At 32.8% G+C, this 66,061-nt stretch overlaps 2 protein-coding genes across 2 annotated transcripts; one reads left to right on the top strand and one right to left on the bottom strand.

The window, feature by feature from the left end:
• Positions 1-19,659: 19,659 nt before the first annotated feature.
• Positions 19,660-25,133, top strand: LOC127734991 (cytochrome P450 26A1-like). The gene is made up of 5 exons (XM_052245049.1): positions 19,660-19,765; positions 20,534-20,735; positions 21,231-21,728; positions 22,127-22,549; positions 23,181-25,133. Exons 1-5 carry the CDS (start codon positions 19,683-19,685, stop codon positions 23,508-23,510), a joined length of 1,536 nt encoding a protein of 511 aa, XP_052101009.1. The 5' UTR covers positions 19,660-19,682; the 3' UTR covers positions 23,511-25,133.
• Positions 25,134-37,625: 12,492 nt separating this feature from the next.
• LOC127733577 (protein TRC8 homolog) lies at positions 37,626-40,353 on the bottom strand. Its single transcript, XM_052242916.1, has 2 exons — positions 40,236-40,353; positions 37,626-38,592 (listed from the first exon to the last, which is right to left on the bottom strand). The coding sequence occupies exons 1-2, from the start codon at positions 40,255-40,257 to the stop codon at positions 37,631-37,633; spliced, it is 984 nt and encodes a 327-aa protein (XP_052098876.1). The 5' UTR covers positions 40,258-40,353; the 3' UTR covers positions 37,626-37,630.
• Positions 40,354-66,061: the final 25,708 nt, after the last annotated feature.

Raw genomic sequence — 66,061 nt, 5'->3', positions numbered from 1 at the left:
TCGGACTCTGACTTCTGTTACTGTGCGTATTGCTGTGTGTTTGTTTATTCCATATTGGTTAGAGGTATAGGGGGAGGGTTCAGATCTCACAAAACATGTTTAACCCGCCGCATTTTTGCGCCTGCCCCAAGTCGGGAACCTCTGGCCTTTGTTAGTTTTGTATGTTTTTTTAAATTTGATTCATTTATGTTTCGGAGTTTAGTGTGACGTCCATTTTCGCTGAACTACATGTAGTATACATTATTGTTTAGGGACCAGTTGAAGCCGGCCTCCGGGTGCGGGATTTTCTCGCTGTGTTGAAGACCCAATGGTGGCCTTGGGCTGTTTTCTGCTCTTGGGTCGGGTTGTTGTCTCTTTGACGAATTCCCCGTTTCCATTCTCAGTTTTATTAAGTGTATCAACAATATGTGACTTTGTTCATGAAAATAAAATCGTTGAAGCGTAACATTTTTTATGTGGACTAAATGCGCGTCTGACGGACTAAGTTATAAGCCAGGAATCGGTTTCACAAAAAAAAAGTTTACGACTAAGATTGATCGTAAGACATGAACAATTCAGTATACTCACGATCAATCTTAGTCGTAAGTTTTTTGTGAAACCGACTCTTGGCATATTTGATGAGTTTTTATAACTAATAGGTAGATGTCACTGCTGATGGACGTAACATTTGGCTGTGAATTATATAATTATGATGATACTTTTTCAATAGTTTGGCTAGAATCCCCCGATAATTATTCATGGGAAAACCGACTATCTGATTAATATCAACCCACCAAAGATCATCAAACTCAAAAAAAGTTTAACACTTTAATTTTTTCAACTCCGGTGTAAAGGCTAGCGTAATCAAATTTAGGCAACATTAGTTAGATTACCGATGTTGAAATCTCTTATATCGATTAAGAAAATACAAATTAAGAAAAATATTAAATACTAAACTCGTTCAAAGGGAATCTACACGTCTCAATCTTCAAAATCGCTTATCTAAAAATACTACCATCGCTAACATTTTTAACAATAAAAATCGTGGTTACCCTTCTATCGATAAGTGTCATGCCAAAAAATGACTTACATGTCCCCGTCTTTCCACCAACAATACGGTAAGGTCCACGTTTAATGGTCGCACATTTTCTTTAAATTTTGAAACTGATATAACTTGAAAAACAAACAGTATAATTTATTTACTCACATGAAACAAACCGGGATGCGGTATTCAGTACGTAGGTGAAACTGGACGATATTTATCTAAACGCACTCAAGAACATCTGTATCGTTTTAAAAGACCCAATAAATTCAAAAGTATCATTTATCAACACCTTAAGAAGCACAATCATCCTATTAAATATTTAGCAGTTCAACCTTTAGAAGTAGTAAATAAGCAGCCTGGTGAATCTCATTCAAAGTTTGTACGATCGCGGAAAATAATTGAATTAAATTGGATTAAAAAATTACAGACAGTCTACCCTCTCGGTCTTAATGATAATATCATGGGAATTGGTAATATATCAAGAACCGATTCTGTTAACATTTTGGATATAGTTTCTAAAACTGTTCGTAAAAACCGTTCTCATGGTCGTAGAAAAAATCGCAATCAAAGAAAATTTCGGACCAATCATACCAATATTTCGGACCTAATTTCTATTTCAAAAAACAACGGCAGACATTATCTGTTAACAAAGCTCTGTTCATTACCGGTTAATAAGTTAAATAAAATTTTAGAGGATTGCAACACAATTTCATATAGCAGTCCTAAGTATGAAATCGTTCAAATTATAATGGCATATTGTTATTCTAAACTGTTTCCCAAAATTGATCGCCCTGAAGATCATAAAAAACAGTTTATTAAAATAAAGTATGTCAATAAAGGTTTTGATTTTGTAAATATTGCCGGTATTTTTAACGACCATTCTGTTAAAGAACAAATTCCGGGATATTTTGATAATACTGAGCTCCCTCTTATTTGTTATATTTACAAGAAATCTACCCGGATATTTGTGTTTTATTATAGACCAATTGTGTAAAGATGTTAATATCAGTGAAAATACACCTACTTAATGTAATTGCAGTAATTCCGAATACATTTATGGACCCATTTCCCATGTTATAACAGGAGACCTTAACATCGTTCAAGACCGAGAGTTAAAATCATTCCTCAGTAAAGGACCTAAATATCGTCCCCCGTCAATTATTAATTGGAATGAGTGTCGTAATATCATCCACGACTCACTCCATACTTACTGTTTGAAATGGATAAAACGGGAAAAAGCTGACAAAAAATCTTTGGACTCTTTTTTTAAATCAGTAATGAACATAGTTGATATACGTATTCAACATTTTAAAGAACATTTTACTCTTAACAATAACCACAATAAACCTATTTCTCGTATCAAACATAAACTAAAAGAACTAGCCAAGGAATTTGTTTTTGTCCCGGCCGATAAAGCTGCTAATAATATTATTATTGTTTGACGTAAATTTTACATTGAGGTTCTGAAAAAAGAAATCACCAATTCACCAACATTCCAACTGACTCCATTTTCAGAAAACGACATCTGTAACAAACATAAACTTTTAGCTACCGCTTTACAAGCAGAACCAAATACAATGAAAGTCCCAACTATGTATTGGCTTCCGAAGCTACACAAAACACCTTACAAATATAGATTCATTTCGTCTTCAAGCCATTGTTCCACTACTAAATTGTCTATTCTTCTTACCAGTACACTTGGTACAATCAAAAACCTGATAATAAATTGTTCAAATAAGGCCTTCGAAAATAGTGGAATTAATTACTTTTGGAGTGTCAAGAACTCGTTGGAAGTACTTGATAAATTGCATGCATATATTGGTGATTTTGAATCTGTTCAAAGTTTTGATTTTTCTACCCTATATACCACATTGCCTCACATTCTCATTAAGAAAAAATTCACACACCTAATTAAATGGGCATTTAAAAAGTCAGAATGTGAATATATATGTTCAAACTCTTTTAGGTCATTTTTTAGTAGCAATAAACAAAAAAACTATGTCAATTGGACATGCTTTGATACTAAATATGCCCTTGAATTTTTACTAGATAACATTTTTGTTCGCTTTAAAGATTACGTATATCGTCAGGTTATCGGAATTCCAATGGGGACTAACTGTGCACCACTTATTGCGGACCTTTTTTTGTATTGCTATGAGTTACAATTTATGACAAAAATCAGTAAAGACCCATCGAAACAACATCTGATACACAAATTTAATAATACTTTTAGATATTTGGATGATATTTTGGCTCTCAATAATGACGACTTCAGTATGTATACTAAAGAAATTTATCCTGTTGAACTTACTTTAAATAAATCTAATACTAACAATGACCACTGCCCTTTCCTCGATCTTGATATCTATATCATTAACGGAAAGCTTAATACTAAAATATATGATAAAAGAGATGATTTTTCATTTCCTATCGTTAATTATCCATTTTTAGATGGTGACGTTCCCTTGTCACCATCTTACGGTGTTTATATATCTCAACTTGTACGATTCGCTCGTGTATGTAACAATGTTTTAGATTTTAACGAGAGAAATTTATGTATTACTGAAAAATTATTACACCAGGGTTTTCGATATCACAAACTAGTCAAAACATTTACTAAATTTTATCATCGGTATAAGGACATCATTCGTAAATATAGCTCAACATGCAGACTTCTTATACGTTCAGGTATTTCACATCCAATTTTTTATGGAAATATTCTTTATAAAGCACAAAAATGTCAGTATTCACCTCTGAAACTAACAAAACCTTTAAATAGACTTATTAAGAAGGGATATAGTTACGATACTGTTGTCAGGTCATTAAAGATTGCATATTTTGGCGTTAATATTGATTCACTTATAGGGTCTTTGCATCGGCACTAAACACATTTATTTAAAAACCAGTTGTTGGCATGACACGGGTTATGTTCTTCTCATATATGTTATGATGGTATGATACTAAACCCCTAACGGGAAGGATTGTGCCTGATATTCATATGATGAAGACATAATCTTTCAATCAGTTTAATTGAAGTCTGGAGCTGGCATGTCAGTTAACTGCTAGTAGTCTGTTGTTATTTATGTATTATTGTCATTTTGTTTATTTTCTTTGGTTACATCTTCTGACATCAGACTCGGACTTCTCTTGAACTGAATTTTAATGTGCGTATTGTTATGCGTTTACTTTTCTACATTGGCTAGAGGTATAGGGGGAGGGTTGAGATCTCATAAACATGTTTAACCCCGCCGCATTTTTGCGCCTGTCCCAAGTCAGGAGCCTCTAGCCTTTGTTAGTCTTGTATTATTTTTAATTTAAGTTTCTTGTGTACAATTTGGAGTTTAGTATGGCGTTCATTATCACTGAACTAGTATATATATTTGTTTAGAGGCCAGCTGAAGGACGCCTCCGGGTGCGGGAATTTCTCGCTGCATTGAAGACCTGTTGGTGGCCTTCTGCTGTTGTCTGTTCTGTGGTCGGGTTGTTGTCTCTTTGACACATTCCCCATTTCCATTCTCAATTTTAAATCAAGGTGGCTGTACGGTATATGTAAAAATTGCTAACATGCTACAATTCACTATTATCAATCTGCAGACCAAATATGAAATCATTCCCTTACAAAGAAGTCGAGAAAAGTTTGACGAAAATTTTGCTTGTACAATGAGTGGTGTAAACTTTCAAACTTTTGTTAAACAGGAAGTAGCTGCACAACGGATGTGAACAATGCCTACAAGCTACAAGTCAACACAACAAGCTGCACACCAAATATAAAATCAGTTACTTTCATAGATGCCAAGAAAACTTTGACGAAAATTTTCTACACAAGTACTTTAGGATAGATGGAAAGAGGAACTGTTACTGGCCCTGCTTTTACCGTTGGCGACGCATGTTAAACAATCTAGGGAATTTTGATAAAATAATTGTTCAGCCCTTATAAATAGAAACTGGTATCTGCGTTTACTAATCTGATGAAGAAGCAATGTTCAAAGAACAAGAATCTGAGATAACTCTGACGCTCCCCCATCAGATCTGAATGTTTCTAACTAACGGACATGATAATTCCAATTGACTGTATTTCTGTATCAAAGTCAACTCTTAGGCAACACGTTCAAAATGTTAACTGGATGGAAACAATAATTGCATTGTCCAGGTGTATATATATGTTTATGTGTGTGTATAAAAGAATTCTTGTAGATTTTAGTTTTCTAGTCAGTAGTAGTCTATTGATTTACCAAAGGATTTCAATCTTTCTATGACTATTATTCAACATCACCTTTTATCCATATTCCCCACATAGTTCTTTCAAAAGAATAATTAGTAAACGTTTCGAACATGTTGGTACCTATATTGTTTTAGCGATGATAATATTAGTTTAATTGAAATCAAACTCGTCACAACAAAACCCTCTTATCGAACTAACTAACTGACAACTACTTCATGAAAAGACACAGAGAAAAACATATTAACAGTCGGACAGAAAGTCACGTTTCTCATTAATTTAGTTTAAAGATTGGAGGGAGATATCTAAGAAGAAAGTTTTTTAAAAAAGGGACATGGATAACATTTAACGTTGGATTTATCAACATATTATCTACCGTTTGATGTTGATTCGTCTCTTATTCACAATATAAAAATAAGAAGATGTGGCATGATCGCCAATGAGACAAATCTCCACCAGAGACCAAACGACGTAGCAGTAAACAACTTTAGGTCACCATACGGCCTTCAACAACAAGCAAAACCCATACCGCATATTAAGCTATAAAAGGCCCTGAAATGACAAATGTAAGACAATTCAAACGAGAAAACTAACGGCAAGTATATTTTCTGTAAAAAAATATCTTTTTAAAAATATTTTAACAGAATTTTTTCACAGAATAGTGTACAGTATGCTGTTTATTTTGGGGAACATATGTTTACATTAATTGTGCAGTGTGTTTTAGAAAAATATTATTGAAATTTTAATTATAACTTGTACACAAAGTAGATAGTGATTCCTAGTGTATCAGCGCAATCACAAACTTTAAATGCACTCAAAATGTGTGGTCATTTCGTACGAGATTTATTGAAAAAAAGACATAACCCCAAAAATATACTGAATATTTGTAGTGAAGTTGAAATAGATGTTACAAAACGTTGTTTCTTAAGTGCTTGCGCGTGGTAATGTTGAAAACCATTTGCTTAAATTATATGTCAATGAAAAATGGCAGACAGTGACTAAGGTATTATCTCATTCTATATTTGCTTAAAATCATGGAATTGTCAACAGTTATATATAATCTCAATAATTAATTTCTTTTAGAAATCAAGCTTGATGATGTTCTTCTTAACCATTTTCTCTCATATCTTGAGTAGTAGACTTTACTTCTTAAAGTTCAAATCGTCTCTAAGGATCCCAGAGATGCAATAATAAACTGAACCAACCCACAACAGGAAGATCTCATAATCGGACTATAGATAGATTAAGTGTAACTTAACCTAAATTATTTAACTTAATTTTACCTTCAATTTCAAAAAGAAAACTAAATGCATGCAAAAGAAAGATTTATGTTTGTTTAATTTAATATAATTTGCATACCTAATTGCACCCCCTCTTTAGCACCGTTGCTACGGTCCAATGTGTTACACCGAATCGAGTCTAGATTTATTGACTGCTTGAATGAACACGATTTATACAGAAATTGATTTGGGCAAAAACAGCTTCTGAAACCCCTTATTTTGGATGTTACGGTCGTGGATATAAAATTATCAAGGCATATAGAACTTTTTTTTCTCTTTCTTTACCATTATGGCAGCTTGCCTAATCTAATTAGATGCTTTTGCACCAAAACTATACTCTATCATCGCAACAATATGTCTCAACACGACTTTTCCCGCATGAATTTTTAATTTTTTAACATTTTCCCCGTTTTGGATTGATACCACGTGACTAAGAAAAGACATGCTTTGGTGCGAATGCTCTATTTAATTGAAATTTATAATGATTGATTCAAATTGACACCTTATATACAATTATAAAATATGCGATGTGTTAAAATGTAGCTCTAAGGTTTACCTGTCTGGAAGTTGAAAAATGACCATAATTATATTATGTACTGTTTTTAGCCATGTCCGCCATTTTGGTCGGCAGGCAGATTCATCGGACGCATTTTCAATACTAGATACCCCAGTGACGAGTGTGGTCAAGTTTGATTCAAATAGGTTTCAAAAGAGAATATTTTTGTTAAAGTTAACGGACGATAACGGATAACGAACGCCAAGTGATGAGAATATACCTCACGTTACCCTTTTGGTCAGGTGAACTTAAAACGAGAAAAACAAGTTTTGATTGATTTGAAACCAAACTGAAACAATAAATATTGACGGTAAGCCGTGAAGGTTCGTGTTGTAAAGTTAAAGTTACAAAGGGGTAGTGAAAAATTCAGTATACCAGAAATGAGTATTTTAGATGTAAAAATGTATTAAAAAAAACTCGACAAATCTAAAGCAACTGGTTTAGATTATGTTGGACCAACTGATGATTGTAACCCTGATAACTATAGACCAATAGCAGTTTTGCCTTGTCTCTCCAAAATCATAGAAAGACATATCGCTGATGGTTTGTATATATATTTAGGAACAGTTTAGATGTCAATATTTCAGATGAACAAATAGAAAATGTAGAATATTACAATAAGACACATAATGGGTATATTATATTATATAAATGCCTAAGAATGTAACTTTAACACGCTAATGAGTGTTACAAAAATAGTTGTTATATTTAAAGACTGACAGACAGATACCATGAACATACTAATATATACAACAGGCCAGAGTCTGAGCTTGTTTCGCTATATGATATAAAAATAAGATTGACGAAAAAAGACCCTTTATTCTACATCATAAAATGCAAAAACAAAATGTTGATTGTTGCTATTTTTAGACACTATTTATATATATATATATATATATAAAGTCTAAAAGGGTACAACATCACCAAAAAATAATAAAATCATGAACAAATGTTACATATTTCGGATAACTGATATCCTTCATCAGTAAGATGTAAAATGAATCTTATCTTGACATGTGGTAGTCAAACTGAAATAATAATCTTGATCGCTATACAAATTATCAATAATCAATACGCTGGTAAATTTTTTCAATATTTGATGTTTGGGAGGAGGAATTAATTCCTTAAAACTGTAAGAGTTCAGTACGGAAGCCTGAGTTACTGGAAACAAGTGATGGTAGGAAAATGAGTGATGGTAGGGAAAATAAAATGAGTGACTCATTCTATGTTTTTTTCATTTATGACCTCTGGGGAAACTATATATATTGAAAAATTGCCTAACAATGTAATTTTAACACACTATTTAGTATGTATATATTAAAATGTTAAAAATATTTACAATGCGATAAAAAAACAAACGCAATATTTCGCTAGACAAACTAGCTTCATCGAGCGTGCATCTATCAAGGTGAAATCGGATGCAGATAAGAAACTTTTGCAGCTCATTGCACATGAATTTTGCTGCCTGGTAAATAATTCAAAGTTTTATTTAATTACTAAATTTATGGTTGAAGTTTGCAACGTCCATTGGCCAACATTACAGAGATATAAAAGACGATGCTGTATAATTAATTATTCTTTCCTGTATCTTTTCTCGTCTTTTTCATTAATCCCATCAGGTTCTGTAGTATGAAGCAGGTGGATCCAAAAGTTTTCTCTTCTCCTTCTCGCCGTGGTGTCCTACTCAGTGTTCACTTCTATGATTGGAAAGTAACATTATCAAAAGGACGTTTCTTTGAGCGAAGATGTCTTGTGAGGGAACATTTTTGTTGGTTTTATACCATGATAGATGGTTATTTAGCCGAACATCAAATTTGTCCATTGTTTCTCCAACGTACTGAATGCACATGTTTGAGGCCTTCTGAAGGCCGAGACTAGTGGTGAGGAAAATACATTTTTTTCAAATTGGAGTCATTCTCTATAATTTTACAATGTGAGGGAACATTTTTTGTTGGTTTTATACCATGATAGATGGTTATTTAGCCGAACATCAAATTTGTCCATTGTTTCTCCAACGTACTGAATGCCACAGGTGTTACATGTTAATACATAAATTGAGTTCTCCGTTTTACAGTTTGAATTTGTGTAGATGGTATAACTTTGCTTTGTAAAGGAGCTGACGAAAGAACTGCTTGTATTGGCAGCTTTGCAACATAAGCAATTCCTTCTCCCACATTATTTGTAGAAACCGGGAGGTGGAGTAGGTTGCTTTGTTAATACAGCTGTCACTAATTTGTCACGAATGTTTGAGGCCTTCTGAAGGCCGAGACTGGTGGTGAGGAAAATACATTTTTTTTCAAATTGGAGTCATTCTCTATAATTTTACAATGTTTTCCAACAATGAATGACACATTTTTAAAATCAGGATGGTAAGTGAGTACAAGAGGTGTTCTGTTGACTCATTTTTTCTTATCCTTGTACTCCAGAAGTTCTTGCAGGCTAGTTTTGTTTGCTTATTCGAAAGCTGTATCAATGCTGTTGTTATTGTATTGTAACTAGATGTTTACGTAGTTGTCCAAGTCTAGCATTTTGCTTATTTTCAGTTGAGCATATTCTCTTGATTCTCAATGCTTGGCTGAAAGGGATACCACGGGAGCAGTGTTTATGATGGCAACTTTTTGGAGAGAGAAATTGATGTTTGTCTGTTTTCTTCGTATGGAGATCCGTTATAATCTGGATGTAACTCGTAGTATCAAGGAAGTTTATTTTCTCCATTAATATTTCGTGTGTAAATTTAATTGAATGGTGAAAAGAAATACAGTGTTCTAGAAATTCATTTAGATGATCTTGTGAATCTGCCCATTTAAAATCAATATCGTCAATAAATCGAAACCATGATAATGGCTGGTATGGAGCACTGGCCAAGAAGCGTTTTTCAAGTTGGCCCATAAATATGTTGGCATATGACGGGGCCATTTTTGTGCCCATACTAGTGCCGTCTATCTGCAGATAATGTTTGTCATTGAAAGAGAAGTTGTTGTTCTCCAGCACTAGTTTCAGAAGTGTAACAAGGCACTCAGTTGGAGGATTTTTGTCACTGCGATTGTTCCATACCTCTTCACACACTGCTATTCCTTCGTCTTGTGGAATATTTGTATAAAAAGAAGACACGTCCATGGATGCGAGTATAGTATTGTTTGGTAAAGGATTAAGGCTTTCCATTTTCTTTAAATTATCAGTTGTATCCTGAATGTAAGAGGGGAGTTCTTTAACATTATGTCTTAAGTGATGGTCTACAAATTCAGATATCTTTTCAGTTGGTTGACTGTTTGCTGAAACAATAGGTCGACCTGGATTGCCAGTTTTGTGTAATTTAGGCAACATATAGAATCTTCAAGCCTTGGCTTCGTTCTCAAGAGGTCGAAGATATTCAAAGGTGTCATATCATCCTGTTCTTTTAACGTTTTCAAAGTGATGCATTCTGACTTGAATAAGTTATAATTTCTTTTATTTGTTATGCAGGATTTTATATCAGACCTCACGTAGTTATTAAATGACTCCAAGTTTTCGTTTTTACTTTTTGGTGGTTTCCATGACCTTTTCTTCCTAAGTTTTGGGATGGGCGTGACTTCCGCATTGTCTATAGTTTCTGGATCTGTTAATCCGGCTTCTTCAAATTGTTTTTTTTTTTGCCTCTATTGTAGAAAAAAATCTTTCAAACGTAAACGTCTAGCGAATTGGTCTAAGTCCTCGTCTAGCTGAAAGTTATTTACATTTGATGGGACAGGACAGAAGTTTAAATCTTTACTTAAAAGATATTCTTCAGCACATGTCAGTTCTTTAGATGACAAATTCACAACAATACTTTCTTTGTTTGTTTCCGTCTATTAAATTTTCTTTTTCAATGGGCCTTAGGGTTTGTAGTATTGGCATCATTAATATGTTGATGTGAAGGAACAGTGTGAACTTTATCTCTTTGAAATTTCTTCCTTTGTTTTCCCTATGTTTGGATTGTTCAATTTATTCGATATCTTCGAGGCGACGTTTTATTCTTGGTAAATCGTCACGTGAAATGTGACTATACTGTTGATAATATCAGATATTTCATTTTCAATTTGCTTGTAATTTGTGGTCGCAAAAGAAAGTAACAGTTGTAAATATTTTTAACATTTTAATATTTACATACTAAATAGTGTGTTAAAATTACATTGTTAGGCAATTTATAATTTTATTTGTGTAATTGTATTAATCTTTGTACTGTTTAATCAACACTCAAATTGATTTGTATATGTTATGTGTTGCTGTTTATAGGCACTTTATATATATATATTATGGCCTTCCAAATACCGTTTCGATTCCTAACATCACTGAAGAGACATTAATTGTCGAAATCCGGATATGGTGTACAAATTTTTGCACCTCATGTTTGCGGTATACCATCTTTTCCTCAAGTTTATTGTTTTCTGTTTGGTATTAAATTAATAATTAAGATCCATTTTTTTCACATATGGTGATCCGTTTATTTGGCAATCGCAAATGACAGTCAGCAGGGTTTAAGAACATCAGTTGTTCGACCTTTTAGTCAAATGCGATTTGTTAAAATATACATTTCACTTTTTTGGTCTTTTTGAAAATGTTGTTTGTTCTGTATTTAGACCCCTCTACCAAGAAATTTGTTTTACATATACACGTATAAAAATTGCGATTTTTATCAAACGCAATCATAGGTTTGAACGTTGTTTTCAATTTAGACTTGTTTATATTTTTTCGTTTGGGCTTGTATTATATTTTCCTTCGGGTTTATATGATCCGTTCATCCTATTTCGACTCTTTAAAATTCAAGAGTCTATCCTAAATTGAGGTAAATTATATGGCCTTCCAAATACCGTTTCGATCCCCAACATCACTGAAGAGACATTAATTGTCGAAATCCGGATATGGTGTACAAATTTTTGCATCTCATGTTTGCGGTATACCATCTTTTCCTCAAGTTTATTGTTTTCTGTTTGGTATTAAATTAATAATTAAGATCCATTTTTTTACATATGGTGATCCGTTTATTTGGCAATCGCAAATGACAGTCAGCAGGGTTTAAGAACATCAGTTGTTCGACCTTTTAGTCAAATGCGATTTGTTAAAATATACATTTCACTTTTTTGGTCTTTTTGAAAATGTTGTTTGTTCTGTATTTAGACCCCTCTACCAAGAAATTTGTTTTACATATACACGTATAAAAATTGCGATTTTTATCAAACGCAATCATAGGTTTGAACGTTGTTTTCAATTTAGATTTGTTTATATTTTTTCGTTTGGGCTTGTATTATATTTTCCTTCGGGTTTATATGATCCGTTCATCCTATTTCGACTCTTTAAAATTCAAGAGTCTATCCTAAATTGAGGTAAATTATATGGCCTTCCAAATACCGTTTCGATCCCCAACATCACTGAAGAGACATTAATTGTCGAAATCCGGATATGGTGTACAAATGTTTGCACCTTTTGTTTGCGGTATACCATCTTCTCCGCAAGTTTATTGTTTTCTGTTTGGTATTAAATTAATAATTAAGATCAATTTTACATCTCGTGATCAATTTATTTGGCAATCGTCAATGGCAGTCAGCAGGGTTTAAGAACATCAGTTGTTCGACCTTTTAGTCAAATGAGATTTGTTAAAATATACTTTTCACTTTTTTGGTCTTCTGGAAAATGTTGTTTGTGCTGTATTTAAACCCCTCTACCAAGAAATTTGTTTTACATGCACACGTATAAAAATTGCGGTTTTTATCCAACGCAATCATAGGTTTGAACGTTGTTTTCAATTTAGACTTGTTTGTTATTATAATGTTGTATGTACTTTATATGTTATTATTATTTTGAGGACTCTCAGGAAGATTGGTTGTAACTAAGGGGATTATCCTCTTGAAATAAAGATTATTTATTTATTGATTTATTTGTAAGAACTTTTGAAAAGTACATAGCACCAAGATTTCATGGAAAAAATATGGATCTAACTATATATTATCGCCTAAATGATAACATGTCCGGTATTGAAATCTCAGATGAATATCAAAGACGATAAAGAAGATGAAATTCTGTATAATTTATAAGGAAAAGTGTTTTATATATAACAAGAAATGATTGTAACAGGATGCTGTTACGAAGTCTCCCAAACGAAGTTCCCATAATTCGTCATTCCCAGGGTCGCCTGACATTACAAAGTCCAGTGAAAATTGGTTTGGTCCTGTAAATTAATATGCATTAGTGATGCCTTGGGACTGACCCTATATATCATTTAAATCTTCTTGACATGACGAATAGGTATATGGTTTAGGGGTGGGGATCTCGACCATTTTCAAGATATTAGATCATTGAGGTTGGGGGACCCCTGATGACTGACCCTATATATCTTTCAAATCTTCTTGACATGACGAATAGGAATATACATGGTTTAGGGGTGGGAATCTTGACCATTTACAAAGATATTAGATCATTGGGGATTGGGGGACCCCTGGGTACTGACCCTATATATATCTTTCGAATCTGTGTGACATGACGAAAAGGAATATATATGGTTTAGGGGTGGGATTCTCAACTATTTACAAGATATTAGAACTTTCTCAAATGGCAGGGGGTGGGGGTGATCCCTGGGGACTGACCCGATATATCATTCAAATCTTCTTGACATGACGAATAGGAATATATATGGTCTAGGGGTGGGGATCTCGACCATTTACAAGATATTAGATCATTGGGAGTGGGGGACCCCTGGGGACTGACCCTATATATCTTTCGAATCTTTGTAACATGACGAACAGGAATATATATGGTTTAGGGGAGGGGATCTCAACTTTTCACAAGATATTAGAACTTTCTAAGGGTTTTTGGCAGGGGTGGAGGTGACCCCTGGGGACTAATTCTTTACTTCATCTAATGTGGTGTATCATGACTTACCAGAATATTTATAGTTTAGGGCTGGGGATCTTGACCATTTACAAGATATTAGAACTTTCTCAAAAGGCAGGGGGTGGGGTGACCCCTGGGGACTAATCCTTTATTTCATTTGATGGACTGTATCATGACAAACAAGAATATATATGGTTTAGGGGTGGCTATCTTGACCACTTACAAGATATTACAATTTGGTCAAATGGCAGGGGGTGGGGATGACCCCTGGGGACTAACCCTTTATTTCATTTGATGTGCTTTTATCATGTAGAACATTTTCATTTATAAAGATTGTGTCTATCACTAACGGTTTTCAAGTTATAATCATTTGAAAATAATAAAAAATAAAATCCCATGGGGTTATATGGCAAACCCCTCCCTTCTTTTGGCCCCTCAGAGTACCCCTTTTTAGACCCCAATGCACACCCTGATTGCACCACTAAACATGTTGGTCTAACATATTGTGAAACCTTAAGTTAATCTGACTAGCGGTTTTGGAGAACGGATGCAGACAAGTTCATTTAAAAAAGTGGCGGAAGAGGAAGAATAATAAGAGTAAGAACTGAGCAAAAACAATAAGTCTTTGTTTGAGAGACTTAATTATATATCAGTGCAGGCAACACAACTTCTATATTATCAAGATTCATCGGGTGAATAAATGTTGAAAGAAAGTAATTAATATAAATGATGGGCAAGATGGACGTCATTTTTTCATTTACAACAGTGGGGAAATAATAACGTGTCAGTATTGTACATTTCTATGTCCAGAGGCAAAAGTTGACCAATTTAACGAGAAAAATTAAGAAAAAAAACCGAATCGAGTGAGCTTAGGGCAAAAAGAACATTATTATAAAAATAATGTGTTTTCTTCTTTTTCGTTCCATTGTTAAAATGAGTATTTGTGTCTTTACATAATGCAGTACATAAATATATAATTAGTTTACCCATGTTCAAATATCAAATAAGGCAGACATACAACCGTTAAAATAAACGCAGTTTCTAAGAATAATGAGATCATTCGCATCAACAGAAACCGAAATCTACTATGCGATCATCACTCGTTACTGAATTCGAAGGTAAAATCCAGCAGAAAATGTCAGGTATCTATCGATATGATTTAATATGTTTGCCTTTTATTCTAGATCGCGAGGCATGAATCATCAAACTCTCACCATGTTCAGCTAAGTATTGCATCTTTTCAAATATAATATATAACGCCAAATACATTTGTACATGTTCTTATCTCAATGTATCTGTTTTGTAAATGTCTGAAAACGAGAAAGCCGTACAGGTATGTCATTATCAAAGATCATCATTGATTTTGTGATTCATTGATAGCTAAATTTAATTAGTCCGGATGTGGTTAGTGGGATGTTCTGCAACAAATGTTCTATGTTCCCGCTTTTGTTCGTCTGTAAAGGTTGCAGTGTATTCTTACAACGGGTGTCCATTTAACAAAAGTCAAAAATGGCTTTTATTCAGTTCAACCATCTGTTACAATTCTTATACTCGTAGTAACATGGTTTATGAATGAAATATCTCCAATGAGAACAAAATATTTTAAATACTTTAGTCCTTTTAAATTACTATTTGACCTGAAACAGCGTGCGGTGAGGCCATTGTAAAATTCCTGTGACCTCACCGTGTCCGGGTAATCAGGGCCGCTTATGCAATTGATTATTGTTCATCGTGGTCCGTTTTAAGTTTTCTAATGTCATACTGCGGTCACGGCTAATTTTATTTATACTTATAATGATAAATTTAATGTTGTGTACTTATGTTTCTATTATTGTAAATACCTAAAGGAGAAAAGTTGTTTTCACGAAAGATCAAAATAAGAATGTTTACTATGTTCTAAGGTCACTGGTACACACACGCGGTTTATATTGTGAACTTTAATATCGCTCTGGAGTCTTAAGTCTTGAAAAGTAAAACGTTCGTATACATACAGATTCAGCTGTAGATATGACCCATCACTCAATGACATTCAGTTTATCTGTTACATTCAACTTTAACAATGAACTCTATGCGTAATATTTAGTAACCAGAACAACGATTGAAATTGTTATATAATTTTAAAAACCTTAAGAACAGCCAAGCATCTCAAAAACCTCATTGTATTTAAACAATAATAACATTCGAATGAAAAAGCTAAATTTGACTTTTTAACTAATATTTTGGGGAGTAGCTTGCAATGAACAAAGGAGGTGAATTAAACCGTGGCTAGGTTTTGAAGCCGTTTAAGGCTCCCTCCGTGTGGATTTAGGTTAAGTACCGTCCAATCCGAAATTAAAGAATTAAGCAACGTTGCACCCAATAAAATTTACTTTGCTTCGGAAAAAACATGTATTTTCCTATCTTTTATCCAGAAACTACTTGAATATATCACTTTCAATGAATTACTATACCGAATTAAAAACGGTATGCTATGATTTAGCATAAATTAAAAATCTCGTTTATGATACTACAACTCAAATGGGGTGTAATTTTAATCCGTGTTCGACCGCCCCGGGTTCAGATGTTCACAAATCCTTAATTTGAACCCGAATTGAAAGATATTTTACAAAATTAATGTATCTCGATTTCACCCTTTAAGAAACCGGAGGAATCATAAGAGCAAATAATCGGGTACAAACTGGATTGGCTGCTGTAATAAATAAATGGAACAATTATAATTCACGGATAAATCAAAATAGAAAACATTGCTGTCCGACAACCTTCATGTCGTGCTTACTATAAATCTATAATTTACCATTTGTCAGTTTCCCCTACTCACACATACACACACACAATTAAAAATCAGCTTTGTTTGTATTCGAAAATGATACGGAATATAATACAACAGTGCTTTTGTACAGGTACATAAGTAGAAAATATATTAACAAAAATACCGAACTCCAAGGTAAATTCAAAAAGGGAGAACGTCCATAAAACCTGACAAAATCAAACGCTCAACTATATCAACCAACGGAACGACTGGAAAACTACTGTCATTTTCCTGAATTGGTATATTTCCGATGAAAATGGTGGGTTAAACCTGGTTTTATAGCTAGCTAAAACCTCCCACTTTTATAACAGTTGTATCAAAAGTTAAACCCCGTCGATGAATATGTATGTTACTATATGATCACATAATTATTGTTGAATCTAAAAAGTCAAAATAAATGCATGTATTAGTATGCAGTTCCTTTTATCTGTATCATACGATAGCTTTATTCACATTATTTCTTATGTATGATTATCAGGATTGAAATTTTGTATTTGCGCCAGACGCGAGTTTCGTCTACAAAAGACTTATCAGTTAGTTAAAAAGGCCAAATAAAGTACGAAGTCATATCCATTATAAAACACTAACAGCACAAACATGATAGCTCTGCTCTCAATCATTGCGTTTATTCGATGTTGACCGATTTGTGATTATTAGACATTTATTTGTTACTATCAAATTATACAATTAAGAAAGTATGGATCTAAAACTACTCTTAAAAACAGAAAAATAGTAGATCAAAAATATCAACTCAGAAGTTGATAATATTGTATAGGTTTAACACCGGGATAATGGTAAACATACTGCACCAATTTATGGGTTACTTTCGCTGTGAACTTTTAAATTAGGTGATGATGAAGTCAAGAGTATCAAAAAGAAAAAAAATAATGCATCAGAGAGAGTAAAATTATCCAGTCAAAATTAATGATATCGCGTGTCAGTCTAATCAAGGAGATCCGAATATAACCTCTCATTCCCTTATTCGTGACCCTAAGTACGGAGTTTATTTCCTGTTAGGGTTATTTGTACCACATAACTAAAAATATTTTTAACACATTTCAAAACAACCATCTACACAATTTCTTTGAAATCAGAAAAAAATATTGAATACAATTGTTGTGTTTTGGTCTTTTTTTTTATATAGAAATATGATTATATGTGTGTAAATATTGAAAGAAAAATTTTGAAATTCAATGACATGTAATTCTCTTAAGATCTTGTTTGTTACCTTGATTTTTATCTTTTTTTCTCACCGAATTTTGATATGTAGACATCGGTGAACTACATGAATCAAGTCGTTAGTTTTCTCGTTTGAAATGTTATACAAATTCCTGATGAAAGTAAATCCAGAAAAGCGCTTCGGACACATTACATTTATAAAGTGTTGTATTCATTTTTTACATTCGTCATTTCGGAGCCTTTTATAACTTGCTTTGTGATATCGGTTTTACTCATTGAAGGCCGTTAGGTGACATATAGTTGCTAAATTCTACGTCATTTGGTCTTAGGTTGAAAATTGTCTCATTGGCAATCACATCTTCTTATTTTCATACTGTTGCATTTATTTTTACTAAGTAAAGATTTTGAGTCATGTTTCATGTATTCAATCATGTTTTTCATTTTTGTTCAGTAATTTGAATGACTGGTACCTCGAGTTGGATTTTAATATGTCTATTCTATTCATTTTTCATAGATATTATTTAACAATTTAGGATATTTTGTGATCAAGATATATGCTAAAAAAATACTTATAGCATGTTTATGGCATTAATATTCATACAATTGTGAATAATGACGAACAGACGTTGATCTGTCAGTATTTTACATTTCATTATATACTTTTTCGTAATTACATCGCAGGAAAATATACGTCATATACTAGGGGTTTTTCTCAAAGCTCTCTTTCCTGTGTCTTACGTACCATTACATTCTATTACGAATGTAAAAAACAAAGTAATGCATATGGTTTAGAATTCTAGCCCTCTCCAACCAGAACATATATAAATAAATTCACGAAAATTTATTACTTTGTCATAAATAATGAACAGTGTTTCTATGTATTGTTTTGTAGACTGTTTGTCTTTGGTCGTTTTTCTTTTTTTTTTACCATGACGTTGTCAGTTCGTCTTAGACTTATGAGTTTGATTGTCCGAGGTTGAAGAAAAAGTTTGTTTGAGGCCAATTTGACTTTATAGTGATTTTTTGAAGCATATTCAATTCGGTCATAACCACAATGTCTTTTTACACAGTGATTGGTTTTTAATCATTATTTCAACCGGAACATGGTTAAAGTTATAATATTATTACTCTTGGTACGATGTTTGGCTGATGGACTTTCAACCATTAAAATATTCAGATTCGAGATAGCTTTAAAGTCTGTCTTCCGCTCTTTAGAAGTAGCGTCCATTTCCATTTCATACATAAATGTCGGGGGAAACACTTGCATTGTATATTCATATTAAAAAGGTTTTTTTTTCAAAGTTTCATACTTGTTCAAAAGAATATTACTTTTATATTTTAAAATATATAGAAGTTTTTTCTCAAAGTCTGGTTATGATATCTATAAATCCCAACAAGTAGCTAGATAAAACTATTCTAAGGTCTTTCTTTAAGTTTATTCAAGAAAAATTAGTTTTTAAATTTCATCCTGCACAATTGATGAGTTTATGTGCAACAAAGCAAAATAAGAAAACGTATCAATGAATGATCGTGCACTTTTGATTACAGTTTGACCTTTTAACATGTTGGTCATTCAAGTGGTCATTCCTGTTAGGCTCCACCCATTCATGTGTCATTGATTACGTTAGCACATGTCTAGTTTGGTCCCCAATGGTCAATTGTCCAAAACACCTCCACATAATATAAATACTCTCGTAGAATCACTTCTGTATTTAAAGTCGAAAACTTATAAATGTGATATGACCGATTCCTCTATAATTATTAGATATAATATGGAATGCCTGATTTCGCCAAATTGTAGCAGTTTAACAGAAAATAATGGAGTTATTGAAGAATTCAACACTTTTACTACTGTGTAAGTTGTCTTTCATCAAAATGTAATGTGTGTAAATACAAAAATGTATGAAGATAAATAGTATTTCTAAGGACTTAATGCCTATACATGTATATTTAATAAAGCAAAGTAAGGGAAATCGAAATTTGGTTTAGATTGCACCCTGAAAGATTTAAAAATGCGGTTAAAGCAACTTATATTTATAGAATAATATTCTAATCTTAGTTGTCCCGAAGTGAGGTCATCTAAATCGGATATGAAATGGTATTGTATTATATGAATTAATTTCTTATGCATTGTTATGTCATTTTACATACGTTACGTTTGCATTAGTATACTTTTTCCACGTTTTTACAGTGTAAGGTATTATTCCATATCACGTTTTGCGTGTGTAATATTTTCTTTGTTTTTCCAGAAAATGACCGATAATTGTATAGTTGTTTTTGTGGATTTTTTGTTTATTTTTAAATGTTGTTATTTTTTTATTTTCAAGTAATTTAAAGTAACTAATGACACAACTTTGAAACAAGAAGGGATACCTATGATATTTCCTTTACTTTAGTCATAGGTATATATATGTTAATTCTTTTCGAAATATTTCAATATCAAATTTTGCGATACTTTTCAATTATTATCACTTGTACCTTTCAGTATATTATTAAAAATATACAATTTTAAGAGAAGATAATGAAAGACATCGTTATTATAAAAGCATGTTTAACTATATCTTCGAAATTTCTTGATTTAAAAATCATTCACGAGTTTAAAAAGATATATCTCTTTTTTCAGATTTTTTGTTAAAGTTGCGCTTGTAAGGCTTATTAAGGAATTATTAATACCACTTATAACCCCTGTTCTACTGACGGTTATATGTTGCCATTTGTGGGAGGTTTATAATAACTGCCAGAGGGATTCTAAATCAAACCTGCCTCTACCACCAGGAGGTTATGGATTCCCTGTGTTCGGAGAAACTCTCGGATTCTTAATTCAGGTAAACTTCATTTAAACCCACTGCGAAAAGTATTAATATTCTATTGCAGAAAAAAATGTAGAAAACTTGTGCATACGTATAATTTTCATTACCGATAATCAAATAGTGATATTTTTCTGGTAAAAGAGATATTATTTTATATACTTCTGTACTTTTTGCTTGCATTGCCAGCCGATACTAAACAGTGATATGTTCGTTATCTGGTAAGAGAGCCATTATTCTATATACTTCTTTACTTGCATTGCCAGTCAGTACTAAATAGTGATATGTTCGTTATCTGGTAAAAGAGACATTATTGTATATACTTCTTTACTTCTAACTTGCATTGCCAGACGATACTAAACACTGATATGTTTGTTATATGACAAGAGAACCATATTTATATACCTTTTACAAAGCCATTTGTGACATTTCATTTTAAAATCAAGTGAAATAATGTAATAGATCACGCATGTTTATTTACATAACATTCATAGTGGCATCATTCTTTTTCAGGGCAAAGCATTTTTTGATAAAAGACGAGAAAAATTTGGTACACTATATAAAACTCATTTATTAGGGAAACCAACTATTCGTGTCATTGGTGTACAGAATGTGAAAAGAATTTTGGCTGGTGAAAATGATCTTGTAACTGCTCAGTGGCCTACAAGTACCAAACTTCTACTTGGGGATGGAAGTCTGACAGGTTCAGGTGGTAATATCCATAATCTCAGAAAAAAGGCACTTTTCAAGGCATTCAGTAATACAGCATTAGAGGAATACACTAAAGTCGTTCAAAGTATAACCAAAGACTGTATTGAACACTGGTGTACAAAAAAAAACATCCTTGCACATCAAGAATCCAAAAGTCTGACATTTGAGATAGCATGCAGAGTACTTCTTGGTATAAAAATGAACAAAGTCGAAAAAACAGAGTTATTAGGTCATTTTGATACCTTCCTATCAAATTTGTTTAGTTTACCAATGCAGATTCCTGGACTGGGACTTTACAAGGTAAGCACAAAGTTTAATTAAAAAAGTGCGTTTTAATAGATACAATTGCGGTATCAGAGGCGATAATTTAATACCTCACAAGAATTTATCAGAAAATCATGTAGTATGAAGGAATTATACTTGCTCTTTTTATCTTTATTTTACATATGACGTGAGAAGATCGTATAAGATATTGGGAAGCCACTACCTGTATTGTATCAAGTGCATTGCGTGTTATCCGAAAAGAATTTACTCCTCCAATATAATGTACAACATTCAAATTCAATGTTCCTCCGGCCCATGAAAGATCATATTGCTTTTGATATGTTTAACTGTTTAATCATTTTATAGAACATCCACGGACATTCTTTGCTTATTGTCTCAGATTGTTAGTAAATGATAATTATTGTGTATTTTAGGGTCTTAAAGCAAGAACTGTTTTGTTAAATAAAATAGGAGAATGTATTCAAAAGAAAGAAAAACGTGGCTCTTGTGATGCCTTCCAAGATGCTCTTAGTCTTCTGATGGATATGTCAGGTACAGGAAGACTTTCAGTGACAGAAATTAAAGATGTAGGGCTGGAACTTCTGTTTGCTGGTCATGAAACTACAGCAAGCGCAACAGTAACTATAATTCTGCAGTTGACCAAAAACAAAGATGTTGTTAGCAAAATCGAGGAAGAACTGAAATCTTTTGGACTCAGTCAAAGTAATTATGGCGATCTAAACTTTGAAATTTTAAACAAAATGAAATATTTAAGCAACGTTGTGAAGGAAGCTATCCGAATTACACCACCTATTGGAGGAGGTTACAGAAAGGTCCTTAAAACATTTGAAATCGACGTAAGTGCATCTCTATTATATGGATACATGTACTTACAAATATAAATGACTTTACTAATTACACATTTTATTTACATTAATATAGATAAATTTTATTGAAAACTTTTGTATCCTCAATTATAAATTTAAAATGAAAATAACATTCAACAGAATTATCATTTTTTTTCAATGACAAAGAATTACTTGTAAAATCACACTGTCCTTCGAGTAATAAAGAAGAAAAAAAAATACATATTTGTATATAATTTACTAAAACATTCATGGAAGCTATTAAGGTACCAAAGACAACAACTTGTACACAACTGCTTTTTTGTAAGCTTTCTTTAATTTGCCATCATAATGTCGAAAAATAAGTTATAATATATAGATTCATAAAAAAAAATTATTGAATACATGCTTTTTCCTCTATCGAACTAGTTTAATATAAAAAATAAAGAGATGAGGTATAATTACAATGAGACAACTATCCACCAAAGTTCAAATAAAGTGGATGTAAGCAATTATAGGCAACCGTACGGCCTTCAACAATGAGAAAAACCCATACCGTATAGTCTGCTATAAAAGGCCCCGACATAAAAAATATGAAAGATTCAATTGAGAAAACTAACGGCCTAATTTAAATCTTTTTCAGGGATACCAAATTCCAGAAGGTTGGACAGTTGCTTATAGCATAAGAGACACGCATGAACTTGGTAACGAATTGGTTTTAAATCCAGATAAATTCGAACCCGATCGCTGGGATTCTTTGCAAAGACGAGACAATGAACATTTTCTGGCATTTGGTGGTGGTAGAAGAGGTTGCGCAGGGAAACAATTCGCGTTACTTATACTGAAAATTTTTGCTCTTGAAATTGTGCGATCATGTCAATGGACAATATCGAATATTAATCCCAAGATGAAAATAATACCAGTTCCTCATCCCGCTGATGATTTACCAGCAAAATTTACAAGAAAAGACTAGAATTGCAAATACATAAGTCAATAACCCGGTGTTTTAAGAAATCCAAATGACAATGCGCTCAAGTTTGTGTTTGTTATCTCAGGGATATGTATTTATTTATTATTTTTGTATGAAGGCCTGCATACATGTAGTTTGTACACGTTTATTACATGTATGATGTAACTTATTTGATTTTTGTAAATAAATGAAAAATGCCTTGTAAAATGTGAAATGAATCAGTTTTTTCATTATTAAGCTGTAATGCATGCATCATCATATTTATTTATTTGTTTGTTTGTTTATAAGATAAAAACCTTGCGGCTGTTTGTAAACATCGGATGTATTTTCAAATGATTGATAGTATTTGAATTTACCAAAGATCCTCTGAAAGCATCTGATAGAGACAGGTGTGTTGGTATTTTTGTCGCTTTCCAGACGTTATCCAGTGTTAGTTCATGTTGGAGGCTTATCTAAAAATGGCTCCGAACGCATAATTATGTGTAATGTTTGATTTAAATTCCGGTCCCTTAAAGTTAAGATGACAGACGATTAAGACTCCTTTTGTTCTCATATCTCTCTGTATACTAATGTAAAACTCTTTTTTCCACAATCAGTAATGCAAGAAAGATACTTTTATTAATATTCAGTAACATTAAGAACACGTTCTTTATGAATTGTAAAAGAAAAGACGAGGATAATTCTTCTGTTGCTGAGCTTATTTTGTTGTTTTTAACTGAATTTAATTGTAAATGCATTTCTTAAGATACTAGTTATAATTTTTTTTATTGTGATAAAGTAAAAGAAATCGATGTGTGTAATGAACAAAATGGTATTGCTTTTTTATCACTATAACAAGTTTTCCTGTCCTCAGCGTTAAGGTATATTTGTATTTATCTTGAAAGGAAAATCACAGACTGCATGTGTAAGAACACAGCTTAGAATATAAGGAAGCTATATACCAACGATAATTTCTCGATTTCTCGATTTTTCTATCTTAAAAATTTCATGACGAATGTTTATTGAGTGGGGTTATTCTCCGGACACAAAGTCGGGACATATTACATAAGTTATTTTCAATTACTGTAAACAATTTGTAATGTTATGTAACAGTTTGTCACCTAAGGGTGACGTACACAAACTTATGGTAGAGCCACTATATGAAATCGTGATTTTAATCATGATGAAATTTGGGGAGTGTGATTTCATTCTATTTACACATGCAACTTTCGTGATTTATAACTAAAAATCCCGTGTGTTTTTAGTTTTAAGATAATTTTCTATGGCGCCGCAGAATGGTTGTTGAAACTAAGTCGTTTTTAGAAGAGAAAAGTTAAACTGCCATAAAGAAATATTTGAATTCAGCAAAAACATCCTTGGTAATGACTGACTTTTTCAAATTATATTTGAATCTTTTCTGTTTACAGCTTCCGATAACTATAGCAGTTTGTCATTATGTAATCGTATTTCCCGTAACACTAATAACAGAAAAATATGACATTTCTGTGTTACAAATAAAGCCGAACGAGTATAGCGATATTTTATTTTTTTTTATCAAAAATTATATGTTCAATACCCATACCTTATGATTGTATCTGTTTTACACAATGTGAATAAAATTTTATAATAAACGTATTGAACAAACTACTTATTAATTATAGTTTGCATTTCTTCTACAGTCTGATATACATGCACAGTAAAGGAAATATTTTCACCGCCGTTCAAATTATTTTTACGAGAAAAAAATTAAGTGGTCGACTTCTCAATAGTAATAACAGCAAATGATTTATAGATCTCGTTTTCTTACTAATATTTATGTGTATAGTTTCTCTTTATCCTTTAAAGTTTGCATCATAAAAGGGTAGTCCAGTAATGACTCTTCTTACAATTTTGATGGACCTAGTTCCTACAGGATCTTGAATTTCTGAACATTTTTGTTCCATTCCTAAGTGCATTGATAATATTTGCCACATGTCGTTAATCAATGAGTCAATCATAACAAGGCAATAACTCCACAAAAGAATCGTCTATTACTTTTTGCACCCATTATAAAAATAATGAGATGTGGTATGATCGCAAATGAGACAACTATCCACCAAAGTTCAAATGAAGTGGATGTAAGCAATTAAAGGAAACTACACGGCCTTCAACAATGAGAAAAACTTATACCGTGTAGTCTGTCATAAAAGGCCCGACATGAAGTATGAAACAATTCAATTGAGAAAACTAACGACCTAATTTATAACAAAACAATTTACGAAAAATAAATATGACAGACATGAACCAACGACAACCACTGATCTACAGGGTCCTGACTTGGGAAAGCACATATATAATGTGGCGGGGTTAAACTGGTTTGCTGGCGCCGAACCCACCCCTAAGTGTAACAGTGCAACATATACGAACAAACTATAAGAATCAAATGAAAAGGCTTAACTCATCAGATCGATACAAAACAGAAAACATCTAACGAAAACACAGAACCATTGTTTTTAAGTAGATCTTGAACTTCTTAGCATTATTTATATCAACTACAGTTTTTAAAACATAAGGCAATTATTTGCACTTTATCTCTGTGATTTTTTTTATCATAGCGGCCATGTTAGCTGATGGAGCGGAACATAATTCACAAACTAAAATTAAGACCCATTTATGCTACTATTATAAATAAGTAGATTTGGTCTGATAGCCAATGAACGATAACAATCTACCAAAGACCAAAGGCGAAGGATGTGAACAACTAATGTACAGGTCACCATACGGCCTTTTACCACGAGTAAAACCCATATTGCATGGTAATCTATATAAAGCCATATGATGAAATAATGTGAAACATTTCAAAAGAGAGAACCAAAGGCCTGATTTAAACCAAAACAATAAAGGAAACACATTTATGGCAGACAGCAGCCGACAAACACTGGACTATAAGTAAAAGACATACAGTATCGATCTAAGTTTTCGACTTAAACTTGTTCTGAAGTTTCAGAGGTGAAGATCTCTAAAACAAAAATGCTAATATTGGGTAAAATTATCACTTGAGTGCAAAAGCATCGAATGAACACAGAGTTAACAGTTTTAGACATGTGAATTTATAGTATATATTGCCTTAATGATAAATAAAAATAACACTTTATGAATTCCGTGCGTCCGAAGCGCTTTTCTGGATATACATCCATCAGGAATGCTCTTTTAAAAGAAAGAGGGGGCCTCGGTGGCCGAGTGGTCTAAGTAGTTACTACTGTAATCACTAGCCAGTCAACACTGAGGTTGTGAGTTCGAACCCCGCTCGTGCAGGTGCATGCACTCGACTCCAATCTTAATTGACTAGGATTGTCAGTTTTCCTATCGAAGGTCGGTGGTTTTCTCCGGGCACTCCGGCTTCCTCCACCAATAAAAACTGGCCGCCACGAAATAGCCCAAAAGCGGTGCTTAAAAGTGGCGGTAAAACACCAACAAACAAACAAACAAAACCTCCCACTTGTATGACAGATATTTATACCACATACACATTTTCAGGATTAACAATAACAATTGTTATACACCATACGTCAGAATGATCAGCAGACTCATGCCGTAAAACCAACTCTCAATAAAATTATTGCTTTATAGATTGTTTTAGTCTAAACAAACATATATATATATATATCTATACTTCTAAATCTAAAGACCGTTTTTTGTTCACCTAATATCTATACTACTAAATCTAAAGACCGTTTGTTGTTCCCCTAATAAACGTATAAACGAAGAAAGCTACAAGTCAAACTTATATAAGGGTATATATGTAAACCTCAGATCTGTGTACGGCCTCAAATATGTGTCCGTTTCTCAAATCTGTGCCCCATCGTGACGTCAAACGCTAATCTATGTCCGTTAAAAATGATACGGCCTCAAATCTGTGTCCTATTTTCAAATTTGTTTTCAATCGTGACGTCATTCGCAAACCTATGTTCGTTTAAAAGATGCGGCCTCAAATCTGTGTTCTTTTCTTAAATCTTTTTCCAGTTTGTTTCGCCATGCGAAAATGTATGCCAGTTTAATAAGTACGGCCTTATAGGATTTTTGTTTTATTAAGTCATTTCCCATAATTCAATGTTAAGTTGGGATGTGTTATCCATGTGTGTGCTTAAAAATTTTACATGCGTGTGTAATTATTGTATGATTTACATTTTATTGTAAAACTACATCATTTTCAAATTGTTTGCTTTTCTTGATCAAAATAAAGATGTTTAGGGTATAATTTATTGCCGGTTTAACAACGACATTTTGTGCCACTATCTTATTTAAAAAAAAATTTTCTGGTGAAATTATTCCGGTTTCGAATCTTATGTATTTTTTAAAATCCATTGTGTACCATGACATCAACATTCAACAACCACAACATAATTCTGAGTAGAAATTATTGGCATAACGAGCATACTTGTTACTTTATTAATGTGCCTTCAAGAATGAAACTACACATATTTTTTTACTTGATTACGTCTTGCTATGTCTTACGTCACCACATTTCGATATAGGACATAGATTTGTGACAAAAATAGCCATAGATTTGAGTTAATAAAGGACATAGATTTGAGACAATACAGGACATAGATTTGAGACAATAAAAGACATAGATTTGAGACAATAAAGGACATACATTTGGAACGTCTATGACGCAATATTAAAAAGGACATAGATTTGCGGAAAGGACATAGATTTGAGGCTGGACATAGATTTGAGGCTTACATATATACTTGACAGGGTATACTGAAAATTTTACCCTTTTACATCGATTACAGTAACTGTTTGAAACAGTTCCGGGTCGACGGATTCAAACAGAAAGATTTTGAAAGCAGAGAAAACTGTGCATCTTATAATCAGCATAACTTTATCAGATGACAATACGAATACTAAAAATAAGGCGTAGGAACTTTAATTCAGCCCCGGTCCCGCGATATCGCGGGTGTGTTCTAGTATATATATATATATGAGTCTAAAAGATTGTGTAACAATACCGATAACAATCTTTTAGACTCATATAATTTTCCCTGTTTGTGTAGTATTGTCAATTTTGATGATCCAATACCTATTAAGTTTACTGGTTGGTAGATTCTTATAGACTCTATTTATATATATATATATCTTTGCCGCAAGTTTATTGTTTTCTGTTTGGTATTAAATTTTTAATTAAGATCCATTTATTACACCTTGTGATCCGTTTATTTGGCAATCGCCAATGGCAGTCAGCAGGGTTTAAGAACATTTGTTGTTCGACCTGTAAGTCAAATGCGTTTTGTTAAAATATACTTTTTCACTATTTTGGTCTGTTGGAAAATGTTGTTTGTGTATTTAGACCCCTCTAACAAGAAATTTGTTTTTGCATGCACACGTATAAAAATTGCGGTTTTTATCCAACGCAATCATAGGTTTGAACGTTGTTTTCAATTTAGACTTGTTTATATTTTTTCGTTTGGGCTTGTATTATATTTGCCTTCGGGTTTATATGATCCGTTCATCCTAATTTGACTCCTCAAAATTCGAGAGTCTATCCTAAATTGAGGTAAATTATTTGGCCTTCCAAATACTGTTTCGATTCCTAACATCACTGAAGAGACATTAATTGTCGAAATCCGGATATGGTGTACAAAACTCTTTGCACCTTTGTTTGCGGTATACCATCTTTGCCGCAAGTTTATTGTTTTCTGTTTGGTATTAAATTTTTAATTAAGATCCATTTATTACACCTTGTGATCCGTTTATTTGGCAATCGCCAATGGCAGTCAGCAGGGTTTAAGAACATTTGTTGTTCGACCTGTAAGTCAAATGCGTTTTGTTAAAATATACTTTTTCACTTTTTTGGTCTGTTGGAAAATGTTGTTTGTGCTGTATTTAGACCCCTCTAACAAGAAATTTGTTTTTGCATGCACACGTATAAAAATTGCGGTTTTTATCCAACGCAATCATAGGTTTGAACGTTGTTTTCAATTTAGACTTGTTTATATTTTTTCGTTTGGGCTTGTATTATATTTGCCTTCGGGTTTATATGATCCGTTCATCCTAATTTGACTCCTCAAAATTCGAGAGTCTATCCTAAATTAAGGTAAATTACTTGGCCTTCCAAATACTGTTTCGATTCCTAACATCACTGAAGAGACATTAATTGTCGAAATCCGGATATGGTGTACAAAACTCTTTGCACCTTTGTTTGCGGTATACCATCTTTGCCGCAAGTTTATTGTTTTCTGTTTGGTATTACATTTTTAATTAAGATCCATTTATTACACCTTGTGATCCGTTTATTTGGCAATCGCCAATGACAGTCAGCAGGGTTTAAGAACATTTGTTGTTCGACCTGTAAGTCAAATGCGTTTTGTTAAAATATACTTTTTCACTTTTTTGGTCTGTTGGAAAATGTTGTTTGTGCTGTATTTAGACCCCTCTAACAAGAAATTTGTTTTTGCATGCACACGTATAAAAATTGCGGTTTTTATCCAACGCAATCATAGGTTTGAACGTTGTTTTCAATTTAGACTTGTTTATATTTTTTCGTTTGGGCTTGTATTATATTTGCCTTCGGGTTTATATGATCCGTTCATCCTAATTTGACTCCTCAAAATTCGAGAGTCTATCCTAAATTGAGGTAAATTACTTGGCCTTCCAAATACTGTTTCGATTCCTAACATCACTGAAGAGACATTAATTGTCGAAATCCGGATATGGTGTACAAAACTCTTTGCACCTTTGTTTGCGGTATACCATCTTTGCCGCAAGTTTATTGTTTTCTGTTTGGTATTAAATTTTTAATTAAGATCCATTTATTACACCTTGTGATCCGTTTATTTGGCAATCGCCAATGGCAGTCAGCAGGGTTTAAGAACATTTGTTGTTCGACCTGTAAGTCAAATGCGTTTTGTTAAAATATACTTTTTCACTTTTTTGGTCTGTTGGAAAATGTTGTTTGTGCTGTATTTAGACCCCTCTAACAAGAAATTTGTTTTTGCATGCACACGTATAAAAATTGCGGTTTTTATCCAACGCAATCATAGGTTTAAACGTTGTTTTCAATTTAGACTTGTTTGTATTTTTTCGTTTGGGCTTGTATTATATTTGCCTTCGGGTTTATATGATCCATTCATCCCAATTTTACTCCTCAAAATTCGAGAGTCTATCCTAAATTGAGGTAAATTACTTGGCCTTCCAAATACTGTTTCGATTCCTAACATCACTGAAGAGACATTAATTGTCGAAATCCGGATATGGTGTACAAAACTCTTTGCACCTTTGTTTGCGGTATACCATCTTTGCCGCAAGTTTATTGTTTTCTGTTTGGTATTACATTTTTAATTAAGATCCATTTATTACACCTTGTGATCCGTTTATTTGGCAATCGCCAATGACAGTCAGCAGGGTTTAAGAACATTTGTTGTTCGACCTGTAAGTCAAATGCGTTTTGTTAAAATATACTTTTTCACTTTTTTGGTCTGTTGGAAAATGTTGTTTGTGCTGTATTTAGACCCCTCTAACAAGAAATTTGTTTTTGCATGCACACGTATAAAAATTGCGGTTTTTATCCAACGCAATCATAGGTTTGAACGTTGTTTTCAATTTAGACTTGTATATATATATATATATGGAATGACTTGTTTTATAATCAGATTAGATTGATAATATTCATTTTACATCGTGATCATACTGATGAAGGATATCTATTATCTGAAATATTTAACATTTGTTCATTTTATTATTATTTTTTGGTGATGTTGTACCTTTTTAGACTTGTTATATACATTATTCGTCTAAACAACAGCCCAACAATGTTAGATCTGGAAATTTGCGGAAGCAAACTTTTTTGTTCTTCCCTGGCCGGGATTCGAACTATACATATATATATATAATACCAACAACTTGAAAACGTCAACGTCTTTTTAAATTCGAGTACTGGTAATCAATTTGGCATGTGTACCAGAACTACTGTAACAGTATTAATGTATCTATTTTAGTCGTAAATGCTAACAATGAATATCTGCGGTATGTCTCTAAAACATTTCTTAGTATATTATAAGTATCTTTATTCTTTAGAAACCACGATCAGTTCTGGTTTAATCAACTTATGCATAATGTTCTAACATTGGTAAAGTGGTCAAGGTCTAAATAGCAAGGATGAATTCGAACAGATATCAGAAAGTTTTAAATTCATATGGGTGTAGGATAATTTACCACGTATTTGGACTTGTTGATAAAAAACCCACTTTGATGAGGTATAGGACTGTTTAAATTGAACGTGTCCTAGTCTGATAGAACTTAGATTTTCAGTAAGTGTAACTAGTTTAACTTTTAATGCGTTACAAGTTTAAGGATGCACGTTGGTGTTCGAGTAGACACTACATGTATATCACAAAATCTCAAATGTTTAGTACATGTAGGCATGGATTTACACAATCGTCCTCTAATCGGATGATTAGATAATGTGATATATAAAGGAAATTTCATGACATTTACACACTTCATTTAGAAATAGAAGGTGAATAAAACAAGGATAATATCCCTTTCAAATTAACATAAAACAATTTGTTGTATTATTATGAGCATTTTATCAGGAACACTCAGAGTCAAGAGTTTCGAGCCCTCATGCATGATCCAAAATTTTTAACGAAATAAAAAATATTAATGCAGGAATGAAATTTATTTGTGTTTTTTTTCTCTTTTTAGGAAGAAAATTATGTGATTTCATCTGGAAACTTTTTTTTACAAATACAGATTATTTTTCAAATTGATTTACAAAAATTTAACTTTGCTATATAAAAGAAGCTAACTCAGATAATTCAATTTTATAATGGAATGACAGTAAAATTTTCAATTTTCTTATTTAGAAACAAAAAAGTGATGATCCTTTTTCTTTTTTTTCTAAAAAAAAAAAGGCGGAAGATACCAAGGGGATATTCAAAACTCACAACACCCCGACAAAAGAGAAAGACGACGAAAAGACAAACAGCTCCTCAAAACAATACATAGAAGACTAAAGACTGAGCAACACGTACACCATCAAAAACTGGGGGCGATCTCATGTGGTCCGTACGGGTAAGCAGATTCTGTTCCACTAGTGGCACCCGTAATATTGCCAGGGCCGTGACTACATTGAGTCAAATGAGGCAAATGCCTCATGTTGAAAATTTCGAAAACAAAAAATGATGAGTTGAAACAAAAGCTTGTCTTCATATCAAATTGTTTTCACGGCGAGTGTCTTGCAAGAAGCAAGTTCTGTTTACCCTCTGACGTCGTCCCCTGTATTTCAGGATCCATGTTTTTATTTATTTTTAGTTTTCAGTGTTGATGGTCTATTGTTTGTCGTTTGTTTTAAACTTGAGTTTTATTATATTTAAGGACCTTTTGTCTAATTTTAAAACCTACTTTAAATTGTAACATTATTTGAAATTAGCTCTCGCTTTGTTCTGGGGCGGCGTTAAGCGAACACCAATCAATCAAGCAATCAATCTTTATGACTAACGCTTCAGTTGTCCAATATTAAGCTGTTGTTGATTCTTCTCGTAACATCTGTAAACGTTCATTCTCTGCTTTGAGTAGACTTACGACTTGGGAAAGATCAACGATGACGGGTGAAAGATTGTGTGGTTTGGCAATGTTGCATGTCCACCGATGTCCAGATATTGTTCGAAAAATGGTTTGAGAAGATTCGATGCTACCGGACATAGAAAAATTTGTCGTTTTTTTTCATGGAAAATTAAACTTTATATTAAAGAATACAAGACTGGCTCTCTTTTCTGTAAATGAAACTAAAAAGCTGACATGGGTTTAATTAAAGTGAGACAACTAATCTCCCGGAATCAAATCATTTAAAAAGAAAAATCATGTATTGCCATACGACCTTTCACATTGAATTGAAGGGCTTAACTTGCATTAAGCCGTGTCCAGGCCCTTAAATAGAAAATAAAGGGATATGGAGTAAATGTGCATGGGACAAAATCGCACACACTACATAGAAAAAGGTATAAAAATTATCAATGAACAGGGTTTTTTTTCCTGTTCTTCATCTTGACAGTCGCTTGAGGGTCATCAACAATGAAAGAATCATTCATACCCTACAACAAGGTCAAGACGGCCCCTAGCGTCGACTTAAGTGGTACTTAAAGTATTGTACTGTGAATAAATTTCAAAGTCACAAAAAATATACCAAAGTCTAAACACAATACAAGAGCAGAACAGACAGATCCGACATTAATCAGCCGGTATAAAATGTAGCAATGTGGTCTAAGAACAGTTTTTCTGAGTGTACCCTGAGTGTACCCTTTTATCCCAGTTAGGAACTATAGTATCAAGTTGATACCACTCGGTAAATCACAATCGAGGGAAAGAGGCAATGATTGTGGTACAACAAAAAATGGAACATATCCATAGCCCTACAAAACAAACGATCAAACTACTTGTTATACGCCATCACGAGTAGTTCGACAGTTATAGAAGCGATGAACCGTACCACTTCGAACTCTATTGTCAATTACTTCCGTGTAAGTACCAACCTTCAAAGAAATCACGATAAGAAACGCAAGCTCTGGAATATCATTTCAATTGGGAGATATATACTCCTATGAAAAAGGAACAAGGCAACAAGAAGACAAGCACAGTTGGTTCCCAAAAGAATGTAGATTTTTTTTTAAAAACACGTCCTCAAAACGTATTAATATGTTGTCAATAAAAAAACATCACGTATCTTGAAGATGTCAGTTTCAGAGATTTTTTTCTTGAATCGAATTGTTTTTTTATATAAAATAAGTATGGTTTATCCCTATTTAAACGAGACATGTGTATCTGCGTTGGCCTTTCTTTTTAGTGAAACAAAGTTGGACTTAATTATTATTTCAATCTGTCTTTAAATTTAGAATGGGGAGAGTGGTCACAACCTTTATCTTGAAAAAAAGCTCGGTGACCTATACTTTATTTCATATTTGTAAAATAGCACGATTCAACTACAATATGGCAAAGTATGACAAAATTCTGTCATTTTTTTATTTTATACTAACATATCGTATAGGTTCGATCCCTGGCCGGAAAATTGTATTTGCTGCTTCTCTGCTAAGCACGCGGTTTTTAGGAGTAAGACCAAAGACTGGTCGACACGGATTCATAATAATGATTCCGGGTAGGATGACATGTCTTCCTGTGGACTATAACTTTATGAATTAGCATAAAACAGCGTGTCGGCCTAGTCCAAGCAGGTTTCATATTCATATAGCATTAACATATTCTCTTGATGAATGTCTTTTAATTTGCAACTGGACATTAAGCAGTCATCCATCCATACCATCTTAATGTGCATTGGTCGCTTTCCTTGTTTCAACGTCGACAAATTCGAACATGAGATCAGTAGTCTATGTCCTTTAAGGATTTGTAACACGTAATCGATATAATAGGTACATGAAAAGTTTGGAAACTCGTCCGAACGTAAACCCTCTCCCTCTCCAAAATATACAAAATCAATAATACGGAAACTGTCATAGAACACATCCAAAATAATAATAATAATAAAATAATAATAATAATAACGAAAATGATGATAATACAATGGCTTCATTTTTTCCATCAAAATATATTTCTATAAAGTATACCTGTATAAGTGTAAAATCTAACAATGTTCAAATATAATACGTATATATATAATCAGGTGCATACTAACCATATTTTAAGTATTTGCTGTCGATATTAGTATAGTTTTGCTGTTAATAACTATTAATATAACAATAAGAAATGAAAAGATTAGAATTCTATTTTATCAAGATGGAAAATGTTGTATTTAAAATCATTATGTTCAAATTAAACCATAGTTTATTTAGTTGAGAAAGGTTAAAATTTGTCCTTAGGTAAGACCCTGCCTGCTTTGATCTGAACAATAGGTCGACCATCTGCTGTTCTATTCTTGAATAAAACTAAAATGTTGTCTAATACGCAGAGCCATCATTCAGGTTTGTCCCGATGGACGAAGAATGACCTCTATTACGTAGTGGACGAAAGATGACCTATGTTACGTCGAAATAAAATAGAGACCTCACCCTATCAAGGTCACTTGTTATAAAAATTACTAAAATTTTCATTCAAGCTTGAGCTTGTACATTCAAACAATTTTAAAGAATCTGTAACACAATTTTAGCACAATGGACGAAGGTGTGGACTTCAAGATGACCTCTGAGATACCTTTTAAAATAGCGGAAGTTTGACCAATAAGTGATTATGTATCATTCAAAGCTTACTCATGTGTGTCTTCCTTAAGATTCATCTCAGAATTGTTGGAGTCTTGTTTAATTTTGTGGTTTCGGTAATCATTACTTTCACCATATATTATGCAGTTTATTTCTCAATAATTTAAAGTCAGGGTCACCTTATTTCTATACATGTTTTAATGTACACTCCTTACTTTTGCTGCAACAACCGGCCTATCGATTTGGTTTGACAATGAAAACAACGGGGTCGGTGAAATGACAATAAGTTGACTAATACATTATTAAAAGTTGAGCTGTATATTTTAGTGGCCTTGAATAAAAGTAAGCACTCTTGTCAAGCCTTTAATGTATTTTCTCCATCGGTTTTAGTTGGGTTAAAATGCATGATAGTGTCTGTCCACGTATTGCTGTAATAATGATCATATTGAAGGTAAAATTAACTGAGGATGAAATACTCGACCAGTCTAATGTTCACCATTAATAAACTTAAGATAATTCATGTTTGTTGTGAAATAATGTAAATTTTCGATTGATTGATAGTGTTGTTTACAATACATAAAGTTGGTAGTTTCTGCAAAGTGCGGTGAAGGGCGGGAAGTGTGAACTGTAGTAGAAAAAAAAAGGTTTGTTTGATAGGAACGGGATTTTGCCTGTAACAGCCCACCTACGGATCTCTCAAAAAATTGTTGCAAAATTTATTTAACTTAATAAAGTGTGGCATTGTCCTAACACGGGGCATCGGATTTAACATCCTCATTCCTAATGAACGTAGCTGCGTATTTATAAATCCAGCTTACAAAACAGAGGTCCCCTTTTCATCATTGCTCTTTATTGCCGAATGAGAGAAATCCAGGTACCTACGTATTCATTTCTATTCATAAGTCACTGTTAGGATGTGAAAGGATATTGAAGTTTTGTAATATTCTCCTATGTAGCTACAAGTAGGACTGACAACATGCAGAGCTGAGAACTGTCACTGTTACGAAACGTTCTAAGAGACGACGTAATCAAGTCAATGTATGACACCTAGGAAGAAAAAATTATATGATATGAAATGGCAAGAAACGTTAATAAAAACAACCAGTTTTTGGCATGATACGGGTTATGTTCTTCTCATATGATGGTATGGTACTAAACCCCAAACGGGAAGGATTGTGCTTGATTTTCATATGGTGAAAACATAATCTTTCAATCAGTTTAATTGAGGTCTGGAGCTGGCATTTCAGTAACTGCTGGTAGTACTTTGTTAATGCATGCATCATTGTCATTTTGCTTAGTTTCTTTTGTTACCTTTTCTGACATCGGACTCGGACTTATTTTAAACTGAGTTTTACTGTGCGTATTGCTGTGTGTTTGTTTATTCTACATTGGCTAGAGGTATAGGGCGAGGGTTGAGATCTCACAAAACATGTTTAACACCGCCGCATTTTTGCGCCTGTCCCAAATCAGGAGCCTCTGGCCTTTATTAGTCTTGTATGTTTTTTTTAATTTTAGTTCATTTATATGTTTTGGTGTTTAGTGTGACGTCCATTTTCATTGAACTAGTACACATTTTTGTTTAGGGGCCAGCTGAAGCCCGCCTCCGGGTGCGGAATTTTCTCGCTGTGTTGAAGACCCATTGGTGGCCTTCGGCTGTTTTCTGCTCTTTGGTCGGGCTGTTGTCTCTTTGACACATTCCGCATTTCCATTCTCAATTTTATTTTATTGAGAGAGGTCTCTTTTAAAAAATCGTAATATAAAAGATCAATCAAAAACATTTATTCATTCCTCTTGATATTAGTTTATCAACTTAAAATCGTAACTTGAAGTTTAAATACCACTCCAGCCAATAAAGAAAATAAGATACGGGGCAAATAATGCAGATGAAAAAAAAAATCAATCTTAACACAGAAGAAACATGGCTATAATGATGAATAAGATTGCACGGAATTATACTCATTTTATTAATAATTGTCGACAAACTGGACATGAAGGCTGTCTTTGCAAACACAAATCTAAACAACTTTCATGAAACAAATGTTTACACCGTGTGATATTAGGAGATATCATTGGAGATAAACAAACTGGACATGGATCTGAGTGTCGTTGCAATTGGCCAATTGGAACTGGGTGCGAATGAGCTGATATACGTACTTTTCTGTAAAACATTTCTAGTATTTTCACAGTAGAGTCATAATAAAATTTGAATAAAACTATGACAGCAATGGCTGTCAATTTAAAACTGGAAGAGCTATTCAAGTATATGTTTAAATATATGTTGAAGACTGTTAAGGAAAATATTACAACTCGAAAGACATAAATTTGCCAGGCTACGTTTAGGAATAGCGTAAAATGTTCAAAACGCAGCGATAAATTCTTCCAAAACGTGTCACTACTCAACAAAATTAAGACGGCACTATATAATGAATTAAGAACTGAGAAAGTGTATAATAATGTTAGCAAAAGCCAGGTAACGATTATCATATGGAAAAGTCGAGAACTCTCGTTTCTCTCCGAACTCGCTCCATTTTCCTCCTGTTGATTCGCTTTATGAATAGCATAAGATAAAACCAAAACACAACTTATCCAAATGATGAAACTTCTATAACCATCACAGGAAAATAATAAAATTACTCCAAACATTTGTAGAGAATTGATATCCTCGTCCATGAAATTTTCGGGAGTGTTCACTACTCCAATGTCATCCATATTTGGCAAAAAAATAGCAATATTTGAGAAATAAGAATAAACACCAATGATTGTGTAAGATGCTAGTTCTTGAAATGGAATTTGAGTTAATTTAACCGCAATAAATGTCAAAACGATGAATATGTAGAATAAATTTATCAATAATCTAGGTGATACTTGAAAATCCAATGCTTCATACACAAGCACACTCCACAATAAAAGATTTAGCACTGAAAAAAAAAACAACATCAGTTTTATTTATCAATAACATAAATTCTATTTACTAAAACAATTGTCCCAGTTCCTTCGATCAAACATAACCATGTATTATTTTAGGTATTTGTCTCTTTTCTACTCTCAATTTTTTCGTATTTCTTCAACTTTCAAACTTTTGACTGCAATTTTTCTCGAACGTGAATGTGTTTTCAGTAAAGAACATCGAACGCGCTAAAGTGCGGTATCTCTGCTTTTTCTTTTAATTGCATACATTATTGAATAATTCAGTTGTTTAAATTTTCATTAATTCTTTTGTTTTCGAAACATTAACTTATTGACATTTGTAAATAGTTTGAAAAAGCTTACGCATATATAGAAAAAATGACATTTCCTTCTCTTTTTATGATTTAAAATTTCAAAGGCAAAATTGTGTGTTACAATTATGAAATAAAAGTTCCAAAAGTTGCCGTAATATATATGGTATGCAAAGAAATGCTAGTGCTCCCTGCATTATCCCATACACACGTAGGTGAATATAAAGACTAATAATATATTCACGCATACAATTTTTTACATCTTTATTGTAATATAACATTTATACTAATAAACACCAGAATGTTTAATTCATTTCTTTATTATTCATATTCCTATGGCGAAAAATTATTTGAGTCCTCTAAAATCGGAATATTATGACAATCATGATGATTGCAATTTCCAATAGATCAGCCCTTCCCGGGTGAGATTAAAGCTTTTTTATATCCCAATTGCCGACTTAAGGAGGAATGATTTATACTTTGTCGTCATATATCTCTTTTATATTTGTCTTTGTATCCCGTCTTAAAATTTTTAGCTGTTTTGGCCGTTAGGTTGCGTTGCATTGACGCATATTGGTGCATCTACAGACTGTTATGTATGGTTGATTGATAGCGTTTGATTTTAATTTTTTTATGGACTTCCTCGTTTTGAATAATCCCAATTTGCCTTGGAGCTCGGTATTTTTGTTTTACTTTTTTCATCATCCGAAATTTAATTTCTTTTTAATGTGACTAAGAGATGAATAGGTCTTTACGTTACTGCAATGCAACCCAACGGTCTCAGATTAGGGGAGGGTTGAGTTCTTGCTAACATGTTTAACTGTGTCACATTTTTTATGTGCATGTCCTTAGTTATGAACCTGTAATTCAGTGGTTGTCTTTGAACCATGTCTATCATTTTTGTTTTTCGTACATTGTTTTGTTATTAACTGGAATTGTATCACATTTTGTTATGTAGGGATCTTCTATAGTTAAGTATACGGTATGGTTTTGCTTACTGTTTAAGGCCGTACGATGAACTAATGATTCAATCATCCGGACTCTTGTGGATAGTTGTCTTAATGACAATCATACCACATCTTCTTATTTTTATATAGAATGCTTAAATACTAGTATTGTACATGAACTAGTCCTTCCCTTTAGACAAGTAATACGTATGTAAACTGGCCCATAGAAGAACAAGTGTTACATACATGCACCGTATTTGGAAAGTTATTGTTCGTAACGGCGTTGATAAAAATATAATACTAAACTAATTTTGTTATGGTGTTTTCAATAATGACTATCTTAACTTACAATTTTATATACTTTTAAGACACAAAACAAAAATAATTGTAATTTACCTTTTTCAAACCAATGCGTCATCTTCGTTTACAAATATCCTAGACATCACGTGACCACTGGACAACATGATAATGTCTGGCCGACGTTATTGATTTACAGTACACACTGTGTCTAAACTACCCCGGCAAAAAATGTTTGGACTCAATAGTGTCTAATATCCGGTCACGGTGACGGACAATCAACAGACAGAGAAAAGGTAGAATTTCTGTTTATTTATTTGTTGTTTTAATGGTATTGAAGAATATACATACACATATAACTATTTCGATTGTGAGATGTAATAATTTATACAACCGTTCTAGATTAATGGAGAAATAAGTAAAAAGGCACATCAAAATGGTGAATTTGTTTAATTTCTCTTTGAATTGTGCACATTGTACGGAAAGAAAAGTACGGAAAGAAAGATATTAACACGGAGATTACATGACTAGTCTCTATGAGCACCTCAATATTTGTATTTCTGTACAAGGAACGAAAGAAATGGGTCATGTCAAAAAGGAAGGACCCTGTTTCGTCAATGTTGTTAACTACATAAGGACCCGGTTTTGTCTCAGTGTAAGACCCGGTTTTGTTTTGTTTTGTTTTGACACCACAAATTTATGAAAAGTTACGTTAACACGGATCTGAACATTGTCCGTCGGAAGAAATTTAATATGTGAGTCATAAAGATGTTATTGCAATACAAAACTGTCGTGTTAAAATATATTTCTATATTTTAAACGTGAACTTTTCGAAATAGGGAGTAGACATTTTAGAATGCAGTACGCATACCTTATTGATCTTATCTTCGAACTAAGTTTAAATGGAAATAAATACTTTATAGCATGCACTTACATTAATTCCTTATGATGTGTGTTTGTTTTCTATACTAGTTTGTAATGATTTAAAAATGAGAAGATGTGGTATGATTGTATTACCATATCAATTTATCAAAAGAGTAAAGCTAGTATGCTTTACTATACTATACGCTATGTTTACAATATATTTACTATCATTTACTCATTCATTCATTCATTGACAGACAGTCAGAGAAAGACTTAGAACGTTTTGGCTACCTCAAATCAAAATGGTTGCATTTCGAACGTGTACTTTAGGTCCGCTTCGAAGTACACAAGTTCTAAACTTTCCTATTAGAATCGAAATAATATTTTGCTAACGCTTGGTCTAAAAATATTAACAAATATAATGCCTACCTATGTTAAAATGAGCATAGAGTATGGCATGAAATAGTTATTTCTTTTTATAAATACAAGTTGGTTTGCAACATTATAACGTCCCAAATCTTCGTCTCATTTAGAACAACATAAGTGGCCATTTAGCCCGTGAAAATGACAATGAGCCAACTTTCCATCAGAGACCAAATGACGTAAAAGTTAGCAAATATAGGTCACCGTATGGTATCCGACAATAAAAAACGCCCATACGGCATAGCAAGCCCCCGAAATGAAAAATGTAAAAAAAAAAACCAAATGTGAAAACTTACGACCTGATTTATGTACAAAACAAAAAACGAAAAACAAATATGATATACAGCAACAAAAGACAACCGAATTACAGCCTCCTGGATTCGGTACTGGCACATACAGAATAACGGGTTGAACATGTTAGCGCCCCCCCCCCCCCCCCTAAAAAAAAGTGGCATAACAGCACAACATAAGAACAAACTATTAAAATTAGTCAGTTGAAAAAGGCTTAACTCATTTGATTACAGAGACTCTATAGTAAATGTGCGGTTAGCGGATGTCTAAGTTTTTTCGTTTCACGATTTATATATGATTTTTTAGCATAAAATCGTCCCAAAAAAAAATTCCACTTGCTACGCTCGGCGGTATAAAATCCGTTTTATGAATACGCCCCTTTCGACCATCCTCGGTCCGCCCTTGCATATTGACAATTATAAACTTGACCAACATGCCTAAATTGTAGAAAATTTGTCAATGTACCATTATCATTACCCAATGAAGAGATAAAAAAAAAACACCGTTTATTTATAAAATTATTAATAAAATAATTATTGTTGCAATTTCTGGATGGCTAGAGACTTTTATACTTATTTATACTTAGTATTATAGTAACAAGAAGGGGTAAAAAGATTTTTAACGCATTGTTATTGTGACCCTTTGCGCCGCATGAACATTCATTTTCTTGGGCGATTCGGCATGCATATACATTTGTATTATTCTCTTGCTTTGTAATGAAAAATTTTCAAGGCCGTACACTATTTAAGTTTGAACACTTAAATTTACATAATTGATATAAAAAAATCTACTTGCGTTACGAAACTTTCATTTCTTTTTTATTTTATACAAAACAAAATTGAAATTAGTTTTGTTCCAATATAGCAGGAATTCAAGTGTTTACGGATTCAAACGTGTTTAAGTTATCCTCTGAAAGAAATTGTTTTCCAACGAGCCCTCAAACTTCCGTTGAACGCCAGATTTTAATTTACGTCATGCTATTATGCATTCTAATGCAATTTTAATGTAACCACTTTTTTCATTGGCTAAAAGTTACCGTCAAATCCACAGTTGACCAGTCGTAACTAAGGAGAGACCCGCCATTTTGAATAGATTGAATAACAAATGTTCGATTTCTACAATATAATCGCAAATTAAATAACACCAACCCCAAAATCGCCGTTTTAATGTGATTTCATCCAAATTTGAATCGTAGAGGTAACGTAATAACCTCCAAGTTGTAAGTTTTCATTTGTATGACGTCACGTTTAGCCATAACGTCTTTGTGCAAAGATCATTCATAAAGTTTCGATGATTTTTTTTTATTTCAAATTTAAACATTTTTTCAAGCTCTAACGTATTATTACTTTTTGTAATGCATTAGAATCGGAATAACAGTACTGTAGTTGAAGAGTTGCCACCGTCAATTTTGATTTGACGGTCGCAAATTGACGTTTTACTGTCTCCGCTACGCGTCGCCAGTAAAACTGCATTTGCGACCGTCAAATCGCCAATTGACGGTGGCAACTCTTCAGCTACAGTACTGTTATTCCTTAATTATTTTCTATGACAAAACCGGGTCTGCTTTGTGAATTTAAGGACGTACACATTGACAAAACCGGGTCCTTCAATTTTGACATGACCCATTTCTTTCGTTCCATGCACAGAAGGTGATCATAGTGACTAGTCTGCAATCTCCGTGTTAATATCTTTCTTTCCGTACAATTTGCACAATTTAAAGAAAAAAATAGATAAATTCGAGGCAAGGTTCACACAATTCACCATTTTGATGTGCCTTTTTACTTATTTCTCCTTTAATCTAGAACGGTTGTAAAAATATTACATCTGACAATCGAAAATAGTTATATGTGTATGTATATTCTTCAATATCATTAAAACAACAAATAAATAAACAGAAATGCTACCTTATCTCTGTCTGTTGTTTGTATGTCACCGTACTGGATATTAGATACTATTGAGTCCAAACGTTTTTTACCGGGGTAGTTTAGACACAGTGGTACAGATTGACTATTACCTGTAATTGTCAAGTGTGAAAATATATACTACCACAAACTTTTAACTATTATATATTTATTGTGCAGATGTCAATTGCCTTTGGTGAACATTGCCTACTTTGGAACTATTTAAAAATTAATCTTAATATGTTCTAAAAATGAGGTTATTTGTGGGATAACAAGTTTACATTAAACAAATCAACGTTGGAAGTTGTGACGTTTCCGTTCTTACATTATGATGACATTTAATTTTATTTAAACTGTGAAGCCAGAAAAAAAGCTACCCATACAGTACTGCAAATGCATGATTTGAAGCACACATGAGCACGAGTCTCCATTCTTTATTTCTTCTTGGCATGATACATTTTGTTAATAAACTTCAATTCTTTAATAGTAAGTAAGTAGATATAGGAAGATGTGGTATGAGTGCCAATGAGACAACTCCCATCCAAGTTACAATTTATAAAAGTAAACCATTATAGGTCAAGGTACGGCCTTCAACACGGAGCATTGGCTCACACCGAACAGCAAGCTATAAAGGGCCCCAAAAAATTACTAGTGTAAAACTATTCAAACGGAAACACCAACGGTCTAATCTATATCAAAACGAGAAACGAGAAACACGTATGAACTACATAAACAGACGACAACTACTGTAATCAGATTCCTGACTTAGTACAGGTGCAAACATTTGCAGCGGGATTAAACGTCTTCATGGTACCAAACCTTCTCCCTTTTCTGAAACAATAGTATAACATCACAACATAGAAAAACACACTATAAAATATCAATTGGAAGACTTAACTCAATCAAAAAACGTAAATTAACACACAATGAACTAATAAATTTGACCTGTGACACCTGAATGTAAATACACAGTCAGTTAAAAGAAAATTACAAGGGATAAATAATTAAAGTCAAAAGTTAAAAAAACCAGGTTTAAACAAAATTAAAGTATGATATTACTGTGAAATTTCAAACAATTTATAGAAAATAATCACTTTTGAAGAAACCTGCGTCATATTTAACACAGGTAAATGAAAATAATTTTGTTGTTAAGTATACTTCTTCTTCTGTGTGTATAAAATCTTCCGTTTAGGAATACCAAGAAATGTCTTTAATATCAATAAAACTAATCTAACACTTGGTACATATGGGGTGAATATCAACAATAAAAATATACAATTAGTGCTAGATAAAACTTCCTGTACAGGTCCAAGAACAGCATCTAAGGAAAAATGAAATAATTTTGATGTTCATTGTACGAAGAAGTGAAAATTTGTAGTATTTAAATACCAAATAATCAAAGCTGGTATATAGACAAGATCCATGTTAACATTAAATAACAAAAAAGCATTACAAATAGTATCAACAGGTCAAATTAAACAGAAAGTACGATTTGAGAGTACTCGCAGTTACTGACAGCTAGTTAAAAGCCAAAACAATTAATAAAAAATCATGCATCAGAGACTAAAATCAACTAAAATACATCCCAGGGATTTAGTATTTTAACGTCATGAACAGTCAAAGAAGACATGACTTGTGCAATGCCAAAAATAAATGTATCGACAGGCAGTAGGATAGTAAGAAGTGACTTCTTTATAGAAAGCTACAGTTTGTCATGTCTGATACTTTTATTAAAGCTGAATATACGGTTTGTGTTTTGCTCATTGTTGAAGGTAGTAGAGTGACATATAGTTTCTTACATCCTCGTCAATTGGAATCTGGTTGATAGTTGTCTGGGTTGGCAATGTGAAAACCAGTAGCTATCATAAATAGATAACAAACATAACATAAACATAAATAAAAGGAAAAGTGCGTACATTTATTTTATGAAACAGCAAATATCCAGACAAATAGCTCTTTGTCTATAATGGTACTGTATGTCTTATAATCAAATGTGTGACTCGTGCTCACAAACGAATTTCATTTAGTAGCGAGAGTTATTTTTCTTACCCTTGTCAAAAAGTTGTAAATTGGATACTTATTTCAAGCTTGTTTTTCTAAAGAAATTTATCAATCTTTAAACAATTTTCGATTGAGAAGTGCCATAAAAAAAATTATGTAAAATTAGAATCAGTGACCATGATCTCAAAAATAGAAAAGACAAGTATAAAACTTTAAATATAGAAAGAGATCAGAGGCTTTGTAAGAAATGTACCCATTATATTGTTGAAAATGAACAACATTTTATTACTAGTTTTCAGGCAAACAATAATGATCGGGAGATATTTTTCAAGGAGTTAAACAATATTTGTCATAACTTTTCAAATCTCTCAAATGATGCAAAATTTGTTTGGTTATTTACTAATGAAAACTTGTCTGTCCTGAAATATTAAGGGAATTATGTTATCAAATGTCTAGATGTTAGACGAAACGTAAAATAATATACGTAATGATGATATTATTGTTATGATTTTATGGTTCGGGTCCTGCCACTCTGTCTTGTTATCTTATGGATGATTTGGTTCCGTTTGATAAATACTGAATGTCGAATAATTTAAATAATTTATATCCAAGCGTTGACTGAGGTATAAGCTATTGTCACCTAGTCAGGACTTCTCCCACCTGCCAGAAAAATTCTTGTTAGAGAAGGTCGTCCGTTTGGTGTGTGTAAATACGCATAGCAGCCACGATCAGAATTGGGACATTAAATCCAATGTCTCGTGTAGAGATGCCATGCTTTATGCACTTAAAAAAAAAATTTTGTATTTTTAATGTCCAGTTACAAATTTCCTTGCATGATCAGAACGAAAACAAATAAACAATAACCAAATACACACGTTCTGCATAGTGATATAAAATATTAGGACATGTGGTATGATTGCCAATGAGACAACTATCAACCAAAGTTCAAATGAAGTGGGTGTAAGCAATTAGTAGTATAGGCAACCGTACGGCCTTCAACCCTTCAACAATGAGAATGACCCATACCGTATAGTGTGCTACAAAAGGCCCCGATTCAATTCAATTTAGAAAATTAAAGGCCTTATTTATAACAAAACCATTTACGAAAATCAAGGATGACAGACATGAACCAACGATAACCACTGAAGTCTTCGGACAGGCATACATAGAATGTAGCGGGGTAACAGTGTAACAGTACAAGTCTCCCAGAACGAAGAGTATGAATTTCAACTGAATCTTGAAAATGATGTTTTTTTACAGATGGAGAGAAGTTTTGGGGTCTCTTTATACGAATGGATTTAACGTCCCTATTCTGACCGGACGTGGCTGTGTATTTATTATACATCCCGCAATCTAAACAGACGCCATTTCACATTATGGATTCATCAATGGCTTTCAAATGTTTAAGTTTGAACATTCCTGATTAACCAGAAGCCCATACCTACTATAATTAATGTCTCATGATGCTCGAGGCCAAAATGTTTGAAAGTCCAAAATCTAATACAAACGTTGTAACGCAAGTAAAACAAAACAAAAAGGGCCAAAATTATGCATGAGGGAGATACATTACTTCATTTTAAACTATTTCCAAAATTTTATAACAGCAAAGGTAAATAACACAGTATCCGCACCTACTTTTCAGTAACGAAGTATTACTAGTTTATAATAGATGATACTAAAATACTCTTTATTTAACTGAAGACCAAGGTAACTGATAGAATCATGATCATCTCTAAAACTTTTATTTGTACAGATTCACAGATTCGGTGAGATTAAAGTTTGAGATCAGCTTTGTATTATACCTGTATATACGTTGCCAAGATACATTGATGAATTATTACTGCCTCACGCATTTAACAAAATATTGGTGAGAGTATGTTCCCAAAGTTTTGCTGGCTGCTGGTTAAAAACGCATCCATAATACAAATATCATAAAACAAATCAACTGTCAGTTTCACAGTTCTAATCCGTATATGTTGTCCATTCCTACAAACAAGATGCTCGTATATACGTTAGTGATTTGTATATAAAAACAAATAAAACGTTAGCCCTGCTAACAGATACTCCCCGAACTCCACATTTATTCACTGGAAAGGAAAAAGAGTGGCATGTATTAAAAGGTACTTAAAGGATGCAATTGATTGACAAATTATAAAAGGTTTGCATAACAATGTTTTAAGTTTCAAGAAACCAAGGACATTCTAATGAAAAGTACCCATTATGTTGGAAAATTTATTAAAAAAAGCCTTTTTTGGTTTCACGAAGTAGCAAATAAAGCATTAAAATATTACAACCTATATGTAAAAAAATACTTTATATTTATTAAAACATGAACCTGTAGCAAATATGTTTCACTCCAAATGACATCATTTATAACAATTTCACATGTGACCTTGGCCATTGACCCACTGACCCCGATATCAATAGGCTTCTCCTCCCATATATCTATTGTCGAAAAGCGCACCTCGTGTAGAAGATACCGTTAATGTTATTACTACCACTGGGTCGATACCTCTGATGTCCCGAGGGTATCACCAGCCCAGTAGACCAGTATGCACAGTACTGGCATGCAAATACGGATCAATATTGTGTCATTAAATTTTGAAAATCATTTAAAAATTAAGTAATATGAAAATTATCTCCTTCATGCAAAACTCTGATTCCTTGTCCGGATTTGGCTATACCTTAGGTCCTCTTTTGTTTTAACAGCTATGCAACGTTTGTATAATGTTTAGATTTTCAAATACTTTGTCCTCGAACATCACTGAAGAAATATTTATTGTCGAAATGCGCATCTGGTGCAGTAAAAGTGGTACCGTTAATGTTATTACTATACCTTTCATCTGTATAAGTTTAATTCTAATCGAGCAAGGGAGACTCCGATTACCATCCGGAAACCTTTTTTCATTTTTTTCTTTTAATTTTAGTAACGGTGACCTTAACCTTTGACCCCAAAATCAATAGGCTTCCTCCTTCCTAATATCTTTCACCTGTATAAGTTTCATTCTAAGCAAGGGAAACTCCGATTACCAACCGGAAACCATTGTTAAGTTCTTTGTTAGTCTCTGTCAAAAAATGAAGTACCTATAAGTGTTTCTGTATGTCGAAGAAGATAAGAATATTAGCTTCGATGACTAAAGATATATAGTCAGCAATGTTATGCAACTAAGTACTACTTTGCTTATCCCACCTAATAATAGAATAGTGTACAATGGTAGCTAATAATTAAGACAATCAGATATGTTTATTGTGGATTTGTTAAATGTTTAAGACCGTGTTTACCTATAGATATATGTCCTTCTTTGATATGTATATTCATGTGAATATTTTATTTAATTCTATTTTTAGATCTACGTTGATGAGTTGCTGTCTCATTTACGTATACCAGCAATATATATACAGTTAAATTGGACAAGATTATTATCACGTGACATGGAATTATTCAGTTAATTTTCATTTAATTAAAAGGGGCGACGAATAACCCCAAAATTCAAAAGTTCAAGTTACAGGAAGCCCATCAAGTGACGAGGAAACAAGGCTTTGGAAATGCATCTAGTGCCGAGGATATCTCTTATAAACGGTTCTTTTCAGGGCCATCAATATTTTACAAAAAGATGCTACGTTTGTTGTACATACAAGAAATTCTAAGACACAAATTTATTTTCGAACGTTTACTTGTGTTTGTTACGATATAGTAGGGTAAGTGTTTTTTCGATGTTCCAAAAGGCCCTTCCACCCACTTGCACTGTTAGTTCGGTATAATAAAACAATTGTAGCCCTTAGAAGCGATGAATATCCAAAATTGTCAACCCTAAAATATTATTTCACTTCGGACTGCGCCCTCAGTGAAATAACCTTTTCGTGTTGAAAATTTTGGATAATCACCTTCTCGACGGGCCATAATTGTATACTGTTCTCCGTATAGTTTATTCACTGGGACTTTTAATATTCTTCTAAGAGAAATCCATCACTCTTTGATTAATTTACCTGAGTAAAAAAAAGTTTAAATAGATTGACCAATAGATGAATCTGTGGAAAAGACTAATTTGGTTCGCAATAACAAGTTAAAAATACAAATAAGAAAAGTAAATATTATTATATATATATAATAACGTACCTCCTATTTGACGAGGTCTTCAATAAAACACTAGAAACAGTACAAAGAGACACGTCTTACTTTAAAAAATCATAATATAATTGATAATTATTTTGTTCAACCTAATTCAAAATCACATTTCGATTAATAATACATCTAATTTTTTTAAGTGTAAGACAGATGATTAAAATGAACAGTTACTTCAATCAGTTCGGAATAAAGAGATCCACTGAAGAGATCACTCTTCACATTTATGGAATTATTCTTCATCTTCCAGTACCGTGTAAAGAAATTTGTATGGATTGAAAAAAAGGTGTTTAGTTAGAAATTAAATTATGTGATAACTCCATCTAAAAATGACGATTTTAATATTCAAAAACAATTATGTAATGTGTTAAAATCCACTGATATATAGGTCTACATGCATAATAAAGTCTAGGATCAATTCTACTTACTACATTTTTTAATAGTTAACCCACATAACCTGCCTATTTCAAAGCAAGAAATGACATCATGGAAATTTTATGCATGATTTGGTCAGACAGATAAAAAGTCAAGAATGATCAAATCAAACTAAAAATAAAAATAAACCCCTTTAGCACCACTAGTGTGTTATCTATTATTTATGCTAGCACCATACAGTGGTCTTTGATACTACTTATCTATGTTACTTGTATTCCCTGATTATACGAAGGGGTTATACATGTATACTATTTAGAGCGGTCATGCATTTCGACATATATATTTGATCAAAATGGTGAATAGCAGATGAAAGTATCTATGATTGATCAAAGCCGGAAAAGAAAACAGTTTCGACGTCAAAACTGTGAAGAGTGCATTCAAATCATTGCATTGTTATCATTGTTGTCATACACTACGATTTGATGAAATAGTATTGGACTTGTTGTCAGTTTCATTTTCCTGTATTGTGCAACTTATTCAAATGAAATGCGATGTATTGTAACTTGGGAAAATGTTCTAAACTAGATAATAAAGCTCAATTAATGGTTGACGTAACGAAGTTTTGTGTAAAAAATTTAAATCAGGATCTGGCTGATTGATGTTTTTGGCTTTCATTTTATGCCATTGTAATCTATTAACAATTCTCTCCTGGGATGATTGTTTCTGTCAGAGAAATGTCTAACTAGCCTGTTATGATTACTATAATAGCGCGAGAAATAATATATTATCAGGAAGTTCTCATTGACACGTTAATTTTCAAGTTGTGCAAACATTCCTATTATATGAGCAGCAATCACACATCAGACCGAATAAAGTAAAATCCTATGTAAATGTACACGAAGAAACAAGCACGAAGTAGGATTCTAAATTGATTTCGTTGTTTTGTTTCTCAATTTCCCATAGGGAGAGAAATAACTTTATTGGACACAGTTTATACAATAACTGATATCTTGGTCACAAGTTTACTTGTGACAAGCAAGGTTAAGTAAGAACAAAATATGACGTAATTCTGTTGATCTATAATATCCGGATGAGCAACATTTCATGATAATCATGCTTCAGAATATTTATCACTTTAATGCAATGCCACTGTACATTTGCCTGTTTGTATTGTGGAGGTTGGTTTTCAGTTTTAAATAGTCAATTCAATCATTCTGGATACAATGTCGTCATATATAGGTTTATATAACGAACATTTACTCAATGAACTGTTCAGTCACTTATAATGAGTCTTGTATTTTTAAAAACTGTAACAGTTACTCATTATTCTTGTTTAGGTAATGTAATAAAATGTTATGGTAATTTCAATATATCCATTGATATTCTTATGGAAAAGGCAAGAAAAGCATATTTCAAAATAAAGAAAAATGTTGGTCTGAATAATCCGTGTAGACTACTTGAAAAATTGTTTAATTCATTATTATAACCTATACTTACATTGTATGTACTGTTGTGTATGGAGCGTTTACTCATTAAGGGACTCTGTTCTCTTTGAAAAATACGTACATTTGATTTATTAAAGAAGCACTTGGTGTACGTTGCAGGGCTTCAAATGATGTTTGTCGTGCCGAGCTTGGTCGAATTCCACTCAAAAGTAAGATTTTATTTTCAAGCATAATTTATTTTGGAACATATACTTTCATCAGAAAATACACTTGTATATGAAATTTTCTCTGCTACAAGGTTTTCAAACCCCTGGATTAGCAAAACTAAAAACATTTCACAAAATTTATGATATCTATATCATGTGGATAATAGCTGCTTAACAAAACAGCACAATAGTAAAGTAAAACAAAGAATTAATGATCAGTGCTTGCAAAATATAAATACAAACATACAGGAATCTTCTTAACTTAGTATCTTTCGCAAAGTCTACATAATGGGTCAAAGACGATCATATGTTGATTTATTAAACAATTTAAATGATCAATCAGCAATATGCAAAATACGAACTTTCTTTAATGATTGAAAGGAGAAGACATTTTAACATTCCAAGTTAAGAAAGGTACTGTCGGAGTGTTCTATCGGTGATAATGGGGAAATTGAAGATGAACAACATTTCTTATTACAATGAGATAGGTTTATCTCAAAACGAGAAATATTAGAAAATAAAATTAATTTTACATTTATAAAATATAGCGTAACATTAACATTGTGGAAAATATATCTCTCTTGGTAAACGATGGCTCGGCATTATTACTTACTAGACTGTCTTCCTTTTTCATATCAGAGTGTCTAAATATAAGGAATATTATGATATATGATGGTTTGTATTTGTCCCCCCTCTCCCCCCCCCCCCCCTGATAACAGGACTAGGGTTTTAACGTACACGCTTGCTGCCAAATTGTCAAACGTATCATATTTCTTGCATGATAAGTAGAATTTTTATTAAAAAATTTCTGTCAAGAGCTGTTATGTAAAGACAATTTGGTCATTTAAAGCAAAACACAAACTTATCTTTTAAGCCTGGTATCTATGCTGAGTTTATCATCATGTACCTATAAACCATAAATAAATTCAATACCTACAGTCAAAATGCATAACAATCCTGACAATTATTGGATATCGGAATGACGGACGTGTCACCGTGGAAAAATAGGTGACCTGTATGATTGTGTAACAAGAGCCTGACTGAATGGCCTCTTGTTACTGAAACTGTGTGATGCACCTGATCACATGTAACGAACGAATACTGTGAATGACAGTGACAGGCTGGGTGACTGACTGAGTCGGTTGCTTGGAACTCTGAATATGAAACTCTGGTGCAAACTAACCACTGAGACCCTGGAACACGCGATGAATAATTCAATAATTCAGGATGGAATACTTTTATTTCCGATGGACTGTGATCAGTGTAAAGTCCTGAGTCCGATCTTATTTATCAAAAATTACAAACAAGTATTTTAATATATACAATTGAATTGACAAGAATAAACACACTGACAAATAACGATTAATTTGAGTGATATTGTTCACCGATAAAGATTAAACTATTTTTTGAACTTAAAAGAATAAATATAAAAAGATAATCTGATTATGATAATTTAGATAATACTTGGTCATGTTTTATGAATATTTAAAGCCCGAGGCGTAGTGACAGGCTGGGTGACTGACTGAGGCGTAGCCGAGGGTTTTAAATGTTCATAAAACATGACCCAGTATTGTCTGACCAATTTAGAACATATTCACACGAGTAACATAAAAAAATTAGCCTCTCATTTTTATAATCAAACTTTGATATTAGCTCACTTTAAGTGTTAACATGTTTAGTAAAAGGAATGTAAATTGTTTATGGTCATTTCAACAGATGGAACGAAAGAGCAATGAGATAGTTTTGTGATTATTCAAAAATGGAGATTTCCTCTGCTTCAGGTACAATTTAATCTAACATACCTATTTTAAAAAAGCATAAAATGTTATATAAATCAACTTAAGTTTTCTAAAATTGTATAATTTTCAATAAGGACAAAACCTTATAAATAAATTTTAATTTACAATCGTTTCAACGTCACATGCTTGTTTTTTTTTATTGATAAATGTATTGTTTTTTCAAAAACTTTCTTTATTTTTTTTATCAACAGTCATTGTTTCTTAAAACATTGAGTTTGAGGTTTGGTATAAAAATTTGATTAAATATTACATGTATTTTACCAACACCTTTGTCCCCTTTTCAATTTTTTTTCGGGGGGGGGGGGGGGGTCTAAATATATACCATTATATAACATTTTCAATGTTGAAATCTCAACTAGAAATACTTTTGTAGTTCTATTCTCCTGATTAAATTTATAATTCCGGGTATTTAAACAAACAGCAGTATTCATGATTTTTTTCTTTTTCTCTTATCCCTTGGACATTGCCTTGGGGGTGTACACTTCGAATTTACAAGAGTTCTCTTTCATAATTAATCTACAATGAAAAGTCATCCATGTGTAGCATTTTATAGTGCATGGAAAGCCATGTACTATGAAAAATAGAAGGGAAAATACTGATTTTCCATTGGACGAGAATGGGTGTCACTGAGTATATTCTAACATATACTAAGAACATACATTATGAATAAGGTAAATTGTCACTAATTAGGTAACAGATTAAAACGTGTCACTTAAAACGTGTCACTCAATGTCAAATTAACACATCAAAACATGTCGATTAAAAGATATGGATAAGAAATGTAAATATAAACCAAAATATAAAAAGAATAATTAAACACAAAGAATTTAAGTCCAAAATGTCAGAATTGTAAATTTTAAGTAAAAGTCCAAAATAATATTAGAAGCGACTTGTAGCTTGGTCACAGACGTATGAAACAAGATAAGAACATTAAATATATTTACATTACATTGTAAAATGATGTGACTGCACAAAGAATCCTGGTGTAAAAATAACAGTGTGAAAACTAATGCACAGAAACAAAGTAAAGGAAACTAAATTGGAAACAAAAACTACCACAACTATCAGGATTGTGTATTATAATAAATGAAACCAGAATTGAGACTGTTTATTCTTTTAGATTACTTGAAGTTCGGCGGCCAACATTTTAGCGCATTGAAAGGACTTTTTTGACGAAAAAAATCGGACGTTTTAGCACGAAAGTAAAAATCCTTTTAGCGCAAGATTTTAAACCCATTTTAGTGAAAAGTGAAATTATCAATGCCCATTTTAGTACTTTATGAACCTAAATAAATTCATAGTAGAATAATGAATGTATATAGTATCAAGACAGCACAACATAAAAAATATCATGTCCGTTTTTATACAGCACTTAATGTCTAATAAGTTGACTCAAATGTTCCAAGTCCATTTTAGCCTGGAATTTATATTGACGAAAACGTACGTTATAGCCTCTTAGTATACCCTATACAATACTGTTCCTAAAATTGCAAAGTCATGCCACCTAGTCCGAGTTCGAGTTCTTGAACGAAATTGAAATATGCATCATATGTTATTCTAAATTGATAAGCGATGTCCAGTTTGTGGAAAAAACTGATTTTTATTTAAACACACATTTTGATAATCATCTTTATGTGCAAGGATTTAAGTGAAAGATCACACATAGATATACAATTTTTTTTTCTTCAAAATTATATCTCCTTAGTTTTATATAAATTAGATATTAAGAACTCAAGATAACAGTTCGCAGGAGACATACAATTGGGACCCGTTCTAGCCTCTCTTAAAATCTGTCAGAAACTGTCTGGAGAAATGTTATATAACAGTCTGTAGAACAGTTCTCCTGACACCTTTGTGAAAACGAAGATCAAATTTCTTTTGGCGTATAATAATTTTAACAACTTTGTTTAGTTTTGTTTTTAAATAAACTATCTTTCCGTTTAAAATGAGAAATATGTGAAGGAGGTCTCAGAATCATAACACATAAACTTTTAGAAAAAGATAATGAAAAATAAACAAGATTAATAGAGTCAAATGTGAAGTGCTGTCATCATCTCGCCCTTTTTAGGTACATGTAGCAGCGCTGAAATTGATATAAACTATGTACTTTGACCCCCAACCCCCCAAAAAAACCCAATGTGAATGTTATCTTATCATCAGTGAACTTTTGCGGACGTTTCACTATCCTAATCTTAAGTATTCAAATAAGAATTCAGAAGCGAAGATTGATGATATGTTTTCCCTTCATTTATTAATGGTGCATTATGTTTCTAATGAAATGCTCTGTTGTCCGTTATTATCATCAATTGCTCATATAGTCTTATATCAAATCTATTTTTTATCCTAATTCCGTGCTCAGAAATATAAAGAGTTGGATTCTGTTGAGAGAAATTACCTTAACGATGTAAGCAAAGCTTATTATGGCCTGGTGTCTAATAAAATAAATGTTTCTGTGAAGTACGATGGCATTTAGAGCCTAAGTTTTCCTGATTGGATTAATCGCATGGTTGCCCAGTCCGTGCTCAGACGCAAGAAACATTACTAAATGAAATGAATGCTGTTGTACACATGGTTCTAATTACCGTCACAAATGTAAAATCAATGTAATCTTTTACGAACACTTTTACTATGGTAAATAGTTTTAGGTTTGTTTTGTTACGCATAATAGCAATGAACCACGCCAAAACAAAACTGTATTAGATTCTGATTAACACGACAATAGACAATTTAAACTGAGTACCATGACGATCGTTGAATGACTGAAAGACGCATATCCATCACGATTGAAAAATAAGTCTGTTGAAACTGAAATCAAATTTGCCTAACAATCATTTTTCAGCACATAAACGAATCAACGGAACATTTCTTCCAAAGTAACTTGAAGAAATTGTTGTTTTTTAAGTCTTTAAGATGCCATCAGAGTAGCGCTGACAACATTTAACCTTAAGTTATTTTATTGTCTGATTTGTTCAGGTACTGAATATGGTGTTGAAATTTAACATTAACTGTCTTAACGGCCAATTGATCAATAAAAAACACGGGCATAGGACATTTGATCGAAAATGAAAAATGCACATAGGGTCATTCGAGCGCCGACATCATAGGACATTTTAGCGACGGAATATATACATTACCTGGATTTTCAAATAGGACGTTTGAGCGAAATTTCCTGTGATACTTTCATATGAATTAAGAAAAACATTTTTAAAAGTAAGAAAAAAGAGTAAGTTTCTAAAATAATTTGTATTTTATTTGATTTTACACCCGAGTAATTCGACCGGTTCTGACTAGTAAATGGTAGTGTAGTGTACCAAGGAGATTGAGTGTAACTAATGACAAGCCTTGTCTAAATCTAGTTTGTGTATGAATATAAAAAACTTTAATACTGATATTAGCGATGTACACATTTTGATCAGTGTATAGATAAAGGGCCAAATTTCAAATAAGAACACATAATAAAACTTATAGAAGCTTTAAAAAATTAGACCAAGAAATTTTCTTGCAGACTTAAAATATTGAATTCTCTAGAATAATAGATCAAGATGATATAAAGGCGTATTAAGATTTTGAAAAGGCTGTGGTAAATATCTTAGACCAACATGCTCCCTTGAAGAAAAGGAAACAATGCAAACAACCTGCACCATTTATGAACCAGAAACTATGAAAAGCAGTGTACAAAAAAGACAACTGTACAACAAGTAAAACAAACAAAAAATCAAGTAAAAACTGGGAACTCTATAGACAACAGAGAAATCTTGTTAATAAGATAAAGAAAAAATCCATTAAAACATATTTTTACGAACGCTGCATAGGCGGACCAAAAACATCGGATTTCTGGCCTACTATAAAACCTTTCATTACAAACAAAGGCAGCAACTTCACAAAAAATATCATTCTATGTGATGAAGAAACCATAATAAGTGACCAAAAGAAAGTAGCAGAACACTTCATATAAATGTGGCAAAAGATATTGGCAACAACACACCTGCTAACAATAACCATCCAAGTGTTAAAAAAATACATGAAAACAAAACTGCCATACAAAAACTAGAATTCAGTACCATCTCAAATGAATTTGTAGACAAACAACTTAAAATACTAAACATCAAAAAGGCAACAGGAATAGATGGCATATCAGTTAAATTCCTAAAACTAGCACAACCAGTTATCACAAACCCAATAACTGAATTGATAAACAAGACTATAAAATCAGCTACTTTTCCAGACCAAATAAAACAGGCACAAGATGCACCATTGCGAAAAAAGAAAAATGTACTTGACGTAGGCAACTATAGACCAGTATGTATACTTCCTGTTATTTCAAAATTTTTCAAACGGGCAATTTACAACTAGCTAGTTGAATACTTCAATACACACTTTCACCCATATCTATCAGCTTTTCGACCAAAATACGGATGTAAAACTACTCTACTCAGAATCATTGAGGTTTGGAAAATGGCACTTGACCAAAATAAGTTTATTTGGTCAATACTAAAGGATCTTTCTAAGGCGTTCCTCACGATCTTCTGCTGCTTAAGCTTGAAGCTTATGGTCTTTCAACTTCTTCTCTCGAACTGATAAAAAAATACTTATCTAACAGGAAACAATGTGTGTTCGAGTTGGCTCCAGTCTGAGCAATTGGCAGAATAAATACAAAGGAGTACCACAAGGTTCTATTCTTGGTCCTATACTTTTCAACAGCTTCTTAAATGATATCTTTTACTTCACCTCACACAGTTCACTCTACAATTATGCTGACGACAATACACTTTCTTATGCAAATAGGGATATAAACACAGTTATTTCTACACTTGAAAAAGACAGTTAGGCTCTGATAGACTGGTTCTCTTCCAATCAAATGAAGCAAACCCTGAAAAATTTCAAGCTTTGGTAATTGGCAAAAAATAATGGACGAAAACATCACATTTGACCTGGCAGGTTACAAAATAATATGTGAAAAAGAGGTCAAACTAAAGCTTTTGATTTGAATTGATTTGTCTTGTATAGACTTGCCGATTACTTGACTGAAACTTACATCACAGACGAATCGTTGTTTCCGCCTTACCTCTGGGCTGCAGTTCCATCTAAGTCAAAAACGTACAAACAATGGACCCGGATTTCATTCCTATTATAATGAGCAATTTTATCATAGTCTCCCATCAATTTATAATTTCCTTGAAACTATTTTTTAATTACAATCTGTGACTTACATCAAAATTCGGAGTTTGAATATTGATGCACCTCAGAGCCGAACAGACAAGGAGAAGGAACTGAATCTCCTGGACTTTCATTCGCGGTACTGCTAGCAGGAAATAACTATGGATTTTTGTCAGAATCATAGGAAAAAAATTTCAAGCCCAAATTGACTTTTTAATAATGCCGTTGCCGAGTTTTAAGTTTTATGACAGTGCTTTGTTTTTGAACAATTAAAAGGTGTTTTAAACTTTGTGCTTTATAAACTCCACATATCCTGCTCGAAATCCTACTTCTACCTCCCCGTGGTGGGGTAACAGATTATATCTGGCGAATAGAAGAGAGACTCCTTCATCATTCTTTTTTTTCCGCTCAAATGTCCAATGCTTATTTTTTATTTTCGCTCAAATGTCCGAAAATTTCGGCGCTAAAATGTCCTATACATTGGCGTTCAAACGTCCTTTTTTATCGCTCAAATATCCTGCAATTTCGCTCAAATGTCCATTGCCGATAAAACACTTAGTACTGTATTAAATCTTGTTAAATATGAAAGGAACAATTGTATATATGCAAATTCACATGCCAAAACGTGTTCTAAGGTAAAAAAAAAATACAACTTTTCGTTATACAATCGGAACACCAACTGCAAGCTATACAACAAATGTTTATTCAAACCGTAAGTTCTAATACGTTAAAGTCTTTTTTGTTAGTTGTGTTGTTATGTATCTCAATTACGTATACCCAATAGCTCCTTTTATTCACGCTGCTGTTGAAAGGAAAACAGGCCGTTATATTAAAGAATTTAATCTAATGAGTAACTCGATAGCAATACAAAATATTAACAAAGTCAATAAAGAAGTCGTCTGCCACCCCCCCCCCCCCCTTCCTCCCCCTTCTAAAAAAAAAGGCGTCAGGGGTGATTGATTTGTTGATGGTTTTAGGAATACGTCTGTTGGTAATTAGTACATGCATATTCAGGAAAATTGTGTGTTAACGGAATATGAAAAAAATTGAAAACGAAACTTAAAATGCACAACACCGACATGCTACGGCGGATTTTTAGCGTGGAAGCTCACAAGTCCTCAAGACATTTATTTATCACGGTAACGCCTTAAAAATGGATAGGGTCATCTATGACAGGTTTTTTTTTTTTATCTTTCTTGAACTGGTTTTCTGTGGAAAGTATTGTATTGTTTGGTAGTTTTGTATCCCCTCAAAAGTTATTGTCTACAGCTGTGACAATTATTCTTGATAAATTCTAAGTACACATAATAGAATAATAATTTCCAAATGAAAATCCCCCAATAAAGATTTTTCCAGTGGATAAAATTTTCCCATTGAATATTGTTTCATTAAGATGAGATATTCAATATATAAATAAAATAGCAAAAACACTTTTGCATAACTTAAATCCTTAAAACAATATGTTGTAGTTGAAGTTCGTGTTTGGTAAAAAGATGACGGTGTGTCTGTGGAAACTTCACACATAAAGGAGGGAATGCTCCATTAAAAAATTGGCATACAAAATCAAGAGACACATTTATAGGAGTAATTAAAATGATAAGAGCACCAAAAAAGGTAAGACCAAGTTCCTCAGTATTTGTTTCAATCACTGGGTAAGACCAGAAAGTTGTTGGAATAAAACAGGCCAGAAATAATATAATTAAGAAATATTTCAATTATATCCATATATTTAAAAACATTACTATTTATTCAGAAAATCAGTTGTAAACATTGTTGTTGAAGACAATTTGATATTTCGCCTATTATTTTTCGGTTCAAATTTGCATTGATGGACATCGATAACTTACGTTAATATCAGTTCATATTTTAAAGACATACATGTACCTTTAATTTCTTTATACGTTGGTGCCCTTCTCATTCATTTCTATAAACACTAAAATCTATCAAAACTGCAGCTTTGAATTCCCATTCAAAATTCGATAATGTGTGTACATCGTGATCTTAAATATTTTTTAAACTGATTAAGAGTGGGCACAATATAGTTTACCCGTTTTAACTTTTTTTTCAAAAACCAAACAATTTTTAATCCAAAAAATTACCCATATAATTTTTTTTCTTCAAATTATATAATTGATCACCCAGAACTAAAACTGTCTCTGATGGAACCCAAAGTGCCAATTGACAGACTCTCTAATAGATGCATCAATGTTGCACTGTATGTCAAAAAAATTTAAGGTGTGTGTCCCTGATTGACAACATAAGCTTACCAGCGACTCATTTCACAAAAAATCTTACGAGAAAAATACTCGTAAGTCATGAACATTTCAGTATAACTTACGATCAATTTTTATCGTAAGATTTTTTTTTTGGCGAAAAAAGCCCCAGATTTATTAAATTTGACATGTTCTTAGATGTTCAGAAGGAATTTAGGTACATATTGCTTGTGATGAAACACATTTTGGTTTACTTTTTTAGGAACACGAGGATCTGGAAAAAATATTCCACAATATTTTATGCAAATGAACAAAATATGAATATCTAAAAAGGAGGTATTTGGAAAATTGAAGCCATAAGTGTCTGGTACTGCGATCATATATTGCATGCGCAAAGCTATGTTTACGTCAAAATGCCCGGGCGTGCACATACATTTTGAAGAAAAAAAATGTTTGAACCCAAATAAATTTTAAGAACTGATTAAAAGCACAGGAGCCTTGTAATTTTTTCTTCAATGACTTGTAATTGGAGATAACAGACAAAGTGACGAAATATACTTTTTAATCAAATAGTATCATATTATTTTTAGGTTCTTTTAGGTCATATACATGTAGCTCTGTAACCGTTTCGGTTCTTATACATCATAGGCTTTAAAATATTCGGCTTTGAGCTTTCCAAAAAATCGCGATGAAGGTAAATCCAAAAAAGCGCTTCGAACGCATGAAATTAATTACGTGTTTTTATATTTTATATTAAATATTTTTTCATTTTCTGTCAAAGTCCGAATCTACTGTGAATTCTACTCCATTTACTATTGTTTAAAGCAATTTATTATCTGCTGAGATACGATGTGGCTTGCATTTTTATGTTACAGTTCAATATTTATTTTTACGTTACACCTGCCCATCTATGAAAATTAATTAGGATATGTATCAATTAACGAAATTTGAGTGTAAAAAGGTAAGTAAACTAGGTAAGGTCAAAAAAGTTAATAGAACGACAACATTGAAATGAAGACTTGCTTTTTTACTATCTCTATAAAGTTTTGACCTTTTGTCGATTGATTGTTTACCCCACATCTCCTTTCAAACCAATCTGATTAAAATATATATCTCTGATTTCGTTATACTCATAAGATACGAGCATGCGAGTTAATATAAATATAAATTTTAATTAGATTGCTTTCAAACATTTTTTTAAGCAACTGTTTTGGGCATTTGTTCTCTTAAATAAATTCCCATTATATTCCAAATCAATACAATGAATAAGTTTAAATTTAAATAATAAAACAAAAATCAGACTCTAAAAGAGACGCGAAAGATACCAAAGGGATATTCAAACTCATCAGTTGAAAACAAACTGACAATACCATGGCAAAAAACGAAAAAACTACGAAAAGGCAAACAACAGTATACAAAACACAACATAAAGAAACATAAGACTTAACAACACGGACCCCACCAAAAACTGGGGGTGATCTCAGGTGCTCCGGAAGGGTAAGCAAATTCTGCTCCACGTGTGCAAACCCAGTGATAAGTCTAATTCGGTAGATCACATTAGAGGAAAAGATCGTTATGTCGACCGTCAAATTTTCAAAGGGATGATTTCAACTTCACCACTTGGAACTCTTGGTACAGTAGCTTCCTTGTAAGCAGCAACTATCTACTATCAACTTATCAACTGGCAGGTATATACTCCATATGCAGGTGCTGCTTGAATGTTGCTACATAGAAAAAAAAAGTTCACAATTGGAGGCTGAAATCATCTCCTTTGTCGTAAAGTTTTGTTCTTAACCGACCAAGTATGTTGCTATTGATGAGTTTTTAATGACAGATATTGGTATCTCTTTCTCAATAACGCGTGAACGTCCGGGGGTTTCGTCCCCTACCAGGAGGTCTTCTGTCCTGGACCTCAAACCCCATCGATGAAGTTCGGGCGTACACTTAAAAATGGCCTAGCTACGCCACTATATTGTCTACTAAGTTCTTTGTAGGTAGTATGTAAAAGCTGTAATTTTTAATGTAATTGTGTTATTGTACTCCACATAATACAGAGAATGGTAAATGTTTTTTTTTTCTTGTGTGCAGAAGGTTATGAATAAACTAATCATAGATACCAGGATTAAAATTTTGTACGTCAGATGCGCGTTTCGTCTGCAAAAGACTCCTCAGTGACGCTCATATTAAAAAAACTAAAAAGGCCAAATAAGGTTCGAAGTTGCATAGCATTGAGGACTCAAAATCCGAAATGTTATGCCAAATAAAGCCAAGTTAATCTATTCCTGGGGTAGGAAATCCTTAGTATTCAAAGTTTTGTAAACAGTTAATTTATAGTTATGATCATAGCAATGCTAATTTACTTATGTGCTGACTACTGGGCTAATGATACCCTCCGGGAGTTCGATCCCAGGCTGGATCCAACATAGATAAAATCTTTTACATTTGCTTTTATTTCTTTTTCTGAAAGCATTTGGCATTTATGAGTAACTAAAAGCAAAGACTGGTAGACTCAGAGTCATGAAAATATATGTATATAGACTTTCTGTTACCACGTTAAAAGTTGATTCAGTGTGTCGATGTAGTACTGTAAACAATCAGTGTTTATTCATAATTCCTTAGCTTGATTTTTATCCTGAATATATGTCAATACGATTTTATAGCATTATCTTCGTTTATTACCATCTTATGTAAGTACCGTTGCGCAAATCTTTAGATTTATATGATATTTGGATGTTAAGCAGTCATCAATTATTCAATCGAAAATGTATTCATGGAAAATGTGACGCAGTCAAAATAAAAGAAAAACAAACCAAAGTCTTTAATAGCAGTTTTTACAACTGTAAAATGATTGTAATTACGTTGTCACAATTGTACGAACTCCGTTTACAATTTTCAATATGTGGCTTTTGTTTTGTAAGAGTCTGCATTTTTTTATTTTTTATTAAGCTGAATCTCCTCTCACGAATGAATGTATTCATTTTGTTAATCCTTTTATATTTGATTGTTGTTTGCAGATTTTTGGATAGATCTCTGATTATTATTGTTAAGACATTTCAGCAGCTGTTCAGTTATTTACTGAATCTTTCTGGCTGAGTCGAGATATGATGTTGAAAATTTACATTCAATTTGATAATATTATACCAAATGATACATTTATTAACAGCTATATTTAGATAAGTTTAATAGATTTATATTGATTGTCGAAATCCGGATATGGTGTACAAATTTTTGCACCTCATGTTTGCGGTATACTATCTTTTCCGCAAGTTTATTGTTTTCTTTTTGGTATGAAATTAATTATTAAGATCCATTTTGTTACATCTGGTGATCCGTTTATTTGGCAATCGCCAATGGCAGTCAGCAGGATATAAGAACATCCGTTGTTCGATCTGCTACATGTAGTCAAATGCGTTTTGTTAAAATATACTTTTTCACTTTTTTGGTCTTTTGGAAAATGTTGTTTGTGCTGTATTTAGACCCCTCTACCAAGAAATTTGTTTTGCATGCACACGTATAAAAATTGCGGTTTTTATCCAACGCAATCATAGGTTTGAACGTTGTTTTCAATTTAGACTTGTATATATTGTATTGTAATTGAAAATTCAAAGAGGAATCATCAAAACTTGTTTCATTTAGTATCATAAATGTAATTGTACACGTATTAATAATTCAGTTGAATATCGTCTAACGAGCAACTCTCTGGTATTAAAACAATGAAGTTTATTACTTAGCATAGCAAGTTCCTGCATGGTGTATAACTGCAATCGGTTAAACGCGTCAATTTCTGTAATAAATAGAAATCCATATACATAGCTGTCCTTGAACAAGACAAAGTGTTCCATTATATTGGTAATTACTGTTGTTTTGTATATTGGCGTATGTGATGTAAACAAGTAGCTATTAATCTTTTTCAAATGGTAAGAAAGACTAGGAATCAAGCTAATCTTGTGGGAAAGTCATGTTCAGTAAGATAAAGGTAATGTCATTCATTCGGACATTTTCTATAGATTTATTCTTCATTTTTCAGATTCAGTGCCTTTTGCATTTTAGGAACGTTTTACTTTTTTTGCCAGCTTACTCGATTTCAAATAGTTCATAGTACTTTATCCACATTTACTGATAAGTCAGTACATGTATCAGAGCTCTTTGGCATTCTATTCATAGCTGACCCGGGAAGCCACTTGGTACCTCTGTTTCATTACTTACTTTGAGTTGATTCCTCTGCTTTCATTACACTCTCTTTGAGTTGGTCCCTCTAGTTTCAAAACACTCACGTTGTGCCTCATTAAGAACAGTTTGTCAGCTGGTGTTCTTACAAAAATTAGTTCTTTATCTTTACTAAACGCAGTTAAGTCACCATTCCCTCCACACACCGTGTAGGAAGTCCCTTCACACAATTGTCTTGTTCCTTGTAAGAGATATCCAGAAGATGCTTATTAATTCATTTTTTTACATTGATCTGGTGCGATTTAACACATCCTTTTACAACGGATAAATTGTTAGCAAGAACTCGGTTACCATTAACTGTATCCACTCTACATTCGTTGAAAAATAAAAAAATAAATCAATCACCAATTGCTACATTCATCTAGAACCAAATCCGTTGCCCTTTGCATATCTTTTCCGCTAATCTGATAATCCTTCAGCCCAATTGCTGCTAGAATTGAACCAGTGAATAGATTTCTCATTTCAAATCATATCACATCTCCTTCTTTTTTATCTTTTGGGTAGAATTCCGCTTAAAGGGACGAATGTGTGTGGGGTTCTCTGGATTTACGCCATCCCTAAAATCGAATGGTCGATCACTTACGATAGTCAAGCCCTCTATGACCGTTATTAATCCACTGTCTGACATAAATAGGATGACTCTTCACACAGAAAATCGACGTTGTTGTGCACACACTGTGTTGCCTTTATTTCCTTTGTTTTGAGTCTTACTGTCGTTTTATTATTATTATTTTTGTCTTAAACATTATTTGACATTCATGGCTTCAGAGATGATTGTCGAACTTCACCTTGCACCTTGACAGTAAATATAAAAAAAAATGCGTTATTAAAATAGTGCGGCCGAAACGCTTTACTAAATACCTGGATAAATAACGCTCAAATCATTAAGCATTTGAAACC

Source organism: Mytilus californianus, unplaced genomic scaffold (assembly GCF_021869535.1).
Source record: "Mytilus californianus isolate M0D057914Y unplaced genomic scaffold, xbMytCali1.0.p SCAF_3, whole genome shotgun sequence".
In the NCBI taxonomy this organism is placed as follows: domain Eukaryota; kingdom Metazoa; phylum Mollusca; class Bivalvia; order Mytilida; family Mytilidae; genus Mytilus; species Mytilus californianus.
Note: the sequence above shows the minus strand (reverse complement) of the source record. Positions and strands in the feature narration are given on the sequence as shown.

Coding starts and splice junctions, on each gene's coding strand:
- LOC127734991 (XM_052245049.1), top strand. CDS start 19,683: ATGGAATGCCTGATTTCGCCAAATTGTAGCAGTTTAACAGAAAATAAT. Junction 19,766..20,533: donor TTCAACACTTTTACTACTGT/GTAAGTTGTCTT, acceptor CTCTTTTTTCAG/ATTTTTTGTTAAAGTTGCGC. Junction 21,729..22,126: donor CTGGACTGGGACTTTACAAG/GTAAGCACAAAG, acceptor TGTGTATTTTAG/GGTCTTAAAGCAAGAACTGT.
- LOC127733577 (XM_052242916.1), bottom strand. CDS start 40,257: ATGACGCATTGGTTTGAAAAAG. Junction 38,593..40,235: donor GACGCATTGGTTTGAAAAAG/GTAAATTACAAT, acceptor TTTTTTTTTCAG/TGCTAAATCTTTTATTGTGG.